This window comes from Maniola hyperantus, chromosome 6 (genome assembly GCF_902806685.2).
Source record: "Maniola hyperantus chromosome 6, iAphHyp1.2, whole genome shotgun sequence".
Classification (NCBI taxonomy): Eukaryota; Metazoa; Arthropoda; class Insecta; order Lepidoptera; family Nymphalidae; genus Maniola; species Maniola hyperantus.
In genome coordinates, this window is record NC_048541.1 from 2,115,589 (window position 1) to 2,168,759 (window position 53,171).

General features: G+C 38.0%; 2 protein-coding genes across 2 annotated transcripts; one reads left to right on the forward strand and one right to left on the reverse strand.

The window, feature by feature from the left end:
* Positions 1-8,748: 8,748 nt before the first annotated feature.
* On the reverse strand, positions 8,749-10,687 carry LOC117982851 (sucrose-6-phosphate hydrolase-like). Its single transcript, XM_034969278.2, has one exon. The coding sequence runs from the start codon at positions 10,634-10,636 to the stop codon at positions 9,194-9,196; it is 1,443 nt and encodes a 480-aa protein (XP_034825169.1). The 5' UTR covers positions 10,637-10,687; the 3' UTR covers positions 8,749-9,193.
* A 10,288-nt stretch (positions 10,688-20,975) lies between these two features.
* LOC117983170 (cholecystokinin receptor-like) lies at positions 20,976-52,948 on the forward strand. Its single transcript, XM_069499301.1, has 9 exons — positions 20,976-21,218; positions 27,973-28,087; positions 31,299-31,499; positions 38,514-38,696; positions 39,908-40,023; positions 41,638-41,760; positions 43,296-43,367; positions 47,867-48,039; positions 52,847-52,948. Exons 1-9 carry the CDS (start codon positions 20,976-20,978, stop codon positions 52,932-52,934), a joined length of 1,314 nt encoding a protein of 437 aa, XP_069355402.1. The 3' UTR covers positions 52,935-52,948.
* The last annotated feature ends 223 nt before the right edge of the window (positions 52,949-53,171 follow it).

Sequence of the window (53,171 nt, forward strand, 5' to 3'; positions counted from 1 at the left end):
TAAATCACTAACTACAAAATGAGTCAAATGGTTATTGGTATTGGATTATATTGTTTAGGTAGTATAGCAATCGCTAAGTTTTTGCAAGCGTTCTGGTAACACCCTGTATTTGTCGTGATTTTGTAAAAGAATTTTCTAATAAAGAAAATTTTGGTTAGTGTGTTTATAGTTAATCATATTTGATATAGATCAGTCAATATCAAAACGTAGCAGGTACTTAACTGTTGCTGACAGACGTGACAGACAGACAGCGGGGCTTAGTAGGTAGTAGTCCCGTTGGTACCCTTTTGGTAATGGACCCTAAAAATGAGTAGACGTACTTATCAAAGTGCACGTCAAACCATTGCTGTGTTGCGGTGGCGTGATTGAAGGACAAACCAACAAACATACACTTTCGCACTTCTTATAAAAGTGCGAACTTAGTGTACCAATGGACTTAAGCTGCACGTGTCTATAAATAAATAAATAAAATAAAATAAAATAAAATCATTTTATTTTAGGTCTGGGACCCGTATAAAAACATTTTTTTTTTAAATCTATGATAATGCAACGCCAATAGCTGTGGCCAATAGGGAACTAAGCCTTGACATCGCTTAATTGCTCTATTCTGGGAATACTTTACACATAAGCTCTTATTAAATGCTATTATAAAATATTCTGCTAGAAATATTAGGTACTATACTAGCCGATGCCCGCAGCTTCGCCCGCGTGGATTTAGGTTTTAGAAATCGTTAGCAAAAGTACATAAAACGCACATAACTACGAAAAGTTAGACGTGCGGGCCCAGGAATGAACACTCGAACTCCGATGACCTAACCACTAGGCTATTACAGCTTATTTAATTAATTATTTAATGCAGGTTCGATTCCTGCTGGTTACGCAATTTTTGATATGTATTTAAGATTATTTAATTCTTTAATTAATTTAAAATAGTAGGTACATAGATTGCTAAAATGATGACCCTTCCTTTTGGCTTTGCAGTTGGGTAAAAAAGTGACCCTGCTATTTAGTAATGGCAATTTCTCTTTTGTGTGACACCTTTTGTAAGCGACAAAAGCAAGACAAGTAGGTAGGTATAATATTGTATTGTATTGTATAATAATATTGTATACACTTTTTCGAATTTCCCGTTATTTCAAAGGGTAATTTTTTTTTGCGATGTAACCACCGATTCACTGTTTTCGGATTTTTCTCCATACTTGTGCTACCCACCTGCCAAATTTCTTGATTCTACGTCAACGGGAAGTACCCTATAAGTTTTCTTGGCAAACACAACAGAGGCGTAGACGGACAGACACTCAGGCAGACAACGAAGTGATCCTATAAGGGTTCCTTTTTTTCCTTTTGAGGTACCTACGGAACCCTAAAAAATATTTAATAATAATAAAACAAGATGCGCGATCCCTGCCCTTAATTGTAAGGGGTCACAAACCTCAGTAATAAGGATTAAGACGCAAAGACCGAAGGGAGGATAATACACCTTCTGTAATCTGTTCCATCATTTATGTTTTAAACTCACTAAATTGCTTGAAATCCTTGGAACATTAATTTTCAGCGTTTTGAAAGTCCATTAAAACATAATTCAAGTGCCATTTATGAACTGTTAGCATTTCGAAGTTGCTTATGGATTTATAAACTTTTTCAAGATTTTGCCCGCGTGGAATTAGGCTTCAATATTCCGTAGGAATTTTTTTGTTGTGTTGTTTCGGATTGACTATGCTGTGTAGGCCCTACTGGCCGCTACAGCGTCACCGGGGGGTTGGCGAGCGCGAAGCTCCGCCTGGGGGTGAGCCCTAGGACTCGAAGAAATAATTCAAGAGGTCGGGGGGCAACGTTCTCTTAAGGGCGGAGGAATTTCTTAGTCAAGTCTATATATAGGTCGAGATGGTAATCAGGGTTGGGACGCCTCGCACACCCGCACAGGCACCCGCGCTAACCCGATGCGGGATAGCACGGGGGAAATGTCAAGTTTCTATACAACGCAAATATTTTTTTTACAAAAAAAAAACCGACTTCAATAAGTACCTAACCATGTTTGTACACTAAAAATTAGAAAATAATTTATTTTTATTACCGAATATATTATGTAGATACACAAGAGTTGTTATTTCTATAATAATATTTTTTGGGGCCGGTGCAATGTCTTATAGTACAGTTTAAAAAAAAACCGAAAACCGGGAATTTTTGGTCAAGTAGGTAGGTACTGACACCACAATTTTTTTTTATAAAAATTAAAAAGTGTTATTTCTTGTACGGAACCTTTCGTGTGGGAGTACGACTCGTACTTGACAGGTTTTTTTATTGCAGCACGTTTGAGAAACCCGTTCAAGTGCATGTTGTTCTTGCATACTCAGTAATAAAACCTCCCGACGATTATCTTGGTTGATTAAATAATTATATATGTCGTAATAAGTTTCGTTCTGATTACCTATCTACTAACATTCCAATTTTATTTTCTGTAATTTTGCAACAATGAATTTAGAAGTTAGAGGTCGGCCGTCTAAAGCAGAAGCCTGTCTATGTACGTTTTCAGTGCATTTTAATTTCGGTGGATAGTTTCTATCATTTTAGTGGTTAGTTATATTATCATATCGGTGACATCAAAATTGTAAACACGCACAGTCACTATAACTTTTCCCCTGCCGTCAATGTTGGCACCATTGCTTTGTTTGCTTTATTCCTATGGTGCCAATATAACGTCAAGGGAAAAGGTTATAGTGAACGGACTATACATTCGTGCTATAAATATTATCATGAGTTTATAAGACATATTTCGATGGCATGAAATGAGAGCATAAACAATAACAAGAAGGATAATAAGTAAACCATAGTTCAAATTTGACAAAAAAGTCCTTCGAAATTAAAGAAAAAACGGCTTTATTGACCACATGTTGACACATTAGAGGATTTTAAAATTATTATTTTTTAATAAAAATAAAATGAAAAAAAATTCTTTAGTTTTTAATTTCTATTAATATACGTATAATGGACAAAGTATAAAGTATATCTCGACTCTAGTATCATAAGGTCGGATGTGTACTTCCGACCAAACTCACTTTTTTACATAAAGGTAATGAGCATTTCGGGCTCTTTCTGCCAAGCTGACACCAGTATTTCTATCTCTTTTCGTTGCAAAGATAAATACATGCATAATGTCGTATCTGAACACATTCTAAAAATTTGGAGAACCATAATTATATTTTTTGACTTGCGTATGTATGCACCAAAGCAATGGAGAAAAATTATATGTGTATTTTGAGTTCGACCATTATGCTACGAAATAAGTTTATTTGTCATACTAGCTGGTACTGCAGTTACGCACTTCTGCTTCTAAAATATGTAATAATTTTGTTAGGTAAAATCACAACAGATGTTATGCTTCGAATTTTTTGTATTAATATTTGGACTGTGAATCATTTAAGACTTTTTGCCTTGTAATATTAATAATTTTGCAATAAAATTCATGGAAGTAAGTTGAAATAAAGCTTTTTGTTTGTGACTACATTAAAGTTGATGTGATTAATAGGTAAGAGATCCATCCTATTTCACCAAAATTTTGGACTAAACTGCGGGAAAAAAGTAAAGAGCCAGAATAAAGCTGAAGACATTTTGAAAATGTAGACTAGAAAATCTTTTAGGACCACGAAAATTACACCATGGAAATCTAAACATATATTATAATAATACCCCACTAAGCAAAAACCGTGCATTTATGGTGTTTATTATGAATCATAGTTCAAATCATCAGTTCAAAAATTTATTGCCCTAGTTTTTAAGGTAGCCTTAAAAAATGAGAGTACCTAATCAATTTTTTTCTTCTTTGCCCGTCTTATAATCGACCGAATTTGATATTAATCGAGAGCAGAAATTATAAGGCACCTACAATATGTGATGATAGTGATTCTAACGAAACATTCCTAACTATAGGAAGCTTTAGATTATGTTAATTTAAATATATATGTAGTATAAATTAATTTATTAATTAAACAACTAATAAAAGTGAAAGTAAAAAAATAAAAAAACTTAACTAAAACACGAAAGAAACAGTTTAAAAAAGTATCTGTTAAACAAAACAGTCGAAACAGAAGCAATGGAATTTTCAAAAAAGCAGAGAGTATTTTTTTAATTACAAAAGTGGCAATGCCAGATTTGACTTACAGTAAATCCTTATACCTGCGTAGTTTCTGCACCTTAAAACGATTCATGATGCTACCAGCAGTGTTGCTACTTTAATGTAGTCTGAAAACATCAGCTGCAGCGGAAGGAATAAAACAGTATCTTGTCTTATTTCATTAATCTACTATAGAAGAAACAAAGTATTCTCGAAATTGTTAAAGAATTGACTTTGTGGTCTGATAATTGTGTCGGTCATAATCGGAGCATGATAATCGTTATGGCTTACTTATGATTATTATAAGGATTACCACACTAAAAGGTGATAAATCACAAGCTTTATGCTAAAATGCAACATGTACCTACGTGGAGTAAGATGTAATCCATGCACAAATAGAAAAAAGGGAACAGCTGAAAACAATGCAGATTACTAAACTAAGAGATTGGTCACAGTTTACAAGAACATGCGAAGGAAACAAAACTTTTTGATAAGTTTGATTTGGCACTACAACATATTTTTAAAGACCACATCCCTTTACAAAGGTGATATATCAGGACCGTTTGTTATATAAAAAAAAAAAAATAAGAACGGCGGGGATTTTCAGATTTCGGAATATATTACCTGGCTACAACTAACGCAATAATGCTGAGTGTTATTATTTTATAAAAACTACTTTAGAGAAGACTTTTTGTATTTCATTAGTAAGTTATAGGTACATATAAACTTAAAATTCTTCCCCGCTTTCGCCCAATATACGACATAATGAGAAACCATTATCCACTATAAAATATAACCAATTTTTGCAGTAGGTACCTGCTGACCTCCATTCTTACTTTACGTACCTAATCATTATAAGGAAAATCAGGCTATGTTGGCATGTTTTAGATTTCTATATTGATGTAACCGCAATGTATGCAATTCCACAAAAAATTTTTGGCCCACTGTAGGTTTCTAATTACTTTGTATTTTTTTTTCCCAATTTTTGCCCGTTGTTTTTAATTAATGGGCTTTATATTTTGTGAATTTGTAAATGTTATTTTCATTCATTCAGAAGTCACAAGGTTTACACGGATGCAATGGTCAGACTATCGGGCGAATGCAATTATTATGTTTCAGATCTAACTAATCAGTTTCAGAAAAATCAGATAGGTACATGTGTTGCTATCTCACAAAACTCCTAAATGATTTTTGTGAGATAACTACTGTGATCTTTTGTCCGAATATTACTTATGTATAATCAGTTAAGACGTATTATGAAATATTAAGTAATAGATCCGACTTTTATTTCAAATTTGTAATAGTAAAAATTGCAGCCATAAAGTCGGTTTACAACTTATGCACACAATTTTTTTGCACAGTTACGAATATTACCAGCATAAAGTCGCATATCGTCCATTTTGAAGAAATTGTGAGTTTATATTTTATTTATTAATGATAAAGTATTTCTAGTAATGGTTAATGATAGATACAGTTAAGTGTTAAATATTACAAAAACAACTGAAATTGTATCTCTAGTAGTTTAGAAATTATGACCCGATTTCCCTAGCATTTTTGTTTTGGCTCTCCTGAAAAGTAGCAAAAATCCACATCCGACCTTATGATACTAGAGTCGAGATATTTTTTATGATATCTTCTTCCGAATAGTATAAGAAATCACGCCATGCTGTGCCAAACACTTAGTATCGTTGCAACCCCCTGCTAGACGCCCACGTAGGGGTGCCGGGCAACGAGAGAGCAGACATGTTAGCAAAGGAGGCAGCAAACGAATCAAGAACACAAGCTGACTATGACAAATGCCCAGTATCATACATAAAGAAAGTCATAAGGAAGGAGACTATAAATCGATGGAACCAAAAATATATAGAAGGTGAAACTGCAAGCATAACTAAAGTGTATTTCCCCACAGTAGAACTGGCGTACAAATTCTTAAGGGAAATAAACCTAACACCGATTTTGGTTTAGGCAATGACGGGACATGGAGGTTTTGCCGCCTATCTTTACAAGTTTAAATGTAAGGATAGCCCGTCATGTGTCTGTGACCCAGACCAAGAGGAAACTGCTTTGCATGCCATTGTGGAATGCCCCAGATACGGAAGAGCACGGGAAGACCTACAGCAAATAATAAAAGTAAATTTAACTCTGCAGTCGATCCCTGAAATTATTATGAATAGTGAAATAAGAAAAAGGTTTTTAAAATTTTGTACATGTGTAGTAAATAAAACATTAGATAGAAATAAGTCAAGATAGTAGCTAATTAATATTTGAAGCCATAATTACAGTTAATTTAAAATAAAATATATAAATAGAAAATGTAAGAAATTATGTATATAATATATTATTGGAATAATATGTTACATATGCATATAAATATAAGTCTGAATAGAATAAGTTAAAAAACGTAAGGCTATTAGCTTAAAAATCATGATCACAGTACAAAAAAAAAGAACCTGTTTCATGACAATATAAAAGAAAAAGGTTAAAAAAAAATAAAAAAAAATGCCGTGTTAAGCTATACAAAGTCTCCGATAACCATGTCGGAGGATTGACAGCGAAACATATAAAAAAAAAAAAAAAACCCCCCTGCTAGACACCCTTAAACTTTCAAACTTTAAGGGCGTATGGCAGGGGGTTGCCAGATGGAAAGAAAAAGTTCATTTTTTGTGTTGTGACACTCCCCTTGCCGATTTGCGGTATGTAATTTCAATGATATCTTAAATCACTCTTAAATAATTATGCACATGCTATTCGAGGCGAGTATTAATCCAACATCCGACAATATTTTTAAATTGATGCACATAATGATCAAGTTATTTCTTTTAAACTGCTATTTTCATGATGTTTTTATGATGATTGCTTACCTTGACTCTAACTGTTTGGAAGACAATCATTACGTTACGCTTCTTGAACCTAATTATTTGAAGTAGGTAGGTGCCTATTCTAACACTTCGCGCTGGTCCGTGTATTGGCATTGTTTGAACCTCTAAAGCTAAGCTGATTCCTAATCTCTCTGGTCTACTATATGTTATGATGTAGACATCCGTTAAGAAAGAATTTTTGGAAATTCAACTCCTAATGGGGTAAAAATATAGGGGGTTGAAATTTGTAAACTCCACGTGGACGAAGTCGCAAGCATAAGCTAGTTTATTTATAAATATATAAAAGGACTGACTGACTGACTGATCTATCAACGCACAGCTCAAACTACTGGACGGATCGGGCTGAAATTTGGCATGCAGATAGCTATTATGACGTAGGCATCCGCTAAGAAAGGATTTTTGAAAATTCAACCCCTAAGGGGGTGAAATAGGGGTTTGAAATTTGTGTAGTCCACGCGGACGAAGTCGCGAGCATAAGCTAGTATAGTATGATTTCTAAAGATTTTGAATTGTAAATTGGAAACCAAAGAAAAATGATATTTCCCTTCAAAAATCGTGCACATGTTTCATATTATGGTTATATTATAATGTAGGTACATAAGAAAACGCAACAATGGGAATAGAAAACCAGCTGAATAAACTCAGAAAAACCGGTCAAGTGCGAGTTGGACTCGCAACGAAGGGTTCCGTACCATCGCACAAGAAATAACACAATTGTTTTTTAATTTTCATGGCGGCAATTTTAAAATTATTAGGATTTGTTGTTATAGCAGCAATAGAAATACACATTCTGTGAAAATTTAAGGTCTCTACTTATAGTTCACGAGATACAGCCTGCTGACAGACAAACGGACGGACGCACGGACGGACAGACGGACTTACAGCGAAGTCTAAGGCTGTGATCTGTAGAGTGTACTTTGACTTTGCTCAGACTTAAGATTGAGTTAAAAAGTTATGTGAGAGATATAGCTCTGTCTTGTTTTAACTCTGTCTTAAGTCTAAGCTAAGTCAGAGGGCGCTCTATTAGATCTCACCTTTAGTAACAGGGTCCCGTTGGCACCCTTCGGGTAAGGAACCCTAAAAATTAAGATAAGGAAAGGTACAGAAATTTTCAAATCGTTTCGGAAAATGGTACATAACCAGGGCCGTACCTACCTATAGTTAAAGCTGGTAGGTATGATACGCGACAGGTCGAGATAGCAATCGGGATATGAGACGGGGGGATGCCCGCACACCCGCACGTCACCCGCACTTTTCTGGCCCCGCACCAGGTTAGCGCGGGGGCTGTGCGTGTCGTCCCCACCCCGATTGCCCTCTCAACCAGTCCCGTACTAGGTATAGGCAAGTCATTTTCTTCCAGTATCTATATAGTCCAGGAAATGAAGCTAAAAAAATGGTTAAACCTCGCAATTTTTTCGTCCAGCACCGATTTGTACAAAAATTTGGGATTAGGCTTATTTCACCCTCTAGTTCATTTTCTATATTGTGCCGTTGTACGCTTTTTGTTTTTTATTGGTGAAAACTACCCCTTATTGTGAAAATTTATAAAATAACATTAAAAACCTAAATATGGGTAAAAATAGTTATGATTGTTTAATGCTTTACGATACAATTTCATAATATTTCAACCTACCCTTGTTAAAAACTACCCTTGAAAACATTGATAATAGGTATTCTTTCAATAACTTTTATAATAAGAACATTATCACTGCTAAGTTATTAGGTAGAGATTTGAAAGAGTTCAAAAAAAGAACAACAAATCAGTAATTATTTATTATACAAACAATAAAATGATACTAAGTACATTCTTACGTATGAACAAATAAAAAGTTAAGTTACAATAAATTACTTAGAACAAAATAGTTAACTTTTCCACATTCATAAGTAGGACCTAAAAATGTTATCTTACAAATAAAATAAAAGTGTAATCAGCTAATTGATAGTGAATAACTTAAAATTTTCAATTAAAAATAATGAATAAAAAATAAATTAGTGTTAGTATGTCACTTTCCAATTAGGGTTAAAAAAAATAAAAAATAAAATTATAGCTTCTATTGACAATAGTAAATTTATGTAGATTACGTATAAAAGTTCGTTCAACTTCATTTGGTACCTAGCGAATTTAAATAAGATATTATTTTATCGTATTTCGTATAAATTAAAATAATGTTATAACATAATCATGCGTCGTGTTTTCATCGGATCAATTAATTGGTACAGTACGTTTCATGTTGATTACACGGAATTGCTCAACTTTACTGCTATCTCCTAGACGCACGCTCACTGGTCCATTGGTGAAATATCTGCTGGAGAAGGTCACTTGTCCATCACCACAGAATACTTCAATGGAACTTGCATCGATATAAATGGTGATTTTGAGCAAATACTTAGGTCGCCATTCTGTGCGACGAAGGCCATCTTCACCACCCCGATCGAGGGATATTTGACCGTTTGTTGCGTCGTAATAAATTACAACTGACGCAGTTTCTCCTTCGATAAACAATTCTAAATCGTTTGATGCAGATGCTCTTATATTCACTTCACCGGCTTTATTAGCTAATGTAACACTGGTTCCACCTGAAGCCTGTCCAGTACAAATAACGTCGGCTCGGGCTGCTCTAATTTCAGGCACAGGCCTTTGTAGCAAACGCAAGTCTTTCGTAAGCGTCAATATCCTCGGTAATGTCATCTGACCTGTAAAGCCATCATTCTGTTCAGGGTAGTTCGTTTCCCACATATCTAACCATGCTATAACTAATCTCCTTTTTTTGTCATCCAGAATAGACTGCGTCGCATAAAAATCATGACCATGATCCAGCTCCTGGAATTCTGTTACGGGAGTGAACTTGAGTGTCTTGTAATCAAAACGTCCAACTATATAGCCACATTGGTAAAGATTTCGGTACTTATCTCCTTCGGGCTTAACTCCTTGAGGCGAAAATAAAAGTACAAAATAGCCACCCAGCTGGAAGAAGTCGGGACATTCCCACATGTAACCTAGCCACCCATCGGATTCATCGAGAATAGCCTTTTCTTCCCAAGTGTATTTATCTTTTGATGCATATAAAAGCACGCGGCCGAGCTCTGTACCATTTCTTTTAAACTTATTACCCAAAACTAAGTAATAAGTGTCACCGTGTTTCCAAACTTTAGGATCTCTGATGTCTGGTTGGCGCCCTGTACCGGGGATGATAGGATTATTTTCATATTTCACCACGTTGACTCCGTCTTCACTAATAGCGAGAGCCTGGTTCTCCTCGTGATCAGGTGTCTCTCCGGGATGGTTTATATGAGCCGTATAGTATAAATACATTTTACCGTCTTCTATTAAAGCGCTGCCTGAGAATACTCCGCTTCTATCGTAGGTATTGTTTGGATACATTGCAATCGGAAGGTGTTGCCAGTGAACGAGATCGGAGCTTTTCATATGTCCCCAAGCAGCAGTTCCAGGTACTAATGAAGAGTCAGGATTATATTGGTAGAAGAGATGGTATTCACTTTTAAAACGTGCAAATCCATTTGGATCATTCATCCAGCCGAATGGAGGCGCAGCGTGATACATTGGATAATAGCGATCATTCGTGATTTCTCCATTGATACTGTAAAGAAAGAAAAATAATGTTAAAGTATTGAAAATCACTCTCATTGTTACAATGAGGTGCGAAGACAGCTGAGACAAGAATAATTAGTTTCCGCGTCTGTTAAGTTATTATATAGCGGTAAAGTCGTGTCATAATTTTACCTGCTTACATTGCGGATAATGGATTTTTGTTATACAAATTCGTAACGCTGTGCGATTACAAATACGTCAACTAGATAGCAGGTGTGGAGAAAATATACGGGTAAAGAATTTTATTATAACGGTGACATGGGAGTTTGAGGAAAAGATAGATTGCGACCTTCGGTACGGCCATCGTTCGGTAATAATTATTTTGTGCCACATTTGGGTAGGTACTAAGTAAAAAACGGCCAAGTGCGAGTCGGACTCGCACACGAAGGGTTCCATACGTACAAAAAATAATCCTTTTAATTTTTTAAAATCATCATGGCGGCCGTTTTAAAAAAAAAAATGTTTTTATTGGCAATAGAAAAACACATTCTGTGATTTCAACTCCCTACCTATTACGGTTCACGAGATACAGCCTGCTGATAGACAGACAGACGGACGGACGCGGACGGACGTATGAACAGCGGAGGCTTATTAATAGGGTCCCGTTGGCATCCTTTAGGTACAGAACCCTAATAACGTGGCAGAAACAATCAAGAAGGTCGCCATAAGGAAACCGGCTTGATCTTCACCGATTAATTCACCGAGTACGAAAAATTTGATTTTAATGTTATGATTTTGTTTTAAACATTAAATTAATATAGGAGGAATATCTCTATATATAAAAATTCTGTATATAAAAATGAATCGCTAAATGTGTTGCTGATCGCAAATCTCGAGAACAGCTGAACCGATTTCGCTAATTCTTTTTTCATAATATTCCTTGAAGTACAGGGATGGTTCTTACGGAGAGAATTTTTTTTTAAAATTCCTGAAAAAGAATCGACTGTGAGGCGGTACGAAGTTATAATGCATAACATTTTGAGAACTCACTCGCCATTTTGCTTTGTGAAGTTTAAGTACTTTTAGATTAAGGATTAAAATCGTGCTTTGCTTGAAAGTTGACAAATATGGCGAATCCTTTCTTAAAATTAATGCATTATATCTGTGGTAAATAATTACGGATATTTAAGGTAGGTAATCAATAAGTATATGCACAATTATTTGTAAATTATTTCTAAATAAAATGACTCTTCGTCATATAATTGCAAATAGAATTATAAATAAATATCGGTTATATTTCATATTTCTGAAATGTAAAATCTTAAGTTTCACAGCGAGGTAATTTAAGGTCGTAGCTCATTAGAGCCAGGGTGCACGCTTACTTAGTGTTCAATACTGAATGATAGCCACCGAACTCCTTTGACATTGGTTGGTTCTTATATTAAAATATTTTTTGGTAGAGGATTTAAAATAAATTTCAAATTAATTAATTGTGAGTTAGCAAATCAGTAGGCTGGACATTCTTGTCTCGTGCGGTTAGTATTCTTTATATGGGTCTCTATGGGCATGCGCTCATTACAACTCGGTAGCGTTAGCGGATCGCCTCGCTCGCAAGCTGTCCACGCGTGGACGGTGAGTATGGTCGTATGCTTGCTTAACGTTGACTGTTCATTGCCCACGTACGGGTCCAGAGTAGATCGCGCGCTACCCACGAGTGATTTTTTATTGCATTTTTAATTTTTTCCTTCACCAAGCGCGACAGCTATGAGAGCCAATTCACGGTTTGTAAAATTCAACATGACAAAACACATTTGTAGACTGAAGACACGGAAATTTGTGGACCACTCGTTGACCACGTGGTGTTCACTCGTTGGCCATGTGAGGTTCACTGGTCCTGCGGCGTCCACTCTTGTCTATTGTCTACCTATCGACAAACGAGTGGCCGCCGAACGACGAAGTGGTGTTGATCAGGTGCCAGGTGGCTCTAATGAGCTATCACCTTTAAGCTGAACGCTGATGTCAGTCAAACAGTTTATCCTTTTATATTATGTATAAGATGATATTACAATACGTATGCATAATATCATAATGTTAGGATATGTTTTGTCACGATGCGTTTTGTTAATAATAAAATGCATATAATATTATACTTTAGTGTTCATTGTATTATTGTGTTAAAACTATAGTAATATTCTGCTGCGCATTCCTACACTCAAATAACATAATATTACTAGTAATATTAGCTTTTACGGCGACTTTGTACGTGTGAATTGAGTTTTTTCAAAGAAGCTAGAATTCCTCAAAAAAATATAGGTATAAGCTACGGCCACACCTGCGCGTTTTGAACATTGATGCATGCGGTAGCGTATCTATATGTCTGTTTTTCATGAAGTGACCTCTGTCAGTCTATAAACCTTGAGTGGATTATTTAGAGGATTTCGTCAAGATCTGCGTTTACAACCAAAAATAATATGGTTACAGATAAACTGGCATTTTATTAATTTATATTATTGTTACTAGATGATGCCCGCAAATTCGACCGTGTGGATTTTTTAGGTTTTTGAAAAATCCCGTGGGAACTCTGATTTTCCGGGACAAAAATTAGCCATGTCCAACGTCCGTCGCTGGGATGCATGTCAATATCGGTAAAACGGATATGCTGTAAAATGTTAACAGACAGACAGATAGACACATTTTCGCAATTCATAATACCTATTAGATGGACATAGATTATTATAGATGTGGATTATGATGTAATGTTGGAATATGTGGGTAGTATGTTATTATAAGTCTGTCAATCCGCATTGGGCCAGCGTGACAGACTATGGCCTACACCCTTCTCGCTCTGAGAGGAGACCGGTAATGGGTTGATCATGATGATGATGATGATGTTATTATTATCGGGACATATCAAAGTATAGTACGCGACAGGTCGAGATGGCAATCGGGGTGAGGACACCCCGCACACCCGCACAGCCCCCGCGGGATAGCACGCTTCCCCCCCTCCTCATACCCCGATTGCCATCTCGGCCTTTGGCGCACTATTGATACAACTTGCATTTAATATCTTGGAATTTCGCACGGAAGCCCCATTGATTCACGTTGGCAAAGTCACGGGCATCAGTTATTGTAGGTATATATACAGGGTGTATTTAGAACGCTTGCAAAGTTTAGCGCAATTCCTATACTGCCTATAACCATTTGCCTTAAGTCCATTAACCATTCATCACCTTAACCCAATACCAATAACCATTTGCCTTATAGGGGAGGTGTGTTCAAGTTTTAAAAAAACCTATCAAACGATTGATTTTCCAAAAGAATTTGATACGGCTGTGAAAAAAATTTGTTAAAGCCAAATAGATAAGAAACAGTATACGTAAAATGAAAGGATTTAAATATAAATAGGTATGATCAAAACAGAATGACCTTACCTTGCATTCTTTTAACAAAACAGGTAAAAAATATTTTCATAACTGTATCCACGCCATCGTTACCACCACTACCGATTCGATAGTGCCGAATGAGCGCCCAGCGCGGGGCGGGGCATTCTTCGTGTGACAAAACGGCAACATAACGCTAAGATAACGATAAGAACCATCCTCGTACTTCAAGGAATATTATAAAAAAAGAATTAGTGAAATCGGTTCAGCGGTTCTCGAGATTTGCGTTAAGCAACACATTTAGTGATTCATATTTATACTTATTATAGAAGAAGAAGATAACCGAAAAATGAAGAGTGGCCGCTTTGCCTCCTATGGTCGCTTTGAGCACACCTCTCGTACTAGTCATGATCATCATCATGATCAACCCACCACCAGCTCACTGCAGAGCACGGGTCTCCTCTCAGAGTGATAAAGGTTTGGCCATAGTCTACCACGCTGGCCATGTGCAGATTGGTAGACTTCAAAACCTTTGACAACAATTTAGAGAACTCTCAGACATGCAGGTTTCCTCATGATGTGTTCATTTAATTAGGTACTTAAAAACGCACATAACTCCGAAAAGTTAGAGGTGCATGCCCGGGATCGAACCCCCGACCTCCGATTGGAAGGCGAGCGTCCTAACCACTAGGCTATCACAGCATGTACTTTTAGTGATTTAGTATTTTTCAAACCAGCAATGTATAGTGTATAAAACTCAAGGTCAATGGCCCTCCTACGACGTGGTATTGACCACGCGGTGTCTATCTACGCAACGTTCGTTAACCTCTATCGTCAGTCAGATGTTGCATGCGTGTGTTGCAATAAATCGCGAACTTTTTAAAATAGTGTTTCCCTTGTTATTATTTTCGCGATTTTTTGTGGTATCTTATTATCTGTAATCATCAGTAGCATCAACTTTCTTCGTTCTAATAACACCCTGTATGTGGATAAATAAGGATAGAATTTTTTTTTTCAATTTATCCTTATAAATTTCGCCCAAAGGTTTTTACGAGCATGACTCTAAGAAATTGGTAAGAAATCTACTCGTAACAAAAAATACCTATTGCTAGTAGGAAAACACTTTAGCACGAAGTACCTACCTATATCTACATAGGTCAGTCGGAAAAGGGGTTCCTAATCCGAAAGGTCACTGTACTAAGTAGGTACCTGCTTACTCATCTTTACTATATTTTTCTTCACCGTAAAAGCTATTGATATTAAATTTTTTAAACGCACAGAACTGCGAAAAGTTACAAGTAAATGGGATCGAACGAATTATGTCTGTCAAGGTGTCGAAAGCCGCTATAGAGAGAGAGAGAGAGCCAGCGCGTGCCAGACCTTCCTTATTTTATAAAATCTGAAAGTTTCTCTGCGTATTATCCCAAACACTGGGAGGAACTTTTGTTTGGATATTTAAATAAATAAAAATATTTGTTTGAATCATGGTGGCTTTGGGAGATAACAGGAAGTAAATGTGCAAAAAATCTTACGTCAAAGTATAAAGTCAAACTTTTTTTTTTTTTTTTAATAATATTACAATAAAACTTAAAGCTAGCCTTATCTAATTACTATATAAATCATGACCGCGTGGAATGGTGCCAAGTATACTGGCTGCATTTACATTTTTACATTTTTTACATTTTCTTCGGACTAGTATTAGAAATCATGCATTGCCAGCCACTTAGTGTCGTGGGAACCCCCGCCAGACACCCTTAACGTTAACAATTTATTTAACTTTATAGGTCACCATATAGGGTTATTTTGACCTAGAATCATGAAATATGGCAGGTAGCAATGTCTTATAGCACAAGTAAAGGGAAAATTAAAAAAAAATTTAGGTCTCTTCAAAAATTCACAATAGAAAATTGAATCTCAAAATCACACGCATGCGTGGGACAATAACAAAGCTGTAGGTACAAGAGAACTCGACAGTTCTTCCGATGCTTCCGTTCCTTGTACAGTCCCGGGCTTTCCGAGCTGCGCCAAACTTTCCCGGGAAATTACGGAAACTTCATTTAGATATAAAAGTAATTAGGACTATGAATTTTAATTAATTAGTGTTAAATTAATCCAGAATTTAGTGTAATGTGTGAATTGAATAAAATATTTTAGTGTTAAAAATAAAATAAGTTAATAAATAAAAGCTTTATACGTGTAAAATTAAAATAACTTTCACAGTGGATAATATAAGTAAGGATAGTAATAGATAATGTAAGGAGTATACTCCTTTAAATACGTTTTCCTGTGAATAAAATAATGTGAAATTAATAAACATAGTTACCTAAATAATTGTGTGAGTTAGTAGGTGCATCTGTAAAGTAATACTTATGTGGTTTTAAAAACAAATTGGTAATCTTAAAAAGTTTAATTTTAAGAACCTGAAGTTTTAAAGGTAAGATACGTTTTACGCACCTAACTTTTATTCTGTACCTACTAGCTTATGGCCGCGATTTCGTCCGCGATGACTACTCAAATTTCAAACCCCTATTTCATCCCCTTAGGGGTTTAATTTTCAGAAATCCCATGAAGGACGAAGGTACCTACATAGACAAAAAATTCACATAGTGTATGTTTCCATTGCTGATATAAAAACATATACAAATCTACTAATAAAAAATTCAAAATGGCCATCATGCTAAATAAAATAAAATAATAAAAAACCGGCTAAGTGCGTGGCGGGCCACGCACAGTGTAGGGTTCCTTAGTCAGAATTATTATAGCTGACCTAGGATAGTGCTTTTATTTTATTTATGAATATTGAGGATATTTTGAATTCCATGCTTTTTTACGGTTCACTTCTACAAACGGGCCCACAAAGGACGATGGAAAACAAAGCTTGCTGGGTCAGTTAGTATAACAATAAACCAATCTAAACTAAATGAAACGAATAGGATCAATCACAAATACAATTGGGTATTTGCCTACTTTTGAATTAAATAAATATTATTACTTTATTATAAACTAGGATAAAAATAATGACGTACGTACGTAATCCCACAAAGATTTACAAAGTTACAGGCATTTTAATTTTGGAGTGGGAGGGTCTTCTATCCCTTTCTCGCAAAACGAAAATTTGTATGAAACCGCACGAAGCTACTATGGCGTTAGTAGGTGTGACGTCAAACTGCTGTATCGCTATCTCTGTTTAATGAGAAATATTTAAATGCTTATAATTTTTTTGTTATTTGATCGATTTAATTAGTTTTTTCAGTGTACGTCATTATTTTTATTCTAGTTTTATAATAAAGTAATAAAAAAATTGGAGTCAAATATCCAATTGATACAATAAAACTATAATATACATCATAATATTAATGTAACTCATAATATCTACGTACAATAATTATCCTCGAAAAACAGATATAACTCGTTAACCTGTGAACCCTTACCTAGCCATGATAGTTTTCCTTTAAAATTGATTATATATACTACTACTAAAATCGTACTTTTGACATGACAATTGACACATAATTAAAATGGCGAGTGAGTTCTCATTTTGTACGGACTAGTTGGCAAATTCTCTGCACGCTTCTTGTTCTTATAAATCACCAAAATCTTGGCAACCCAAAGTTTCACGTAGCACGTTTCATGCTATGTTTACTCGTGTAATGTTATACGCACAGAATTTCAAATAGGTATAGAAGTGATAAAGGAACTATTTGATTTTCCGGCGAAAAAAGTACCTAACATAAATGTCCGTCCCCCTGAATCTAAATATTTGAAATGACAAGGTGACTGACTGGCTGACTGATCTATCAACGCACAGCTCAAACTACTGGACCGATCGGGCAGAAATTTGGCATGCAGATAGCTATTATAATGTAGACATCCACTAAGAAAGGATTTTTGAAAATTCAACCCCTAAGAGGGTAAAATAGGGCTTTGAAATTTGTGTAGTCAACGAGGAAGAAGTCGCGGGAATAAGCTAGTGCAAGATATTTCAATGAGTACTTACCACATTTCTTCAAAATCAGTTAAACAGATGGGCCGTGAAAAGCTAGCAGACTACAGACAGATACACTTTCGCATTTACAATATTAAGCATAAGAAAAGAAAGAAAGAAAGAAAGAAAGAAAAAACGTTTATTTTTAAAGCTGTACCACACATTACCAGTTAGGTTATCCCAGCGCCTCTAATACTTGAGTAGTAAAGTCAAAAGACCTCAAAAAAAAGGTCCCTACTCAGCATAAATGCCATGTCTTGCACAAGTACAAACACATACAGCGCTGGTTTTCAGTATGAACCCTGAATTGAAATTCGGGTGGCGCCACGAAATTATTTTAACTGTACATATCTAATCTATCTATTCTATCTATTAATAATATATATAAATTCACACATATAATACTTACTTATACATAATTGGACACATCTATGCACATGCATAAGGTATACCCATTATGTAGCCTAAATCATGTTACAAAAAGGAGTACTCCGTCACATGATCCTGAAATTCTACCTGTTTATCCAAAAGGATTTTTTTTAATTTAATTTTGAATGAAAAATTGCTTTTTAAATTCCTTATTGGAGGTGGGATATTATTCCAACATTTAGTGGCGGAGTACGTAAATGAACCTCAAAAGTATGGATGAACTGTACCTATGAGCAACTTGCAAGTAGCTGAAAATAGGTGTCACACTGTCACGGTATTAAAGATAAGAAATACTATTTCTATTAAGTACTTTATTTAGAATTCTGTGGTTGTTGGGTATAGGTACATATATAATATACCTATCATTGGGCGCACTCCAGCAAACTATTACGAGTTATGTAAGTACATGATATAAAGTTAGGAGATAGTTTCAGAGTCTTGTCGTTAGAACATTACCTTGTACTTGTACTTAACTTGTACTTAACAAGTATGGTATAAAGTTACGAAGGCCGGAATGGGAGGACATAGTCAAAGTCAAATAATTTATTCAAAATCTATACTAATATTATAAATGCGAAAGTGTGTCTGTCTGTCTGTCTGCTAGCTTTTCACGGCTCAACCGTTCAACCGATTTTAACGAAATTTGGTACAGAGATAGTTTGCATCCCGGGTACTTTTTATCACTGAAAATTGAAGAGTTCCCACAGGATTTTCAAAAACCTTAATACACGCGGACGAAGTCGCGGGTATCATCTAAGGTAATCATCTAAGTCGTAGGTAATAAATTACTCTTTTTTATAGTCAGACTGGCGTCTGCTCGCGACTTCGTCCGCGTGGACTACACAAATTTTAACCCCCTATTTCACCGCCTTAGGGGTCGAATTTTCAAAAATACTTTCTTAGCGGATGATAGCTACCTGCATGCCGAATTTCAGCCCGATCCGTCCAGTAGTTTGCGCTGTGCGTTGATAGATCAGTCAGTCAGTCAGTCAGTCAGTCACCATTTCCTTTTATATATTTAGGTAGATGTTAGATTTGTATGTATGTATGTATGTATATACTTTATTGCACCACAGAAACACAAATGACAGGTTACAAAAAGAAATCTTAATAAGTAGGTACAAAAAGGCGGTCTTATCGCTAAATAGCGATCTCTTCCAGACAACCTTAACGCTAGGGAAAAAACGAACAAATGGACAATGGGAGGTGGTGTAAAATAAACCTAAATACCAATAGCTAAATAAACTAAACCATATAATAAGAATATAAAATACATATTGTTAATACACTAATACATACAAATAAAGTATAATAGACATACATAAGACTACATAGATATATATACACATATAGATTTAAATAATAAACTATGCCGTTACTGATGATAGCAAAGAGATAGGTAATGATCTTTGACGTCAATTTTAAATTTGTTAAGGGATTCAGCACGATGGATTTGCGAGGGAAGCTCGTTCCATAAACAGATAGCAGTGACTGTGAAGGAATTCTTAAAGTATTTTGTCCGATGTGTAGGTGGCGCTAGAATGAGTTTTCCCGCTGATCGTAAAACTCTATCTGGTCTGTCATGGCCTAGAAATTTGAAATTTTCTTTTAAATAACTTGGAGTCATTGGATTGAACAATACACAGTACAGAAGAGAAACAATGTGCAGATTCCGGCGAAAGCGAATGGGTAACCATTTGAGCTTTGAACGAAATTCGGAGACATGGTCATATTTGCGCAAGCCAAATATAAACCTAATAGCAAGGTTTTGAATTCGCTCAAGTTTATTAAGTTGGTCCTCGGTTAAATCAATGTAGCTTGCGTCTGCATAATCGAGAATAGAGAGCAGTAAAGATTGAGCTAACATAATCTTAGTAGGAATGGGAAGCAAAGAACGTAGGCGCCTGAGAGAACCCATGGCAGCAAAGGTCTTTCTACTGAGTTCCTTTAATTGATGAGACCACGAGAGAGTAGTGTCCAAGTAGACACCGAGATTTTTCACAGTAGCACTATAAGGTATAACAACACCATTTAATGTAAGTATTGGTAGATTATCCCAATCAACCCTCGAAATCAAGCCAGCACCACCAATAATAATAATTTGTAAGATATGGTGGTGATAATTATTACTATAGAATTATTATTATAGAAAGAAAAAACCGGGAGTGCACTAGGGACCCGCCCCGGCTTCGCACAGGAGACAAACTATTCCACAATATGTTGTTTTTATTCAGCGTACGCTACGGAAGCTCTCAGATGAAGCGTTTTTTGACATCATCATCATCATTATCATATAAACCCATCGCCGGCTCACTACAGAGCACGGGTCTCCTCTCAGAGTGAGAAGGGTTTTGTCCATAGTCTACCACGCTGGCCATGTGCGGATTGGTAGACTTCACACACCTTTGAGAATATAGTGGAGAACTCTTAGGCATGCAGGTTTCCTCACGATGTTTTCCTTCACCGTTAAAGCAAGTGATATTTAATGACTTAAAACGCACATAGCTTCGAAAAGTGAGAGACGCGTGCTCGGGATCGAACCCCCGATCTCCGATTAGGAGGCGGTCGTCCAAACCACTAGGCTATCACAGCTTTTTTCAGTCGCAATGCAACTGCTTTTTTGTTGTTGCAGATAACAGCAATGGATCCTAATATGACGTTAGATTACAACACCAGCTCGCTGCTGCTCCGAGAGACAACGACAACAACATCGATTGTTGTCAGAAACACAACAATCGCCGGCAACGCGTACGAGTGGCGATTCGTGTTGCCACCGTACTTTCTGATCTTCTTGCTGTCGATATCAGGGAATTGCCTCGTGATCGCAACCCTGGCGAGCAACCGGAGGATGCGGACAGTCACCAACGTGTATTTACTTAACCTGGTGAGTTTATAATCCGACCAGTAGGTCGATTGTGTAATGATAACGATTTCATCGTTATCGTAATCGTCAACAAATTCTGCCCTTTGATTGGTAGATTCGCTGTTTACATTTTTAGGGTTCCGTAGCCAAATGGCAAAAAACGGAACCCTTATAGATTCGTTATGTCTGTCTGTCTGTCCGTCCGTATGTCACGGCCACTTTTTTCCGAAACTACAAGAGCTCTGTTGAAACCTGGTAAGTAGATATAGTCTGTGAACCGCATTAAGATTTTTACACAAAAATAGAAAGAAAGAATAAATTTTGGGGGTTCCCCATTCTTAGAACTGAAACTCAATTTTTTTTCTACAAATCCATAGGTACGTGTGGGGTATCTATAGATAGGTCTTCAAAAATGATAGTTGATGGTTTATTTGGTACAGAGATAGCTTGCATTCCGGGGAAGGACATAGGCTACTTTTTATCCCGGAAAATCAAAGAGTTCCCACGGGATCCTTATATCCTTATATTTTTGTGGATACAACTCGAAAAACGACGGATTTTTGTAAAAACTTTTATTCCCTATTTGATAGGCGTAGAATTTCTGAAAAGCATCAAACACGTTTTTCTTCATTTTTATTCGTGAACCATTTTCATTCTTATTTGACGGACTTTCATACATACTTTCATCCATATCGATAACTAGCTAATGCCCGCGACTTCGTCCGCGTGGAATTAAACGCGTGTCGCGCGTTGGTTTTTTATAAATCCCGTGGGAACTCTTTGTTTTTCCGGGATAAAAAGTAGCCTATGTCCTCTGTACTAAATTTCGTTAAAATCGGTTGAATGGATGAGCCGTGAAAGGCTAGCAGACAGATAGACAGACAGACAGACAGACAGACGCACAGACATAAACACTTTTGCATTTATAATATTAGTATGGATACGGATTTACAGTAGGTAGTTACCTACTTAGAAGAAAGCTAGCAGTGGTCGCAGTAAAATGACCTTGTTATAGTGACCTTGACGACTGTTCTTTACGATCTGAATATATTATTAAGTATTATATTCTTATTATACATATTTTAAACAATGTAAACAGAGACGAAACGTAATTCAGCACATATGTATCAATATTTAATTTAATCGACCATTGTCTTGTTGTAAAGATATTTGTATAAGATATTAACACAGAAGTAATTCAACACATTTTATAAAGAACTAGATGATGCCCGCGAATTCGTCCGCGTGGATTTAGGTTTTTGAAAATCCCGTGGGAACTGTTTAATTTTCCGGGATAAAAAGTAGCCTATGTCCTTCCTCGGGATGCAAGCTATCTCTGTACCAAATTTCGTCAAAATCGGTTGAACGTTTGAGCCGTGAAAAGCTAGCAGACAGACAGACGGACAGACAGACACACTTTCGCATTTATTATATTAATATGGATATTTACTAAGCCATGTTAAGCATACCTAATTTTTTCATTCTTCCTTGTCTTCCAACTTAAGGCATTTTTGTGTATCATAGTTATCTACGTTTTAGGTATTTTTTTTAAACTAGCTTAATACATATCATCCATCCCCATCTATTTCAGAATAATATTCTTCAGACCCGACCCCCAAAGCCTAAAAGTTTAAGGGTGTCTGGCAAGGGTTTTCTACCATACTAAGTGTCTGGCAATGCGGTTTTAGAGCCTCAATAGCTCAACCGGTATAGGAGTGGACTGAAAACCGAAAGGTCGATGGTTCAAATCCCGCCCGTTGCACTATTTTGTCGTACCTACTCCTAGCACAAGCCTGACCCTTAATTGGAGAGGAAAGGGGAATATTAGTCATTTAATATGGCTAATATTCTTTTTAAAAAAAGGAAAAAAAAATGCGTGACGTGATTTCTATAGGCACTATTTCGAAGAAAATATAAAAATTAGACTTTATACTTTGACCTAAGATTTTTTACACCTTTATTACCTGTTATCTCCCAAAGCCACCAAGATCCAAACAAACACTCAAACAAACGTTCCTCCCAGTGTTGGGGACAATATGCAGAGAAAATTTCAGCTTTTATAAAATAACGAAGGTCTGGCACGCGCTGGCTCTTAGTCCAATAAGATAGTAGCTAGCCAATGCCAAAGTATCCTCCTAAAGCCAACTTGAGCCAATTCACAAAATATTATCAACTCCCAAAATTATACAGTCTGAAATCGAACCCGAAACCTGCCACATATTATCTAAATATATAAAAGGAAAAGATGACTGACTGGCTGATCTATCAACGCACACCTCAAAACCCTTCTGGACGTATCGGGCTGAAATTTTGGCATGCAGATAGACAGCTATTATGACGAAGACATCCGCTAAGAAAGGCTTTTTGAAAGTTTAAACCACTAAGGGGGTAAAATAGGGGTTTGAAATGTGTGTCGTCCACGCGGACGAAGTCGTGGGCATAAGCGATACGACGCTTATCACTAGCGCTAGGAATCTTTAGAAAGGATCTATGAACAAATAGATTGAGATGATTCACGCTCCGAGATAAGCTCTCCAAAGATGTTTTCTAGCACTGTTGTTCCAACTTCGAAGAGAGCAAACATCTTGACAATCACTTGTGGATGTGGAGTATCAAAGTTTCAAAACTAAGGGTCAGCACAAACAGACGGAGTGATGTTTTTTATTTATTTATTCAGATACAAGTAACCCCTTGACTGCAATCTTTTTTTAGAGCCTCAATAGCTCAACAGGTAAAGGAGTGGACTGAAAACCGAAAAAGGTTGACGGTTCAAACCCCGCCCGTTGCACTATTGTCGTACCTACTCCTAGCACAAGCTTTACGCTTAGTTGGAGAGGAAAGGGGAATATTAGTCGTAATGGCTAATATTATTTTAAATAAAAATAAAAAATCTCACCTTGTATTAAGTGATAATGAAGTCTAAAACGGAAGCGGGCTTAATTGGAAGGGGTATGGCAGTTTTGTAGGGACGAAACGTTTAATAACACGTAGGTACACACAAAATCTGCTCAATCAGTAGGTACCTTTATTATAAACTAGCTGATGCCCGCGACTTCGTACGCGTGGATTTAGATTTTTAGAAATCCCGTGAAAACTGTTTGATTTCCCGGGATAAAAAGTAGCCTATGTCACTCTCCAGGTCTTTAACTATACCCATGCAAAAAATCACGTCGATCTGTTGCTCTGTTGTGGCGTGATTGAAGGACAAACCAACAAACCAACAAACCAACGACGTCGCAATGGTGCAACGATTTGACGTGATTTTTTGCATGGGTATAGATAAAGATCAGTAGGGTGATTGTCTAAAACCTGCATCAATCATTATTTTAATCTCAATTGTTCTGATTGGCTGAATTTGTACGATTCTTGTTGCAACAATGCATTGTAGGCATTGTAGCAATAGTGACCATCAACCAATCAGAGATGATTGCGATCGTGACATTGTAGTTGTCATTCTCCCGCAATCGCACAGCTGGAGAGTGACATAGGCTATTTTTTATCCCCGAAAATCAAAGAGTTCCCACGGGATTTTTAAAAAATCTAATTCCACGCGGACAAATTCGCGGGCATCAGCTAGTTCTTTTATAATCAAAAGAAATATGGTCTATAAATAAAATCCTGTGTGTGTGTCCTTTGTCTACGAAAGCCAGGGCAAATCAACCTGTCAGACCCACATAACTGTGCGGTCAAATGGAGTGCCTTTATTCATAGCGGGCTTACAATATTCCAATACCTCTATGATCGGGCGATCTTTTTAAGGGTTCCGTTCCTAAAAAGGAAAAACAGAACCCTTATAGGATCACTTTGTTGTCTGTCTGTCTGTCACAGCTCAAACTACTGGACGGGTCGGGCTGTTTGGCATGCAGATAGCTATTATGACGTAGATATCCACTAAGAAAGGATTGTTGAAAATGTAACCCCTAAATGGGTAAATAGGGGTTTGAAAGTGTAGTCCACGTGGACAAAGTCGCGGGTATAAACTATTATCTAATACGTCATTGTCACATCTAATCGCCGGCCGGCCACTGAGGAATTTTCAGGGACAGCTTCAATAAAATTTTCATAGATTTCTCTTGAATATTTCGCATAGGTCGCCACGAAAGAGGAAAAATAATACCTGTATCTATATGATCTATGCTTTAATGTTTAGGTCGTGTCAATCAATGACATAGATGAAGAGTAAGATCTAGCGTGCACTGCAATTTTCCTTACGTTTCTTCCCCACAAAATCTGTGAACTATAATAAAAGTAATTAATTAATTTCGCATCCGATTTAAATTTAAAAATTTAAAGCATATATGATAAAGATATAGGTATTAGTTTTTTCGTCTTTAGTGGTGGTAATATATTCAGCGCCATCTATGAAAATTTTCTCGAACTGGAAACCTCCTCATTGAAACATTCGCCGTGTCCCGAATAGTGTGGCCAGTTGATTTCCCGAATGCCGGACTTTCGTAAAATTAGTTCGAACTCGAATGACTCGAATCATTTGCCGAATCCCGATAGTGGGATTATTCTGATTTTGTAAATTCTGAACTTAATGTCTTTTGTAATAAGATCAACGTTTTGTCCTTTAAATTGAACAAAGCATTTAATATAAATCTTAAGTCAAGCAAAAGGAAAGCAATTATTTGTTTCTTAGTTAAAGCACCCACCCACGTTACAACAAAGTGTTTTTATTCGTTCTTCATCCACAAAACGTATTTTCATCAATATTACGCCGGGAACTTTATGATTGTTATGTTGAACCTTTAGTACGCGATAGATCGAGATGGCAATCGGGGTATGAGGCGGGGGGACGCCCCGTACATCCGCACGTCACCCGCGCAATCCCGCACTATCTGTGCGGGTCTGCGGGGCGTCCCCACCCCGATTGCCGTCTGGACCTGTCACGTACTATACTTACTTTGTTGGATTTAAATTTTTTTTCAGTGTAGGTAGGTACGTCATTATTTTTATCCTAGTTTATAATAAAGTAATAATATTTATCAAATTCAAAAGTAGGCAAATACCCAATTGGAATTTTCGCACTTACAATCGTTTTAGTCGTTGCTGCCTACGACGCGGTTTTGACTCCTTTTGGGGGCTTCTTACGCAACATTCATTGACCTCTAGCGTCAGTCAGATGTTTTATTTGCAATATATAGAACAGGACATTAGCTATCAAACGACCCCTAAAGTGCTTATGCGAAAGTGTATCGTTTTCGAGTTATTCATTTTTTTATTTTTTTATTGGTAAAAGGGTGTTTGCCACTTAAAAAATTAATAAAAAAAAGGAACAATGTATTTCAGCAGATGTTTTTTATGTATTGCTAGTACATATCCTTGTTAATAATAAACAGTTATAAAACTAAAAAAATCTTCAAGCATTTAAAAATTACAGCTCAAAAACTGTACAAGTTTTCGATTTTAACATTTAATTCTTTGAATAACTTGCAAATTTTCTGTAAAAATTACTATGGCACTTATCCTACGGATTATTTTAAAAACATCTACGTTTCGTTAGCTATCCATTGGTATAAAAAAATTACAAAAAAATCATAAAATCAAGAAAAAATTACACAACAGAGACCAGGTGGAAAATTCTAACAAATGCTATTGCCAAAGAATTAAATCAGAATCAATGTAAAAACGAGTTTAATGCAAAATAGTTAAAGATTATTTTTAATGAGGTCAAAAGGTAACATAAAATCAGTCTAGTGCAAGTCGGGCTCGCACACGAAGGGTTCCGTACCATCGTATAAAAGTTACGATGAGTAACTTCGAGGAGTACAAACTCCTGTACTCATCGTACAGGAGTTCCCACGGGATTTTTAAAAACCTAATTCCACGCGGACGAAGTCGCGGGCATCAGCTAGTAGAAAAATTAATCTTTTACCTTGATACGGGTTATTCCCGTTGAGTCACACTCCCTTGAGTAACACTGTGACAAGGTGCCAACAATTTCAAAACATTCCCGTTGAGTAACAACTGTTGCTCAATGCGAATTTTTTGAAATTGTTGGCACCTTGTGTCACACCTTCATATTATTATTACGTACATCGTCTCGTCTGTCACCTGATTAGGTGCACCTATTACTTCCTATAAGTTTCATGAACCATGTATTTAAGCACTTTACTGCAGCTTGCTCTGCGCATAAAATGTCTTGTATACTACCTGGATACTATCGTAAAAGCGACGCTAGTTCTCCGAGTTTATCGTTCTTTATAACTCTTCCCACCTGTGAAAATAGTTAGTAAAATGTTAGCTCCGTTATTTCACTTTGTGTTGAAGTTTCGCTCATGTTGATGTTACGTTCGTGAAAGTTTTATTATGAATGAAAATAAATTCTAAGTAAATATAAATACAATATAAAACTTTAGGTGTTTATTTTGATTTTGTTTTAGAAAATCTCTGGAAACAATAAGCGCTAACGAAGGCTTTTTTAGGGTTCCGTACCCGAAGGGTGCCAACGGGACCCTATTAGGTACTAAGCCTCCGGTGTCCGTCCGTCCGTCAGCGGGCTGTATCTCTTGAACCGTAACAGGTAGAGAGTTGAAATTTTCAGATTTTTATTTATTCATTTATTTTTATTGCTATAACAGCAAACATAAAAAATCAAAATGGCCGCCATGAAAGAAAAATGTTATTTCTCGTACGATGGCACGGATTGAAACTCTTCATCTGCGAGTCGAACTCGTACTTGACCGGATTCTTGTGTTTGTGTGGTTCATATTTACGCGGTGCAGACACCAAGTATTATGTGACAACTACCCATATAGAATTTGTTTTTCAGGCAATATCGGACTTTCTGCTCGGCGTGTTCTGTCTGCCTTTCACCCTCGTCGGGCAAATATACAGGAGGTTCCTGTTCGGGGCAGCGCTCTGCAAACTTATACCATTTTTACAAGGTAATTGCGTTTTCTTTAGTAAATCAAAAGGAAAAGGTGACTAACTGACTGATGTATCACAGCTCAAACTACTGTACGGATCAGGCTGAAATTTGACATGCAGATAGCTATTATGACGTTGGCGTCTGCTAAGAAAGGCTTTTTGAAAATTCAACCCCTAAGGGGGTGAAATAGGGGTTTGAAATTTGTGCAGTCCACGCCGACGACGTCGCGAGCATAAGCTAGTACATTACAAGACCTCATTTTATATCTTTTACTGGCGACCCACCATGGCTTCACACGGGTAGTTTATTACAATTTTCGTAGGGATCTCTAATTTTTTTGAAAATAAAATATTGCCTCAAGAATAATGTAACTTTCTATCGGTGAAAGAATTTTCAAAATCAGTTGAGTAGGTCCAGAGATTACTTTCTACAAACTTACAAACTTTACCTCTTTATAATAGGTATTAGTTGTACCTAGTTTAACTTGCTATCCCTTATGAAATCCGCGACGACATAAGTGCCTAGATAGGTATCCGATCATCCACGGAGCTCTTTGATATTGAAATTCCCAGAACAGACGCTTTCAATCTAAAATTACACCGTGTATTTGTCACGCCTGCACGCTTAGTCTAAGATTTTACGTCTCACCAAACGTTCCTAGAATTGGAGAGCTGAAACACAATACCGTCAAAGTAAAATGGACCTAAATAGCCTTGAATTGAAGTCAAAAATTCAATGCCACTGATTTTAATTTCGCAACGTTCGGCTTGGAGCACTGGCTGTAGATGTATAGACAAACTTGAGCTTTAAAACAAGGCAGTTAAGATCCAGTTTACTATAATGCGGAACGTTTTCGACACTCGAATACTATCAACGTTGGTGAGACATAAAATCTCGTAGTAAGCGTATCCTACTGATTAATAGTAGGTACTTATTTAATTCATTCCTTTTGAAACAGTAAAGGCTTTGTGTGTTTACCCGCAGCCTCTGCAAGAGTTGATAAAACCTCAGCTTTTGTTACGAAAACAGTTCACAGGGTTAATATAACCACAACTCTGCTTTTTTATTTGTCAAAAGCTCCGTACTTTGTCAGCCGAAAACCCCTCTGTATTTTCTTTATCACCCACCTACAGAAGGGGCATAGTATTTGGCAGTTAGATAACATGTGTATGTGTCTAGCTTCGGGTCATTAGGTCCCCGGTTCGAATCCCAGGTGATAATCCTGAATGTCTGACTGACTGACTGACTGATCTATCAACGCACAGCTCAAACTACTAGACGGATCCGGCTGAAATTTGGTATGCAGATAGCTATTATGACGTAGGCATCCGCTAAGAAAGGATTTTTGAAAATTCAACACCTCAGGGGGTGAAATAGGGGCTTGAAATTTGTGTAGTCCACGCGGACGAAGTCGCGCGTATAAGCTAGTCTGTATATATAAAACTCAAAGTTCTGACCTGACTTATATATCACCGCACAGCCTAAACCGCTGGTCGTAGAGACATGAAATTTAGAGGTTGTGTTTTATATAAGGAGTAGGTATCCACTAAGAAAGGATTTTTGAAAATACAATCCCTAAAAGGGTAAAAAGGGGTTTGAAATTTATGTAGTCTACGCGGACGAAGCCGCGAACATAAGCTAGTCTAAATTAATAAAAGGAAAAGGTGACTGACTACTGATCTTTCAACGCCCAGCTCAAATTACTGGACGGATCGGGTTGGGCATGCAAATAGTTATTGTGACGTAGACACCCACTATGATGTTTGTGTGATAGATATAGCTACATCATCTCTGCGTGCTATCATAGTCCTGTCAAATTAGACCAAAACATAGGGGTGAGGTTACAAAAATTCACACTTGGCTGAAAATTGGTAGGATTGTTCAAAACACTAGGTATTATGTGGTATTATGAATGAAAATGTGAAAAGTCCTCATCGATCCGACACCTAGAAAAAAAATTTGTCGTGGTCACAAAGGTCACAAAAACGGCTCTATCGCGATTTTCATTTTTTTTTTCATTTCCATCGGTTAAACCAATTTCAACGAAATCTTATAGCCTACAAGGTATATAGGTAGGCATAGCTTATATCACGAAGTGATAAAAGCTAGTTGTTTTATATAGGTACTTACTTAATCAAAAAATTCTTTTCAAATTATGTTGTAAAAAGTGTACTATTTTCAACCCTACAAAAGATTTTTTACCTTTTGTAGACGTTATGACGCTATTACTAGTTTATGGCGGTTTTTCGATATACTTGTACCTGTACGCGACAGGTCAAAATGGCAAACGGGGTGGGGACGCCCCACACACCCGCACAGCCCCCGCGCTGACCCGGTGCGGGATAGCGCGGGTGATGTGCACATGTGCGGGGCGTCCGTCGGCCTCCTACTCCGATTGCCATCTCGACCTGTCACGTACTATATCATGTCAATATCACTTTTATGTGTTTACCTACTTATATTTTTATTTGTCACTCACATAGTACCCAGATGAAGTTGCGGGCAAAGTATTCATAAAGTTGGAGACTTCAAGTCAAAAGTTATTCCATTCTTGCTTTAACTGCTTTTAAGTTTCTTCTTTAAGATGAAATGAAAATGCGATGAGAAGTTTAAAGATAGTAGGTACCCCTGTGGCGGGTTTATTTATTTATCGACTCCTACCGACCGCGACCGTCTATTTACTTATTCCTTGCTTATTGCAATATGTTCCCATCATAATATGTATCATAATATTATGCGCAAAAATGCACTTTCTATGAAGAATATCAGCTATTGATCTTGGTCGTACCTAGTTTCTAGTTAAATTAATATAGCAAACGATTGTAAGTTCGAAAATTAATAAAAACACTTTCCGTGAAAAATCGTTTGTGATATCACGGATCTAAATATATAAAAGGAAAAGGTGACTGACTGACTGACTGATCTATCAACGCACAGCTCAAACTACTGGACGAATCGGGCTGAAATTTGGCATGCAAATAACTATTATGACGTACAGGCATCCGCTAAGAAAGGATTTTTGAAAATTCAACCCCTAAGAGGGTGAAATAGGGATTTGAAATTCCTGTAGTCCACGCGGACGAAGTCGCGAGCATAAGCTAGTTCCATATAAAATCCGAATCGAATGAAGAACTCTTCGAAGAATCAAGGATACGAGCCGAATACGGATGAGTGCACAAACGCCCTGTGTATTCAGCCGAAGTTTTACATTATCGATTTTGTTTCAGCCGTTTCCGTGTCAGTGGACGTTTGGACCCTAGTGGCCATTTCACTGGAGAGGTACTTCGCGATATGCAGGCCCCTCAAGTCCAGAAAGTGGCAGACCCAGTGCCACGCGTACAAGATGATAGCGACCGTCTGGATACTGTCCATAGCGCTCAATTCACCTATACTGATCGTCTCAACGCTACAACCAATGAGGGGAAACGGTATGTTAGCGTTTAAAGTTTAGATTTTCGTGAATCATAATTAATATATATATTATATAGCTGTTCGTGCTGTTTCACTGACTGACTCACTGACTCATTGATCACCTCTCCTGAACATTTTAGTATGAAAAAATTTCTATTCATAAAAAATCTCTGATACTAAATATATGACGACCAAACTAAAAAAATATAAGATATTTAATTAATTAAAACGCACATAACACCGAAAAGTTATAGGTGCGTGCCTGGGATCGAACCCCCGACCTCCAATTAGAAGGCGGACGTCCTAACCACTAGGCTATCACAGCTTGATATACTCGAGTACTAACATCGTCGAGTACTTACATAATATTCATTTTGTTATCCTTTTTAACCGACTTCAAAAAAAGGAGGTTCTCAATTCGTCGGAATCTTTTTTTTTTTTTTTTTTTTTATGTATGTTCCCCGATTACTCGAAGACGCCTGGACCGATTTTGAAAATTCTTTTTTTGTTTGAAAGGGTACACTTCAAAGTTGGTCCCATTTAAATTTGGTGAAGATCTGATGAACATCTTCGAAGATAGATACTGGAACTCCTCAACGGATAAGAGTAAATTGCTCGCGATCAGTGTAATAGCTTAGTAAACAGTAGATTTTTAACCAGTCATAGCATAATTCCATGGGGCCACTAAAAATTGTGAAATAAATTTTTTTACAAAAAAAATAAAAACCGACTTCGATACACAAACACTAAAAATTGAAAAATAATTTAATTTATTACCGAATATATTATGTATACAAGAGTTAATATAGTTCCATAATAATATTTTTTGGGGTCGGTGCCAATGAGGTGCCATTGTGGAGTCTCATAAAAATATGAAGTCTAGACGATTCGCGCAGCTAAAGCTAATTGGCACCGGCACCAAAAAGTATTATTATGGAACTATATTAACTCTTGTATACATAATATATTCGGTAATAAATTAAATTATTTTTAAATTTTTAGTGTTTGTGTATCGAAGTCGGTTTTTATTTTTTTTGTAAAAAAATTTTTTAAATCCGATAGTTGTTTCTACACAACACAGTTTTATTTATACCTAAGAGCGGGGGCACACGATGCGTTTCGGCGGCGCGGGTGCGGCGCCGGAGCGGTGTCGCTTCGTCGTCACATAGAAATATCTGTGGCATGTCAGTTTTTACACGATTACGCTCCGGCGCCGCACCGGACTTGCAACCACCCAGACGAGGCGGGAAGGGGTGAATGCGTTGCGACGTCGGAGCGGCACCACTCAGTTGTTTATGCGTCACAAGGAAAGACACTATCCAACGCTGCTACGCCGCCGCTGCGACATAACAACGTTGCGGCGCACCGCTCGTGTCCCCTATGATAAGTACGGTGAAATCTTTGCGGTGCGGCCCAACGCATCGTGTGTCCCCAGTCTAAGTATCTACCTCATAAAAATAAAATAGAAAACAAAATTTTTGAATATGTTCTTATTTCAACGTTCAGTGGATCCCGGAGGCACTCTCGATTTACCTTCGGCACAGGTGGATGAACACAATATCTCTAGAGAGAAGCCATGAAAATATTATTTTAGTGATATTTACAATGAAAATACTCGTGTCATTGGTATCATACTATTTACCGAAGTAAAACAAACGCGTCCACACTAGAATATAATGGCTTTCCGTCATAATTAAATGTCTTAGCTGAAAATATTTACTTTTAGGGTTCCGTACCTCAAAATGAAAAACGGAACCCTTATAGGATCACTTTATTGTCTGTCTGTCTGTCGTGTCTGTTAAAAAACCTACAAGGTACTTCCCGTTGACCTAGAATCATGATGGCAGGTAGGTAGGTCTTATAGCAGACATAAGGGGAAAGATCTGAAACTCGTGAAAATGTGGTTACATCACAAAAAAAAATTAAAATGTGTTCATGAACAAACAGAAAGTATTTTCAACTAGGTAAGTAAGGTATAAATAGTAAGTAATATACCAAGTTGGCTTTCATATGAAAGGACTTGACTTGTAGGTAAATTCTAAAACACATTTTTATTTATTTTATGCATAATAGTTTTTGATTTATCGTGCAAAATGTCGAGAAAAAAGACACGTGTACGGAACCTTCGATGCGTGAGTCTGACTCGCACTTGGTCGGGTTTTTTTTATCTACATCTACACTACTTAATATAATATTACAATCTCAATTTGATCTCAATAAAGATCTCAACATTATAAATTTAACTCTTTGTAAAATTGCAAATTACATGGTACAATAATTTGTAATTTCTCGTTAGACTTTCAGCGTCCCGCAGGGTTCCGTGGGACTAAAAATCCTCTTTTGCATAAACACAAAGATTTAATTTTTTATTGCGGTACTACATTCCCCAGTCGTGGGTAAAAATAAAATGTAAAATTGTAACTCGCACAAATACTAAAAAACAAAATAAAATAAACATTTAATGGGGCTCCCATACAAAAAACGTGACTTTTTGCTCGTATTTGCTCAATATTGATAACAGCAAAAGTAGACGCTTGAAATATTCACAGAATATAATAGTTATATATTCACTTTAAAAATAAATTTCCTCCTTTTTCTACAACCGCACCGCACGCCACCGTAAGCAATTTCACCCTACTGGTGCACTTCAACCGTCCGTTGTGCCAGATCCTTTTTTCCACGCACATACAATCTGTGGAATCAACTCCCTTCGACGGTGTTCCCACTAGATTATAACATAAGGTTGTTCAAGGGGCGGACCAAAAAATTCCTGAAAGGCCGGCAACGCATTGGCGGTTCCTCTGGTGCTGCAAATGTTTATGGACGGTAATCACTGATCTGCCTGCTCGTTTTTTTCAAACGAGCATATAATTTGTAAGTAAGTCAATGTCCCAAGGTGCTAGAATGGCGACCTCGCACCGGAAGACGCAGTGTTGGAAGACCCCCCTAGGTGGACGGACGACATCAGACGAGTAGCAGAGAGTCTCTGTATTCAGGCGGCGCAAGACCGTGGCGTGTGGAAGTCTCTACAAGAGACCTATGTCCAGTAGTGGACGTCTATCGGATGATGACGATAATGATAATGATGATGAAGTCAATGTTTTTCGCTGTACAGTGGGTAGAATGCCCGTGCGTTCTGTACCTTGTCAATGAACAAAGCAATCTACCTTCCCACTATAAAACACGTGCGGAAATAATTGCAGTGGGACTGGAGTGACATAGTTAAATTAATTATAATGATTAATGAAATAGACTGCACTACAGTTTTACCACTACAATAAATACAGAACCTATTATATTCAGCGTTGATATAATCGAAATTGAAATAATGGTTATGGAAGTGAAAATATTGTTGGCCAATGCAAATAAAAATTTATATTTTATTCATCATTCAACTGTTTTAATTAGGTATATATGTACTTATACCAAACTAATTATCTACTATTGAAATTACTAACTATTGACAAAGAAAGCGCTATCCTTAAATCGAGCGGGACAAGGGCAACGTTTTACATTATACTACAAGACGCAAATTGCGGGAGCGGGGAGGATAGAGTATCGCTTTCCTCCTTTTTCTACAACCGCACCGCACGCCACCGTAAGCAATTTCACCCTCGCCACCTAGGTGTCTGGTGCACTTCGAGCGTCCGTTGTACTTGTACCAGATCCTTCTTTTCACGCACATGCAAACTGTGAACCGCCTTTCGGGGCGGGTGGTCCCACTAGATTACAACATGGGGTTATTCAACAAGGGGCGGACCAACAAATTCCTAAAAGGCCGCCAAGGCATCGGCAGTTCCTCTGATGCTGCAAATGTTCATGCAATTGTAAAAAAAAACTTAATAAAAAGGCGTTGCGTCTCAGTTTCACCCTGCCCCATAGGTATACACATGAATTATGGGTTGTCTGCAATAGCCTTAAATGCTAAGGGATGCTATTTTATATATTTTATTTCTATACTCTCCCATGAGAAACAAAGGCCCCCTGTGCTATAAATTATAATGATAGAACTTAATCACTCTAATGGCGGTTGTAAAATATGGTAACCTCTGATGCTCGCGGGAATACTTAAGGGAAAATTCATTCAATCTAAAATTTAACCTTTAACCATGGACTTGGAGTAACTAGATACCGCAAGCGTCCAGGCGTGCCCCTTTGAGCCAAAGAGCCACCTATTTTATTAACTACTAGCTGATCCCCGTGACATCGCGTGGATTTAGGTTTTTAAAAATCTCGTGGGAACTTTTGATTTTCCAAGACAAAAAGTAGTCTATCCATAGTAGCCCGGAGGTGCAAGGATGCAGTACCAAATTTCGTAAAAACATGTAAACCCATGATTCTTTAAAAATCCCGTGGGATCACCTCGATTTAGGATTGCAACTCCTTACAGCATCAGGGCTGAGGAGTTGGGTCCTTTCAAAATGTCTTTACTTGGTAAGTACCTCCAATATCAATTTATAACCGAGAGTTTCTAAATCCCATCAGTCTTGGTGATCAGCACGCCTAACATGCGCACCACGAGAAAATTTTGTCTACGCATTTACTCGTCTTATTTGTATGAAAAAACACGAGATAATGCGTAGACAAAATTTTCTCGCCGGGCGCATGTTAGACCCTCAGGTCCCGTACAGCATCAGGATTCAGAAGTTGGAATCTAAATTTCTTATGGGGCAATGTTGCAAAGTTTCTCTATCGATTATTCCAAGTCCGTGCCTCTAAACTTACATATTTTCATTATACTTAGGACTTTATTCAAGAGCTTTGAATAGCTATTCCAAGTCAGTGCCTTTATCAACCTTACTGCTCATAAAATTCACAGAACTTTATTCAAGACTTTTGAAGTAAATTTAATAAGCTTTTATTAAATTTTCAAAGAAATTATATAAGATAAAAATGAGAGAAATAAATATAAATGAGAGAAAATATTTATAGATATTTGATTGACTTTGTTTTCTTCAATTCATCTGCACTTTAACCATCTCTGAAACTTTATATTTTGCGATGTCCTTACTTACTTCGTTATTAACAATCCCAAATAAAATTAATGAATATCCATCAGAAATTATTGCTTATGAAACATTAATCGAAAGACGCCAGCTGTCTAGACCTGAGCCTAATTAGGATTTTATTACTATACTCCACATCGTCTCAGCAAAATATAATGTTATTGTTATTATTAGCTTTTATTCTCAACTAGCTTGATGCCCGCGACTTCGTCCGCGTGGATTTAGGTTTTTTAAAAATCCCGCGGGAGCTCTTTCATATTCCGGGATAAAAGGTAGCCTATGTCACTCTCCAGGTCTTTAACTATACCCATGCAAGAAATCACACCAATCCCTTGCTCCATTGCGACGTGATTGAAGGACAAACCAACAAACCAACAAACAAACACATTTTCGCATTTATAATAAGGGTAGTGATAAGGGTAGTGATTGAGTTATTTAACTAATTATACAAATTGAAAATTTTTCATCAGGCATTTATGCTGCTATTAGCTCTAAAGTACTTGTCCCACCGCCGACCATTAGTGCGATACAAGTTGAGCTAAAAATTTGAAACAAATTATCGAGCAGTGAGACTTACGGATAGACAGACAGACGGACGGACAGACAGACAGACAGACAGACACGATGAATCTATAAGGGTTCCGTTTTTTGCCATTTGGCTACGGAACCCTAAAAAAATCCACGCAAACTGTGCGACTGTTGTGACCGCGAGAGCGTTGCTGAGCGAGTATAGCTCTGTTGCTGCGCCAAACTAGTGAAGAGAGAGTTTTCGCCGACAGTGTACACAGTCAACGATCAACTATTAATACCATCATTGACTTAGGTATATATTACTTCGTATGGACAGGGTTATTGAACAAACAAAATGGCACCGACTCATTGGTGCTTATGCAGCAATGCAACCTCAGTGACGTCTGGATTTCAAATGGGTCGTTCATTAGTATCTAAGTGGCGCTGATTTATTTGGTTTTTAAACCGTGAAAAATTTTGTTCGCTTGACCATATCTTTTCATTTAGGTATATCGATGATTAATACCTATATTTACGTACATTTCTTGAGCGAAAAAATAGTCGCTTTCTCGTTGGTGGTGGGACAAGTGCCTGAATCATCCTATCATAACAATTACGACTGAAATCACAAATTTCTTGCTAAAGGAGTTGAGTGAGTATAATTTATCATTTCATGTATGGTCACGTACCTACCTACATTTATGTTAATGGGAAATTACTGTTGTTCAGTATCTCACTGTAGACCATGACATACATATTATTCAGAGGCTAGCTTTTAATTAATTAATGGTCTGTGGGGCGGTTCTAGTCTATGCTTCCATTACTGGCCACGGTCGCAGCGTAACTAACTAATAACCCCGTTAGATATGTTGCCATATTGACATTTCAGTACGAAAGGTAGTGTACAAAATGGTACAAGTGGTGGGTTCTGGAGTAAAAATCTATACTTAGATATATAATAAAGTAAAGTTGGGCTTGGCTTGGGTATATTTTAATAATACTTGTACAATATTTATATTTATGAATTCAGAATTTTCTCCTTTTTCATTTGATATCCCACTCGATTACAATAGCAAAATAAATTTTTGATAGTAGGCTCCTTTTATAGGCGCCCACGAGCCAATCCGGGGCTGATCAGCTTCTTCTTAGTCGTATTCCTCATTGCTGAAAGTCGTGACTCCTTTCCATTAATCACATAATGGAAGGAGTTCTCTTGGGATAATAATCCAGGTTCCGGGGTGGATCAGCTAGTCTATATTTGTAAAATGACTAGCTTATGCTCGTGACTTCAGCCGCGTGGACTACATAAATTTCAACCCCCTATTTTACTCCCTTAGTACTTGTCTTGACGTAGACATCCGCAAAGAAAGTATTTTTGAAAACAAAATTGCGGTTTGAAATTTAAGTGTAGTCCACGCAGACGAAGTCGTGGGCATAAGCTAGTTTTATGTATTGATAGGATAGGTAGATAAAGACGTTCATTTCATCTTTTCATCTCGTTCTTCTTTTCACCAGCCTACAAATGCAGAGAAGTCTGGACAAGCCTGGAGCTGGAGAGGGCGTTCAACCTGGGCTTGGACGCTGCCCTCCTGCTAATCCCGTTCTTCATCATGTCCTTCGCGTACTGCCTCATCGTGACGAAGCTCTGGCGAGGGATGAGGCACGAGATACAACATAACTTCAACTGGCAAAAAAATTGTGAGTCACCATCAAACCCCTAAGGCTAGTTCAGAAACGGCGTAATTCACGAGAATGTACCCTAGGTAGTGTTTTCACTTCAGCTTGCTGCAGTGTGATGCTAAACGGGAGATCTGCTTTTAGTCATAGATTTAGTTAGTTTCTCAACGTCATCTTCAACTGATAGACGTCCACTTCTGGACATGAGTCTCTTCTACAATCTCTTACACGCCACAATCTTGCAGCGCCTTTTACAGCAACCTCCTGCATGTTCAGTGTTGTCTGTCCACTTATTGAGAGGTCTGCAAATGCTGCACTTTCTGGTGCCTTCTGGTGTGAGCTCACCAATCCAGCACCTTGGACCCAATGTGTCCCACCCATTGTTACTATAGCTTTGCCGGCGGCTTTAGCGGCAAAGCCAAAAGAACGGGTTATGATTTTTTTAGCAGTCCATATACATATTATGTATGTATGAATGTTTGTATCCACATTTTGTATTAGATTCTGTGTGTCTAAACGTAGCGCCTAAACTACTGGGCCGATTTTGATGAATGAGTCTCTCTGCTACATTTTATACGAATAAAATTGATCTGACGATATCCAAAAATGTCGGGGTCTCCAAAAATTTGTTTTGCTATTGTGATCGAGTGGGATGTTAAATGAAAAAGGAGAAAAACTACATCAATCATTATTACAATCTCGTAAGATTAAAACTAACGCGCAACAAAACGAGACGGCGCGGCGGGCGGTGCCGAGGCGCCTATAATAATCTCCTCTCTGACACCACACGAGTAGATATCTGACACCACATTAGTACCTATCTACGTTGCACCCATGCGAAGCTGGGGCGGGTCGCTAGTTTCTGATTATTATTATTTGATCATGAAAAGTCCGAGCATATTTTTACTTTACTGATGGCTCGTCGCGTTGCGACAGTAATACTGCTCAGTACGAGAGGAACCGTAGTTCTGGACATTTGGGTCATGCACTCATGCGAGCGGCCAGTGGTGCATTGCGAAGCTACCACCCGTGGGATCCGTGGGACATCCTGAACGTGTCTAAGGCCGAAGCCAGCCTAGCCGAATCTGGCAAGGATATGCTCACTACTCTAAACAACGTGCTCTCTCCATCGTCCACTGTGGTGGACCTAAGTTATTATAAAGGTCCGCGGCCTTCAGCAATGGACATACGAAGCAGAGAGATTATTTACTAAATAATATGATTGTTCGCAGTGGCAAACGAAGGCGCCTGCAAAAACAACTCTTTACTGGCCACCACGCCTATATTGCAAGGCAACGATTCGGAGCTTTGCTGCAGAAATGGCTGCAATCTTAAGAAAATCACTAAGGTTAGTCTTTTATAAGCTTTTTATTAGTATGTCTTGTTCGTAAGCTGTCATTCCGTTGATGGTAACAGATTTTTCAGCTACTTCCAAATATCCGATTGAGTTGATGCAGACACTTGACGACCTCCCTAGCGCAGTGGTAAGCGCTGTGGTCTTGTTAGTGGGGGGTCCCGGTTTTGATTCCTGGCAAGGGTTTGGAATTTTATAATTTCTAAATTTCTGGTCTGGTCTGGTGGGTGGCTTCGGCCGTGGCTAGTTACCTCCCTACCGGCACGGCTGTGCCACCAAATGTTTTAGCGTTCCGGTACGATGCCGTGTAGAAACCATGGGTTTATTAAAAACTGCCATACCCCTTCCAGGTTAGCCCGCTTCCATCTTAGACTGCATCGTCACTTACCACCAGATGCGATTACAGTCAATAGGGCAAAACTTGTATCTGAATAATAAAAAAATAAAAACATGTAGTTTAGATGACAATAAAATAATGATTATGGTACGGAATTGAGCATTTCTGATGATGGAGGAGAGAGGTGGATATTGGAACTTAGGGCTCAGGATAGTCGAATTTGAACTCATTTTTGCTTTATTTTCATGAGTAGTTTTCAGAAATTACGTTAGGAACGGAAACTCACTAATGGCACCCTTGTTATGACAGGATGTCAAGAGTTAGCCTTAGCATAGTTTTTGTAGTTGCGTAATTTCACTTATAGGTTTTCATTTAATGTGTCCGCTCCGGTCTGCTTCAGTTGACAGGTACCCTAAGGGTGTGTTACCACAAAAGCGAAGTGAAGCAGAGCTAAGTGAAGACATTTTTTCAAACAATGAGGAAGTTTCAGGGCAACGTTCGATAAAATTTTCATAGATGGCGCTAAATAACCCCACCACTAAAGATAAAAATAATACCTGTATCTATATGATCTATGCTTGCCTGTATTAACATTATTATTACATACATTAAAATAACAATCATGTTTTTTCAGAGTCGGGTAGGAAATTGTGGCGCAGAATTTTTCTTTATCGGCAAATTCCGAGATCATGAATTTAATTTAAATAAGTAATGTATTCGACTTCTTTATATTCAACGATTTGTCTCCACTCTCGCACTCTCTAATGCCTGCCTATTATATAAAGTAATCTAAATAAAATTTGCATGATAAAACCTCAAATCCCTTGGGTCTATACCTACGTAATAAATGAGAGCGAGCTTCAATCTAAATATACAATAATCTTCGTAATATAAGTAATCTTCCAACCCATATACCCTAAACTGGTTTAATTAGAAAGGCAACAATGTGAAGATGGTTTTAAACCACTAAAAAGTGCGAGTCAGACTCGCGCACCGAGGGCTCTGTTTTACAGTCATATTTTTTCGACATTTTGCACGATAAATCAAAAACTATTACGCATAAAAATAAATAAAAATCTTTTTTAGAATGTACATTGTACAGGTTAAGCCCTTTCATGTTACCCCACTTGGTATAGTTACATCTCAGGCTGGAGATGGGCGTTAACAACCGTTAACAACAGTTTCTTACCGTTCCTTTACTTTTAAAAAGATTTTTTTTGTTTGGTTCAGAGATTGTTTACGTTAACTATGTTTTAACTTATTTCTACTAGGAAACGGAATCAAAACTGGACGCTGAAAGGAAGACGCAGACCTGCTGGCTGCACACAGACTTCGAGTTTCGACATGTGGTGCGTTCCACTCACATCGACAAGAGCATCGAGGCTAAGCGAAAGGTAAGTTCTGTGCAACGAAGTAGGCATATATTATGAGGTCTATATGGTATATGTAAATGACACAGGTAAATATTAGGGAGACAAAATCCGTAACGAGAAAATCTGTAGGAGAACGAAAGTAACCGACATAGGTCAACGAATTAGCAAGCTGAAATGGCAGTGGTCAGGCCATGTTTATTGCAAAACCGATGCCGCTAGGGCAGATATGTTCTGAAGTGAAAACCGTGTAGGTACAAGAAAGCGTAGTGTGGGACGACCTCCAATCCGCTCGACAGGTAGCGGGAAGTGGGTGAATGTGGAAGCGGACGACCGTGTGTGCTGTTGTAGCGCGCTCTCAGGAAGGCCTATGTCTAACAGTGAAAGCAAACAGGCTGACAGGATACCAATTAGAAATAGCGTGGGCATTTTACAAACGTTCGTTTGGTTTTGTTACTTTGAAAAGCCGCATCTAGTATTTTTCCATACAATTTTTAGCACACCCCATCAAAACCAATGACAATGAATGACGTTTTATTGACAGCAGTCACTAGGTATATCTTTAATCTGTGACCCATTCAATAGCTCAACCGGTAGAGGAGTGGACTGAAAACCGAAAGGTCGACGGTTCAAACCCCGCCCGTTGCACTATTGTCGTACCTTCTCCTAGCACAAGCCTGACGCTTAGTTGAAGAGGAAAGGGGAATATTAGTCATTTAACGTGGCTAATATTCTTTAAAAAAAAATATAACATATAGAGCGGAAAGACACTGAAGGACCGTTATGAAATGAATTATTTATTACTTTTCTGACCTTTTCTGACTTTTTCCATTTCACAATCTTAGCATTACCTACCTCCATCAAAGTCAATGTGATAGTTAATGACAGTCTATACCACAGAAAATAAAATGGGATTTTACGACAGAAAAACGAATTCTGTCTATCAGGGGAAAACAGCTGTCTATGGTGCGGGTAAATGGTATTATACCTTTATTATACCAAATGTACTCTGTGGGTAGATGACAAAGACGAATTCTGCAGATTTTTCAATCGTCAGTAGGTATGACTTTTATCTCAGAAATTTTGATGTTTTAACAGTTCTGTTCTTGTATAGGAAATCTGTCAAAATATCAAATTAATTCATCAGTGCAAGTTTATCTGGCGATAGCTACTATCATCATCATGATCAACCCATCGCCGGCTCACTACAGAGCACGGGTCTAATCTCAGAGTGAGACGGCCACGCTGGCCATGTGCGGATTGGTAGACTTCACTCACCTTTGAGAACATTATGGAGAACTCTCAGGCATGCATATTTTCCATCACCGTTAAAGCAAGTGATATTTAATTAATTAAACGCACGCAACTCTGAAAAGTTATAGATGCGTGCCCGGGATCGAACCCCCGACCTTCGATTAGAAGGTCTTAACCGCTAGGCTATCACAGCAATGATTGAATACTCTATGATTAGTTAGGTATATAAATGTCTACATGTCTAGTTATAATAGTGTAGAGTCTGTGTAATAGTGGCCAGCCTGATAGCTCTCTTTATTTCCCAGGTAATAAGGATGCTCTTCGTGATCATATTGGAGTTCTTCGTGTGCTGGACTCCACTTCATGTCATCAATACGGTGAAAATACTTCAATTACTTCTATACTTTAGATGAGAGGCGATAGTGCCGATAGTGAAATAAAGAAAGAAAGAAAGAAAGAAAAGAAAGAAAATGCATTTTTTGTTGGGGTCACAGATAAAAACAAAGTACAAATGTAGCATTTTCATCTGTGACACCACCCCAAATGGATGTAGGTACAGCTCAGCATAATGTCCTGCATCATATACGTTAACACACATAAGATGCAGGACGCTGATTTTCGTGGTGTAATAGAACAGTTTACTGGTTAAGAAGTTGGAGGTTCGATTCCGGGCACTAACTCTAACTGGGCTGAGTTATTTATTTATTTATTTATTTTATTTATTTTATATCTAATTAGAACGGCAGTGCCACTAACACTAACTAGATGATTAATAATAAATTTAAATACAAATAAAGGTACAAGAAAAAAGACATAAAATATGTGCGTTTTAAGCAATTAAATAACACTTGCGACAACGATGAAGAAAAACATCGTAAGGCAACATGCATGCCTGAGAATTTTACATAATGTTGGAAAAGGTGTGTGAAGTCTGCTAATCCGTAGTGGACCAGCGTGACAGATAATGGCCTAACCCCTTGCTCATTCTGAGAGGATATCCGTGCTCAATAGTGGGACAACGATGGGTTGATTATGATGATGGTCATAAGGTGCGTACCTAGGATCGAACCCACGACCACCGACCTCCCGAATCCGATGCCTTAACCACTGGGCTTTCACCACCATAAAATATTTACAGTAATCGCCATTTTTCGATGAGGGTTCCGTACTACTGTCGTATTTTTTCGACATTTTACAAGATAATTCAAAGACTATGATGCATAAAAATAAATAAAAATCTGTTTTAGAATGCGCATGTGAAGCCCTTTCATATAATACCCCACTTGATATAGTTATCTTACTTCAAAAATTGAAAATACTAATTATTAGTTCATGCACAATTTAATTTTTTTTTGTGTGATGTAACCACAAATTCACGGTTTTCAGATTTTCAGACAGACAGACAGACAACAAAGTGATCCTATAAGGGTTCCGTTTTTCCTTTTGAGGTACGGAACCCTAAAAACGTCCAAAATAAAAGCTACTCATCTTTGATGAAAGTGGCATCTATACTTTAACCATGTTGGTATGTACTATAGGTACAGCAACTTTTTTCAAGTCAATCGTTTGTCTTCTCTCCGATTCACTAACGCAAATTGACTCATCAATCAAAGTACAGTCACGTACACAAGTGCAAGATATTAAGACTCCGAGGGACGACAACAGCTGTGTCTTGAACGTTCATTTTACCCATTTCAGCCGAGACTTCGACCACATGGCGTTGAAAAATCCATCTAAGAAACAAAATATATACGAATACCAAATGTTTCTGTGATGGATTTTCCAATAAATTCTATTGGAGTTCGGGTTCCAATTCCACCATCTTGATACTGTACCATCTTGTCCAAAATACCTCAATGCATGAAGACCAGTCTTCGAACAGTGCGTGTTGCCAGTGATGACATATAGATCCGAGACGGTTCACTAATGAATGACAAAAAACGTATGACAAATTATCAGTTCACCAAAAACTTTTGAAAAACTAATCAAATCACAAACGTCGTATACCGCAAACATATCATTTTACAAAAGATCATTTGACAAATATTTTATTCACAAATGTTTTACTTTGCAAATTTGCTGAATGTTAAAATATCATTTAAAAATTTATTATTTCAAATTCGCGATTTTACAAAATAATAGATGATAAATTTATTATTTGATAAAATAACTAATTAACAAAAAATACACAAAAAGTCTGTTTTGCATACATATGCAAACCCCTATGCAACGCAGCAATAATATCATGGGGCTCCTTTTTTCTGGATGTGAAAAAAAAAATAACCCACGAAGGAGATGGCGGGGTCTCAGACCCCGCCATCCTCTTCTAACCTAACCGTTCCGAGTCGGAGTGCCCCAAGTCCCGAGCTCGCTTCGCTCGCTCTTGATGGTGGGAGCGGGAGGGAGGAAAGAGACCCCCCACTTAGTGGTGGTCTCTTCTCGTCGACCGGGGCCCGTCGACGGAGCCCCGCTTCGCGGGGCTCCTTTTTTCTGGGTGGTAAAAAAAGAAATAACCCACGAAGGGGATGGCGGGGTCTTACAGACCCCGCCATTCCCTTCTAACCTAACCGTTCCGAGTCGGAGTGCCCCAAGTCCCGAGCTCGCTTCGCTCGCTCTTGATGGTGGGAGCGGGAGGGAGGAAAGAGACCCCCCACCATAGTGGTGGTCTCTTCTCGTCGACCGGGGGGCGGGGCTCCTTTTTTCTGGGTGGAAAGAGACCCCCCATTATAGTAAGCGGTCTCTGTTAAAAAAAAGTGCGATATATTGTTTTACTAATTAACACGATTAAAGAAATCAATTGTTTGTCAAATGATATTTTATGAAATAAAAATTTGTCTGGTAATTTGTTTTATCAAGTGAATTATTTGTAGAAACATAAGTTTTATAACGATCATAAAACGATTCATAATTTTGGCAAAATTTGTTTGGGAAATGAAACTTTGTCATTTGTTTTTTGTCAATTGATCGGTCACCATCCGAGACATGGTCGCTAACTATGGGCCTCATAAGAAAGCTCAGAGTCACTCAGCGGGCGATGGAGAGAGCTATGCTTGGAGTTTCTCTACGTGATCAAATCAGAAATGAGGAGATCCGTAGGAGAACTAGAGTAACCGACATAGCTCAACTGGCTGCAAAGCTGTAGTGGCAATGGGCAGGGCACATAGTTCGTACAACCAATAGACGTTGGGGTCCCAAGGTGCTGGAATGGCGACCTCGCACCGGAAGACGCAGCGTTGGAAGACCCCCACTAGGTGGACGGACGACATCAGACGAGTCGCAGGGAGCCGCTGGATCCAGGCGGCGCAAGACTGTGGCGTGTGGAAGTCCCTACAAGAGACCTATGTCAAACAGTTGACGTCTATTGGTTGATGATGATGATGATACTGTCCAATGTAATTTTAAACTTTGTATATTTTTTTAATCTCACGGATATCTTTGATTTCCTAGATACAATTATAGAATTTTATCTTGTGTCCAATGAAAACGTGCCTTTATTCTTGGGCTTACGCTCGAAGCGCACTGAGGGTGAGATCTATAGAGAGCACTCTGGCTTAGCTTAGACTTAAGAGAGAGCTCGTTTTAACTCAATCTCGTTTAAAGTCTGGGCAAAGTCAAAGTGCGCTCTATAGATCTCAGCCTAAGTTTGAGGCGTTTTAGCAATCATTCGTATTCGTTTTCGTAAAAATAAGATTCGTAGTGGTCGTCACACAAAATGTACGTAGCCTTGTGCACTTATTTGATTCGTATTCATACGGCTGTCAAAATACGAATCAAAGTGTAGGTATTTACGTTTTGTATGACGGCCACTTGGAATCGCATTTTTAAAATAAAATAAAAATAAAAATAAAATCTTTTTTATTCGAATAAACTTTTACAAGGACTTACGAATAGTCGGATGCATCTACTACTGGTTCGGAATGCCTTTCCTACCAAGAAGAACCAGCAAGAAACTCGGCGGTTGCTCTTTTCAAATATGGTACAAGACGAAAACGAATACGAATGAGTGTACAACCGTATTGTGTGTGAGCGCGTATTACCGCAATAATGATAATAAATAGGTGATGAAAATATTTTTCCAAATTAAAGCGTTAATTTGAACAATTTATCGACAGTAAACGCTAATACGGGTTTAGCAAACACTTGCATTTAGCGTTTATTGCCGATACATTACAAGACCGCCATCCGAGCTATTGCGTTACAGCTCGTTAAGTCGAGGATATGTTTAGTATCCAATAGCGCGATAATTAACAGCATTAAACGTTAGTGTGGTCCCAATATTAGGATAAGGCAGTATTATGGTATGATACCGAACCACGCTGCACGCAACAGCGTTGCCGCAACAGTGCTGTCACCAGCTGTCACAGTCCTGTCGCGGCACTACAGCGGCCCTACCGCGGTTGTTTGACAGCTACAATGTCACGATCGCAATCATCTCTGATTGGTTAATGCTCGCTCACTATTGGCCACAATGCATTGTTCCAACAAGAATCGCACAAATTCAGCCAATCAGAACAATTGAGATTGTAATAATGATTGATGCAGGTTTTAGACAAACGCCCCGCTGGCTGGTCCCCATACAATCTCTATAAGCTTATATGACATTACATTCCGAGCTAGGCAGCAAAGTTCCGCTACATTGCTGCCGCGACATTGCTGCCTAGCTCGGAATGTGATGTCATATAAGCTTATAGAGATTGTGTGAGGACCAGTAGTGCCGCGACAGGACTGTGACAGCTGGTGACAGCACTGTTGCGACAGCACTGCTGCGTGCAGCGTGGTTCGGAATCATACCTTTATTCAGTAATGGACTAAATAAAGGTGGGACCGAGGGAACATACATTAGCTGGTATGATGGTGATATACTGTTTGTCTACAGATTTACCTCTTCTACCCCGAGGAGTTGTACCAGTGCATCGGTTCCAAGGGCATCGTGAGTCTGCAGCTGCTGGCCTACTGCTCATCCTGCTGCAACCCTATCACGTATTGCTTCATGAACAGGAAGTTCCGGCAAGCGTTTATCGTGCTCTTCAAAAGCTGCAAACTGCTACGGTAAATATACAGAACTAGCTTATGCTCGCGACTTCGTCCGCGTGGACTACTAAAATTTCAAACCCCGATTTCACCCTAGGGCTCGAATTTTCAAAAATCCTTTCTTAGCGGATGCCTGCGTCATAATAGTTATCTGCATGCCAAATTTCAGCCCGATCCGTCCAGTGGTTTGGGCTGTGCGTTGATAGATCAGTCAGTCAGTCACCTTTTCTTTTTATATAATACTAGCTGACCCAGCGAACTTCGTTCCGCCTAACAGTCGATTAAATTTTTTTAATTGAAAAAAAAAAATCAATTCACTATCAGAAATTCTAAAATCCCCACGATTTAGGACTTCAGTACTTTGCAGCATCAGGATTGAGGAGTTAGGATCCGAAGTTCAATGATGTAGCCTATGCTTGGTACCTAAAATAATTTTGCATCATCCGCAGTTCCTGAAACATTATAGTTTAGGAGTGCTGTACCCTACATCATCAGGGTTGAGGAGTTGAGACTTGAAGTCTGAGAATAAAGTCGTTGCTTGGTACCTACAATATGAATTCACTATGAACACTTCCTGAATCTTGATAACTCAGGCGGGCAGTAACCCTGCAGCATCAGGATTAAGGAGTTGAATCCAGATTTTTTTATGTGACCACCACGAAAACTTTTTTTGTTGATTTAAAAAAAAATTTTGCAAATCAAAACATTTTTAAAATATCCTCTTTCTAACAAAAAAAGAATCAATGAAATCGGACTACGCGTTAATGAATTACAACTCAGTATACATTTTAACTTTCATCCCCTCTCCTACGGGAACCATGCTGAATTTCGGGATAAAAAGTATCCTATATTCTTCCTCATAGTACTATGACCTCAAATCGTACCAAGCTTCATTGGAATCCATTCAGTAGTTTCAGCGTGATGCGCGGCCGTGATACAGACAGACAGACAGACAGACAAAAATGAAAAAATTACAGTTTTGGGTTCAGTATCGATTATAGAGTGCCCTCGAAAAAAAATTTTCAAAATATCTTCAATGTACAGAATTTGACCTGTTACAGTTTTATTATAAGTATTGATTGATTTAGATTACTTCGGTTTAGTAGCACGCTCGCACTTGGCTGGTTTTTTATGGACATAACCTGCTATCAAAATTTCAAATTTCGATCTCTAGCGGTTAGGCGGTGTATTGATAGATCAATCAGACAGGACACGCTAGATAATATCCTAGCCATGATTATTCGTGATGCCCTTAGGGCATTTTACGTACATTCGACTGTGCAATAGCAAATTCGACTTTGTAAATACACCGCACGGACCTCTGCATGATGCGGCCATAACTATAAACCAAATATCCCAATTTTCGGCTATTTGCATATTGAGAGCATGAATATAATTTATATATCGTCCATGTACCAACTTTTTCCATCAATATTCAGATTTTATGTTGCAATAAATTCCCTATCAAAATAGCGATTTGTCATGCCAATACGAAAATATTTTTTGATTTGTAAGGGTTTCTAGTTTGTACAATTTTTGAAAGCGTAAAATTAGTAAGACCAGACTGAACTAGCAATGCCCATAGACTTATGCCAGTCTTCAAAATACGTGTATAAACCAAAATTGTTATCTTACTTGCTTGTCGCACGTTTATAAATTTAAACGGGACTATTTCGAGAGCTTTATCTATTGGAAAAAAGTCTTGAAAAATTGACTAAAAATAATGGAAAGTTCGGCATTGGTGCCGATTCTCTTGACTTTCTCTGAACTAAATTTAGAGTATCTGCATCTTTTTCTTTTTAATATGTATTGCTAAAAAAGGACGGAACGTGAATTTTACATTAAATAAAAGACGCTACGAATTTAAACAATGGGCTCGCGACTGGCAGCTAAAGGCACGAGGTTTGACAGATCTAAATTAAATTTAAAACTGTCAAACTGTGTCTGCCCTGTTCATATTACAATAGTAAGAAGAGGATGCAATTATTCTCTCAAATTTAGGTGTGCTCAGAATCAGCACCATTATATACCTATCTATACTCACATAAAGTATAACCTACGTAGATGCCTAACCTGTCTACAACAAAGCAATAAACGGGTCTAGTAAAACGAAATTTGCATGAGAAAGGGATGGGACAAACTTGGCTGATAAAATTCTGACCCTCGATTGAATTTCTCAATATCTTTGGAAAATTCTGTCGAAAGACTTTTCAAGAGAGCGTTTAAAATGTTTGTGCCTGTGAGTTATATTCTATGGGCAACCCACGTTCATCTATATTGTTTGAATCAATTTAATATTGCAGAGATCACCATAATCACGATCCACCCATGATAGGCTCACTACAGAGCACGGGTCTCCTCTCAGAGTGACAAGGGTTTTGGCCTAGTCTACCACGCTGGCCACGTGCGGATTAGTAGACTTCACACACCTTTGAGAACATTATGGAGAACTCTCAGGCATGCAGGTTTCCCCACGATGTTTTCCTTCACCGTTAAAGCAAGTGATTAATTAAAACGCACATAACTCCGAAAAGTTAGAGGTGCCCGGGATCAAACCTCAGACCTCCGATTAGAAGATGGACGTCCTAACCACTAGGCTATCATAGCTTAGCAAAGATACCATCAAGTATATCGTCAAATTTGCATAGGTTTTAAGCTTTGATCAGCAAAGGTGATAGACTCGTGTATAGCTTTCAATTAGAGCCTCAATAGCTCAACCGGTATAGGAGTGGACTGAAAACCGAAAGGTCGACGGTTCAAATCCCGCCCGTTGCACTATTGTCGTACCTACTCCTAGCACAAGCCTGACGCTTAATTGGAGAGGAAAGGGCAATATTAGTTATAGTATAGATTAGTAGTCATTTAATATGGCTAATATTCTTTATAAAAAAAAATTGCATGACAATGTCAAAGTGGAGTCTGCATTACTGCATTACTGCAAGTAATTACTAGCAACTAACCTAACTACATATAAGAATTTATTCATTTTAACATTATAATCTACTAGCTGATGCCCGCGACTTCGTACGCGTGGATTTAGGTTTTTAAAAATCCTGTGGGAACTCTTAAATTTTTTCGGGATAAAAAGTAGCCTATGTCCTTCCCCGGGTTGCAAGCTACCTCTGTACCAAATTTCGTCAAAATCGGTTGAACGGTTAAGCCGTAAAAAGCTAGCAGACAGACAGACAGACAGACACACTTTCGCATTTATAATATTAGTATGGATATCTTCTATACTAATAAATAAAATTAAAGTGTCTGTCTGTAATTTCGAAATAACTACCTCATTTTAAGCTCATTATGCTTATTTAAACTGTACCATAACTAAATCACACGTTTTTAAAAATTTTGTTTGTCTGTCTGTCTGTTTGAACGGGCTAATCTTCGGAACGGCTGAACCTATTTTGACGAGACTTTCACAGACAAGTAGAGGATTAACCAAGGAGTAACATATAGGCTACTTTTTTAACCGACTTTCAAAAAAAAAGGAGGAGTTGTGTTTTTCTACCTATGTAAACCGAAATCTCCGAGATTACGGAACCGATTTGCGTAGTTTTTTTTTTTTAATTGATAGAAAAACTTTGCAACATTGTTCCATATAAAAATTGAATTCCAACTCCTCAATCCTGATGCTGCAGTGGACCTGATCACCTAAAATGATGGGATTTAGAAACTGTCGGTTATAAATTGATATTCGAGGTACCTACAAAGTAAAGACTATCGTTAAACTCGAGAACCCAACTCCTCAACACTGATGATTTCTGAGGCGGTCTAAGCGGTCAGTTGAACTATAAAATTAGAACTAACTCTACAGAATTTGAATCAGTACAACAATCTGGCAAGTCAACTATTGTGTAATCCCAAACATACTCAGGGAAAATTTATGCTTGCACGTATCTGAAGTCCGGACCGCATCTGGATGGTCCGAGTCCCTTCCGCGTTACATTATTCATATCATACCGAGCATTTACAGACTTAGCTGAGCAATAATTCGGGGGCTACAGATGTAACTATTCAGGCAAAGCTGTATTAAGGGCCCTTTCTCAAGCGATACTGACGAAATATAGCGCGGTTTCTAATGCTTACATTTTGTAAGTTGTAATATACTTTTCTCAAGCGATTCTGACGAAATATAGCGAGGTTTCTAATGCTTACATTTTGTAAGTTGTAATATACTTTTCTCAAGCGATTCTGACGAAATATAGCGCGGTTTCTAATGCTTACATTTTGTAAGTTGTAATATACTTTTCTCAAGCGATTCTGACGAACTATAGCGCGGTTTCTAATGCTTACATTTTGTAAGTTGTAATATACTTTTCTCAAGCGATTCTGACGAAATATAGCGCGGTTTCTAATGCTTACATTTTGTAAGTTGTAATATACTTTTCTCAAGCGATTCTGACGAAATATAGCGCGGTTTCTAATGCTTACATTTTGTAAGTTGTAATATACTTTTCTCAAGCGATTCTGACGAACTATAGCGCGGTTTCTAATGCTTACATTTTGTAAGTTGTAATATACTTTTCTCAAGCGATTCTGACGAAATATAGCGCGGTTTCTAATGCTTACATTTTGTTAGTTGTAATATACTTTTAGCGTTCAGTATAGGGTACTTCCCGTTGACCTAGAATCATGAAATTTGGCAGGAACGTAAGTCTTATGGCAAACATGAGGGGAAGAATCTGAAAACCGTAAATTTGTGGTTACTATACCAAGTGGGCCATAAATGAGAAAGTAAGTTTCCCCACGACCCATCAGTATGGGTCGTGGGCATCAGCTAGTATTTTAACCTAATTAATCACTTTCGCCCGTAACATATACACAGTATTTCAGGTGCTGCTTCCCCGACCAAGCAGATGGCGGCAAGCAGGCCACTCCGCCGCCATCCAGCCAGGAGGTTACGGCGTGCGTGATCCGAGGCAGCCACACTGGACGCACAGGTGCCAGTCCCCATGTACACGTTGTTACACAGATACAGCTTCTCGGACCAGGCAGATGGCGGCAAGCAGGTCACTCCGCCGCCATCCAGCCAGGAGGTTACGGCGTGCGTGATCCGAGGCAGCCACACTGGACGCACAGGTGCCAGTCCCCATGTACACGTTGTTACACAGATACAGCTTCTCGGACCAGGCAGATGGCGGCAAGCAGGT

What these genes read in the sequence shown, in the direction of transcription:
- LOC117982851 (XM_034969278.2), bottom strand. Translation starts at nt 10,636, where the DNA reads ATGAGAGTGATTTTCAATACTTTAACATTATTTTTCTTTCTTTACAGT.
- LOC117983170 (XM_069499301.1), top strand. Translation starts at nt 20,976, where the DNA reads ATGGATCCTAATATGACGTTAGATTACAACACCAGCTCGCTGCTGCTC. An exon ending in ACGTGTATTTACTTAACCTG is followed by an intron (nt 21,219 to 27,972) that starts GTGAGTTTATAA and finishes TTTGTTTTTCAG; the next exon opens with GCAATATCGGACTTTCTGCT. An exon ending in GCATCGAGGCTAAGCGAAAG is followed by an intron (nt 41,761 to 43,295) that starts GTAAGTTCTGTG and finishes TTTATTTCCCAG; the next exon opens with GTAATAAGGATGCTCTTCGT.